This window comes from Theobroma cacao, chromosome 2, assembly GCF_053813885.1.
Source record: "Theobroma cacao isolate CCN51 chromosome 2, ASM5381388v1, whole genome shotgun sequence".
Classification (NCBI taxonomy): domain Eukaryota; kingdom Viridiplantae; phylum Streptophyta; class Magnoliopsida; order Malvales; family Malvaceae; genus Theobroma; species Theobroma cacao.
The window spans coordinates 39,731,767-39,795,726 of NC_142640.1; the positions used below are offsets into that span (position 1 = coordinate 39,731,767).

The window sequence follows — 63,960 nt, forward strand, 5'->3', positions numbered from 1 at the left end:
ATTAACACAACAAAATACGGAAATTGAAAATTCATTTGTTTTTTTTTTAAATTTTCTTTTGGATTTCACTCCAAGAAATAAAATATAGTCTTAAGGCTTACAATTTTTTACCTTATAGCACGTTTGGTTCGCGGAATAGACAAGAATGGAATAGAATAGCTATTACGTGGGAATAGAATGAGATGAGAATAGAATAGAATAGGTATTACGTAGTTTGGTATGATAAATGGAATAGAGCAGGAATGATTATTATGACGTATTACAGTGTTTTGTTGGTAAAAATAACTTTGGAATAAGAAAAGAATAAAAATAAAAAGACAAAAATACCCTTTATTATATAATGATTATTTAATTTTTATTTTATTTTTTAAATATTAATATTTTATTTATAATCTAATCATTAATATAACAAAATACTAATATTTTATTTATAATTTAAATGTTATAATGATTATTTATTTTTAAATTATTTTATTTTTAAACATTAATAATGTATAATTTATTTAAAATATTAAAAATTGATAGTTTAAATATTAATATTTTATTTATACTTTAATCATTAATATTAAATGTTATTGTGATTATTTATTTTTATTTTATTTTATCTTTTAAATATTAATAATTTATGTTTTTAAATATTAATAGTTGATTATTTAACTATTAATATTTTATTTGTAATTTAATCATTAATATTATAAAATACTACTATTTTATTTAGAATTTAAATGTTATTATGATTATTTGTTTTTATTTTATTTTTTAAATATTAATAATTTATAATTGATTGAAAATATTAATAATTGGTAATTTAATTTATAATTTAAATATTATTATGATTAAAATATTAATACTTTTAATTAATTTTTAAATTCAAAATATTTTATAATATATAATTAATAACTTAACCTTTTTATTATAATAAGATTTATTTTTCTCTATTTGCATTTTTCATTTTTTAATTTAAATTTCACTTAATAATTTAAAAATTAATATTTTAAAATACTAATTTTTTATTTATAATTTAAATATGTTATAATTAAAATATAAAAATATTTATATTTTTATATTTTAATTTAAAATATTAATTTTATAAATTTAAATTTATAATTTTTAAAAATAAATAATGACATTTTAATATTTTTATATTTTAATTTAAAATATTAATTTTATAAATTTAAATTTATAATTTTTAAAAATAAATAATGACATTTTAGTCCAAAATGTATAAATTTTGTTTCCATAGGTGTGGAATAGCTAATACCATGGGGATGGTGGTATTAGCCATTCCACCTACCAAACATGACCTTAGGAAAACCAAAAAATTGGCCAAACACAAACCGCTTGTCTCCCTATTATTTGTCTGACTGAAACATTCGTTTTGGCTTTGTTGTTTTACAATATTATCAGACAAGACAAAGAAGCAAACAGCAGCTGAAACCCATCACTTGCCCTGTGTTGTACGATACTCGGATTTTCTGGAGCCAATAGCTACTTACTAGAGTGTTAGGTCTATGGTGTGCCGGTATGCCAAACCACCCACATGTCGGGTCTGTTTGTTTTGATTTAAAATGTTTTTTAAAAATATTTTTAAAATTTATATTTATTAGATGAAAAATTTATTTTAAATATAAAATATCTTACGAATCAATTGAAAAAATAATAATTGAGTATGAAAAATATCTTATGCCGCTAAGGGATATAAGGTATTTTTATAAAATAAAAAAATTTTATACTTAATTTAAGAGTATAGATTTGATAAATAAATTTTATATTTAATTTAAGAGTATAGATTTGATAAATATTAATATTTAATTTAAAATATTAAAAAGTAAACTATATTACTATTTAACTTAAAATATTAATATTTAAATTATTTAATACTATTAAAATTAAAAAATATTTTTTAATGAAACCATTAAATGTAATTATATTTTATATTTATAAATTGAATACACTTTACTAATACTTATAATGAAAAATATTTTAATAATCGTTATTTGATAAATACAAAGTATAGGTTTTAGATGTGTTACAAAATTAATAAATAAGGATATTTTTATAGTGAATATATATAAATATAGATTTTGGATATTTTATACAATTGATAAATATTGATATTTTTATAGCAATATGGTAAAAAAGTGATTGAGATATAATTTTTTTTAAAATTAGAGTTTATTTTAATTATAAATAGTATTGTATAAGAGTGAAAAGATTGTGCGGATGATTGTATTGCACTATTCCTTTAATTACATAGACATGAGAAGTGTCAAGTCCACACATTTAGAGTGAAAGACCCAAAAACTAAACCCAAGTTTAAAGCGGAAGAACGAAAAACTAAACTCACATATGGAAACTTTCAAATTCAGCCAACTCACATGCCAATCAACTAAAGTTACACAACAGAAGACTATATCACCTCACGTGATGCAAAGATATGGTAGCGTTTTTTTTTATTTATAGGTATAGATACTTAGTTAAATATTGTGAAAAATATCATTATTAATTTTACCAATTTTCATATTTATTATTTATTTTGATCCAAAATTAATGAAAATCAAATGACACTACTTTATAATCAATTTCTATTTATCATCTTGACATTTAAATAAGTCCATTGGTAATGTAAAAAATATTTTTCATAAATTTAATAAAAAATATTTTTAATAATTTATTTCAATAACAAAAAATATTAAATGTTTTATAAAATATTTTACAATAAATTTTTTTTAATAAATTATTTTTTAATTACCAAACAACCTATAGTAGGCCTGACCAGCACAGGACTCGAATAAAAAAATATAAAACAGGCCAAACACATTAAATATAAAGACTCTCATTAAAAAATATAAAGGAGGAAAGTCAGGACTGCATTGGTGGCCAAACACAGGCGAGAGGCGAACCTACAAAAACAGTTTTTTTATTCCTAGTTTTTACCTTTCCCCCGCATTTCCCCACCAAACCCCTTCTTCACCAAACCCCCCTCTTCGCCTTTCTTTTCTAGTTTCTTTTGCTCCCCCTAAAACCCCCTCGCATCCTAGATCGGACCAACCTCTCCGAATCCAACGGTCGAGATGGCTCTATCGCACCTCGCCACTTCTTCTTCCCGCTCCGCTGCTCTTCTCAGACCCCTCTCATCTTCCATCTCCCTCCGCCGCCCGATCTCCACCGACACCACTCCCATAACCGTCGAGACCTCCGTCCCTTTCACCTCTCATCAGTGCGAAGCCCCCTCACGTTCCGTTGAGACCAATCCGAAGGAACTCCTCACCTTCTTCCGAGACATGGCGCTGATGCGGCGGATGGAGATCGCAGCCGACTCACTCTACAAGGCCAAACTCATCCGCGGTTTCTGCCACCTATACGACGGCCAAGAAGCTGTTGCCGTCGGCATGGAAGCTGCCATAACCAAGAAGGACTGCATCATAACCGCCTACCGTGACCACTGCACGTTCGTCGGTCGCGGTGGGACCCTGCTGGAGGTTTTCTCAGAGCTGATGGGACGCCAGGCTGGATGTTCTAGGGGCAAAGGAGGTTCGATGCACTTTTACAAGAAGGATTCGAATTTTTATGGCGGACACGGGATTGTTGGAGCTCAGGTTCCGTTAGGATGTGGCTTGGCGTTTGCGCAAAAGTACTCTAAAGACGAGAATGTGACCTTTGCTTTGTATGGTGACGGGGCTGCTAATCAAGGGCAGTTGTTTGAGGCTTTGAATATCTCTGCGCTTTGGGATCTGCCTGCAATTTTGATCTGCGAGAATAATCACTGTAAGGAATTTGAATTGGAATGGAATTTTATTGGTTTATAAACTTAAGTATTTTTTGTGGATTGTTTTATTTATTTGATATAACTGTACAGATGGTATGGGGACGGCAGAGTGGAGAGCTGCGAAGAGTCCTGCGTATTACAAACGTGGTGATTATGTTCCTGGTTTGAAGGTGAGAATTAGTTGGTTTGTTGAGATAATAATGGTTTTGTTGAGTTTTAATTTATTGTTTCTTTGGAAATGTTATTGTGATTTTAGCATTATTGAATTTAGGATTTAGATGTTAGTGGTATTTGAAGTGACTATGATCAGTAGTGTCTTACTACTGAATGCTGAAAACTGTGATGGTGGTCATTTTGAGTTTCAAAGAACTGCTTCTTCTGCTGATTTAAAATGAATATTGATGGTTTTGTTATCATTTTCCTTTTACATTAGAACTTAACTGATTGATTGAAGTTTTAAAATGCAGAATCTCAAGTGGTTTGTATACTTTTGGTTTCTTAATATGTAACTTTGTTTTCTTCTAAGGTTTTGGGGTTTGATACAAAAAGAATAAGAAATAGTGTTCTAGTAGATCTATAAAGTGAAATCCTTTTGTGCCAAAACTATAGAGATATAGTTTTTGAAATACTCAATATTAAGCTGTTACATGTCTGCATTTGAGAAAATATATGTTTAAATTCCTTTTGCCTGATGATAGACAATAATGTACCATTTTACCATAGTTTAATTCTGTTTGTCATGTGCTTCATATCTTGTAGGTGGATGGCATGGATGCCCTTGCTGTGAAGCAAGCCTGCAAGTTTGCCAAAGAACATGCCTTGAAGAATGGACCAATTGTAAGTTTATTTATCCAGCTCTTGACTTTATTTTTGTCTTCATTCTTGTGCTGGCCATTTTTTATATTATTTTGTGTTAATTGATTGCTTCTTTGATTTTCTTTGTTACTCTTAACTTTTTGTAAGATCTTGATATTTGTTTAATTTGTTCTATCTTATTGGCTCTCAAAGATAGTAAACAGTCAAATTCATTTCTGCATAATTAATCACACTTAAAGAATAGTTATTATTATCTGTCTAATTTTGGGAGCACACACATTCTATCCCCCTTTGTACATGCTTAACCTTCTATTTTAACTCTACGAGTCCTCTCTATGGTTGATACACTTGAAGAATAAGTTATTATTATCTCATCTACAATTTGACTAAGAAGGCATGATTCATTTAGAATACCTTTTTGGATTAACCAATCTTTAGTTCACAACCTTCAAACAAGAAGTTAGGGAATGGAACTCTTTCTTGGAATATTGTTATTTCTCCAAACTGTAAATTTTCGAGTGCTGATAATTTTATCTGGACATATAGTGAAACATGAATGTTTGTATCACATTGCAAGCCTTGAGATTGGGAAAAGCTCACTCCTTGAGACTAGAATACTATTAGAATTAAGAATCATTCAATGCAATTGGAATTCTTACTAATAATATGAATAAATATTATTGATATTTGTAATAAAAAAACATCTTTAATGAAAGTTATTTGATGCAATTAGAATTTTTATATATTCACAAATTAAATAAATTTTATTAATATTAGTACTAAGAAACAAAAATAGAGAGTAGAAAACAAGAAGGGTGCCAAATGACTACTTAGGTTGGTGCTTATTTCACGGGGCCATTACTCTCTTTAAAAGGTTAACCTAATAGGGTGTGTTGCGCTCATGCGTATAAGCTTTCCAAGATCCTTTATCAGTCTGATGTGGGATTGAAGCACCCTTTTACTTTTTTGAAGTGTTTGGCATGACATTCTACCCCACCCAATCTGGCGACGTGCTTGTTGCTATCGGCCACCTTGCCTGCCTCCCTTATAGAGGTGCTTATTGTGGATTGGGTCTAAGTTAGGCTTGTACTGATACCACTTTTTTTCATGGAGCCGTTACCCTCATCCCACAAGGTTAAACCTGATAGGTGTATGATGTCCATGCTTATTAGTTTTTCAAGACCCTCGTACCTGGCCAATGTGGGATTGAAGCACCATGGCTACTTCCTTTGAAGTGCTTAGCATGACACTTACATCAAACTAGTATCAGAGTTGTCATTTCAACTAACTTTGTGGTATTTGCAAAGTGAGTTGTGCTTGTTATATTTTAGTTGCTTTTGTTGTATGATGTAAGCTATTGTTAAATTGTTGTATGATCTAAGCTATTGTTAATTGTTGGTATGGCTGCAAATGTGTTTTCGATCAGATATGAGGTTGAGAAGTTCACTAGGAAGAAAGTTTCAATCTATTACACATTGGGTTGTGGACGATATTGGTCTAGTAGGACTATGTAACGCTTTGGGTGATAGATAAATTTTCAAATACACCTTAAGAGGATAAAAAAGATGATATCTTGGAAAACGCACATAATGCCATCTTGCTTAGTCTTGTAGATAAGGTATGACAAGAAGGGTGGTACCTTAGTGCTCAGTCTGTAGCTTCTGTTAATGAGCAAGTATATGACAAAAAACTGACAAACTAGCCTTACCTCCAGCAACGACTTTACACTAGACTTGTCCGATTGATCTTTTGGTAAACTGCTTTTGACCTTCCAGAACATGAAGCATTTTGTTTTTTTCTTAACAAAACTCATATTGCTATTAAAAGAAAAGAAAATATAACAAGACATAGCTATTCTTATTTATTAGCAAACAAAGGAAAGGAAAAATTGATAACTTTTCCAACTATTAAGCTGGGTTTATACTAAAAAGGAATAACATAAACAGTCAACTATATCATTATAAATGTCAAAAAAGAACAAATTAGATAATAGGATAATATGAGTCTAAAAAAAAAATTATGAATATAGAAAAAAAGATGCAGCCAGAAAGGAAGAGCATAACCCCACTTTTGTTCCAATCTTGTCTTATATCAACACTCTTAAAAATGGATGAGTTGTTAACATTAACTTTGGGCATGGTGTGGAAAGGCAACAAAAAAGAGTTTTAAATAGAGAAAGAAAAGGAGAAGATCAAGACAAGAATATGCATATGGATTCAAAAAGGTAATAAGAGCGAAACAAATTAAGAAAAAGAATGGAAGGAAGAATGTGATGCATGCTCAACTACAGATGAAAAACCCTAATGACTTACATATCTATAATATATATAAAAGTAGGATAACTGATTGGGTCAATTGATTGACATTTGTCATTCTCAATTGAATTAATTTTTTTTACACTTTATGTCAAAAATGCGTTGTTTTTTACATTGGAAGGTTTTGTTTTTGTTTTTTTACTTTTATTTATTTCAATAAAAAATACTTAAAAACAATAATTTCTAACTTTTAATGCTTAGAAGGTAGATTTATTTAATATTTATCAATTGCAATTTAATATTATGTTTTGCCTATATTATCTTATTCTGTATGAATCTGAATTTATAGCATATAGATATCTCTTTTATACATGAATGTTTAAATTCCAATAAATATCCATCTAATTCATTATATAAAAGTAAGATAATTGATTGGGTCAATTGATTGACATTTGTCATTCTCAATTGAATTAATTTTTTTTACACCTTTTGTTAAAACTACATTGTTTTTGACATTTAAAGGATTCTTTTTTCTTTTTTACTTTTATTTATTTTAGTAAAAAATATTTCTAAACAATAATTTTTAACTTTTAATGCTAATAAGATAGATTCATTTAATATTTATCAATTGTAATTTAATATTATTTTTTATTTATATTCTCTTATTCTGCATCAACCTGAATCTATAGTATATAGGTATTTCTTTTGTACATGAATGTTTAAATTTTAATAAACATCCATCCAATTCATTGGACAAAATAAAAAAGTCAAAAAGGCCTACTCATTTCTTAATATACATGGCATACAGTCATCATTAGATAAATAAATCAATTGAATTTGATAACCCTTAGTAATTCATTTTTTATATAAAAGATAGATAATACTAGAAATTACTAACTATTTTATATTGATAGGATCTTTACATTATACTATTGCTCTATATTCTGCTACTGTTTATTTTAATCTGTTAATAATATAAGTTATATATTTTCTCATTTCTTAATAGTTTATTATACATCTAATAATCTTTGATAGGATTATTGTCTTTTTGGGATAAATTATGTTTTAATTAAGATAACTAATTGGGTCAATTGGTTGTCATTTTCAATTGAATTAATATTTTTTTACACCTTATGTCAAAGCTGCATTGTTTTTTTCACATTTGAAGGATTTTTTTTTATTTTTATTTATTTTAGTAAAAAAATACTTGACAATTATAATTTTTAATTTTTAATGTTTAAAATATAGATTCATTTAATATTTATCAATTGTAATTTAATATTATTTTTTATTTATATTTTCTTATTTTGCATGAACTTGAATTCATAGTATTTAAACATCTTTTTTATACATGAATGTTTAAATTCTAATAAATATTCATTCAATTCATTGAACAAAATAAAAAAATCGAGGTTTACTTATTTCTTAATATACATAGCACAATCATTTTTGAATAAATAAATCAACTGAATTTGACAACTTTTAGCCATTCATTTTATATATAAAAGATATATTATTAAAAATTAGTAACTATTTTGCATTAATAGGATTTTTACATTATACGGTTGCTTTATATTGTACAACTGTTTATCTTAATTTGTCAATAGTACATGTTATATATACTCATTTCTTAATATTTTATTATACATCTAACAATCTTTGATAGGATTATTGTTTTCTTTGGATAAGTATTGTTTTATAATCATATATGTAAGTGCAAGTTTCTAGTAATTGAAACCAGAGCAAATAACTATTTTTCATTAATACTAGTTTATCTTTTCCTCTATCAGTAAAAACCATACATTGATACAGTTGACTAATACAATATAGCTTTCTCTACGAACTCTTTTAAAGGTACCAAATTGAAGTCCACTCCAACATAATTTACATTTCTAATGATCTTTTTCGTAACGTAGCTACGAGCACCATCCTAGTTTATATAACAGTAATAAATAATTATTATCAAGTTGAGCTAGGTTGGGCTTAACTTCAAAATAATTCGTCCGAGTTTGGCCCAAATGTTAAATGGAATGGGCAGGCTTACAGGTTGGGCAGGTAGTTAATCTTGTGAACGCCTTTACTTTACACCCTCAAAATGGAGAAACATGCACCTATATCCAAGCATCCTGATATATTTAGTTTAGTTTCTATTATTATGGATCTCAACAATATTGATATTTAAATTGATGATGAGGATTAAGCTTGTTTGATTGTTTTGTGTTCTTTTCCATGTCCATCTGAGAATTTGTTGATACTCATAGTACGTAAGGAAATTCTTGTTCAAAGTACTCAAGGAAATCAATTTATTACTTTGGACATGCTAATATGAAATGTGGTACTTGTATTGAGAATATATCTATAATTAACATGTATGTTAGATACTACCAAAATAGTGTCGACATTATTTGAGTCTATGCATTTACCACATTTGCACCATTTTTTGTGTGCACCTAGTAATCAACTTTTTTCCATCTCTTCAAACAAGCATTTTTCTTGAATTACCTCCTTTTGACTTAGATCTCCTTGGTTTAACTAAATCTTCACCCTGATTGTTCTCATGTGCCTTACTTTCTTTTTCAACTCAGTGGAACCCAAGGCATTGTTCACCTCTTTGAGAATGCCATTATGATCATGAAGCAAAATACCAACAAAATTCTCATATGAAGGTGACAAAGAACATAAAACACTCCCAAGTTTCGTCCTTGTCATCAATTTTAATATCTATGTTATTGAGATCCTTAATAATAAAAGTAAATGCATCAAGGTGGTGGGATATATGTCTACCTTCCTGCATTTTGAGAGTATAGCCACTGTTTGGGGAAGAGCCAGTTTGTCACTGTTTGTCATATAATTGTTCTTTAATCAGAGCCACAAACCAGGCACAGTAGTCTCATCTCCTATATCTTGTTAGACCTCATCTCCAAGACTAAGCAAGATGGCAATATGTACCTTTTCCAATTTTGTTCTTCCAAAAGCATGTTTAACAATTTATCTCTGCTACCTAAAGCCTTGTCCAAAAAAATATGCAAAAGGATTTATGTGGTTCGGTTTTAAAATTATATCCATAGGTAAAAGCTATGAGAAATTCCATCATAATAGAAGCGAGGAAGATTAAAAAGAGTCTTGATACCTAAAACTCACTACACACCTTCCCCCACAACCACTTGAGAGCTACTACACTTGCTCTCAAGCTCCTCTTGTTTTTTTCATTTTCTTTTGCCTCTCTTTCTCAAGACACAACCAAACTTCTTTTTTATATTTCAACACTTTTCTGCCTATTCCCAAAATCCCCCTACATTCTTGTGTTGCGCTTTTAGGCAAAACGAAAGAAAGAACAAGCAAGGATGGCAAAGAAAACTGTTCTCTTGATGCATCATAGATTGAATATTATCTTTTCAACCTCATATTTGGCCAAAGACACATTGGCAACCATATCAACAATTTAATCAACAATGCAAGCAACCAAAATATCAAGAGCACAAGCCACTCTGCAAGTACTAGAAAGACAGTTGAAACAGTAGCTTTGATATCAATTTGATGTAAACAATTGGCCCAAACAAGTCAATATGAGTAAGTAAATTCATCAAAATAATATATCAAACATTTATCAAGAAATGATCTGTGAAAATAATAATTAGCACAAACGCAAGGATTTATGTGGTTTGATTTTAAAACTAAGTCCGCTGGTAGAAGCTCAGGAAATATTACCATAACCGGAACAAGATGAAGATTACAAAGAGGTTTGATGCCCAAAACTCATTACACACACCTACCCCCACCACTGCTTGAGAGCTACTACACTTGCTCTGAAAACTCCGCTTGTTTCTCTTGCCTCTCTTTCTTGAGACAACCAAACTTCTCTTTTATATTTTAAAACCTTTCGACCCATTCCCAAAATCCCCTCTACATTCTCGAATCGCCTTTAGGCAAAAGGAAGAAAAAACAAGCAAAGATAGTGAAGGAAATTTGGGGGAGACAAACTATCAAAATTTTTGAATCATTGAGTGTGACGGGGATCAGACTTTTGACTCTTGGAAACTGAAAATTTTCAGCCAACTACAATGCATCCAAGCATTTAAAAATGATGGGGTTGGAAGCTTGACTTATGGATGCTGATTACCAGCCAAGTTCAACACCATATATGAAGCAAAAGTAGTAGTTATCCTAAAATCAGTTGGGGCTTATGGATAATCGCATTAACCTTCAAGATGTGCATACATTTGCTAATGGGAAAAGTATAGTAAATGCTTGCTATGGGAAATTATTGTATGGCTCTCTAATGTGTAATTAATGTGGCATCAGTACCTGGTTTTGGGTTATAAGTCTTTGTTTCAGATATATATTTTTTTAATAATAGTATCTTTTAATTTCAAAGCAAGAAGATGCTATAATTAAAGTCTTGAAATACTATATTCTGGCCTGATGCCTAAGAATATATTATTACCAATTTCGACGGGCTTATAAGTTATCACTAAGTTAAGATAATTGCATTCTTATCAACAGGATGATTGTACTATGCATTTATCTGAGTATGTGATGGGAGATATGTTTATGCCTTTGGTGCTACTTCATTTTTGAAGTCTCATGCTATTTTTCTCTTTTATTGCGTAATAGATTTATTTTGATTCTTGATGCCTGTATGCAGATTCTTGAAATGGACACTTACAGGTACCACGGTCACTCTATGTCTGATCCTGGAAGCACCTATCGAACACGTGATGAGATTAGTGGTGTGAGACAGGTTGATACTAAATTAGCTTTACTTTCCCAAGGACTCATTTGTTTAGCGTTAGATATTTCATGTTGTATATTAATCAAGGTAATACAAAGCTGACATCCTAGATGTTATGTTCCTAGGAGCGTGATCCAATTGAAAGAATAAGGAAGCTGGTATTGTCTCATGATTTAGCTACCGAGAAAGAGTTGAAGGTATGTTAGCTGAGTTCATATATGAATCTATTAGCAGTGAAATGTAGTTAGGTACTTGTTTTGAGTGTGCCTTTTTTACCTGATTTCAGGACATTGAGAAGGAAGTGAGAAAAGAGGTAGATGATGCAATTGCTCAAGCAAAGGTAATAAGTCTTTTGCTGTCTTATTTTGATTTTTGTACTTCTCAATTTAAATGATTTTACTGAAGTTTATTTGAATGTGTATTTCTTTATTTATTATTATTATTTTAAAGTTTTGTCTAGTCGTTTGTGGATACTGGATGGTTTTTAGCATTGATTCTTTTCCTTTTTTTTAATTCCAGGAAAGCCCAATGCCTGAACCTTCTGAACTCTTTACAAATGTCTTTGTGAAAGGTTTGGGTGTGGAGGTAAGAATTATTTGCTTTAGATAAGCGTTAATTGTTTGCCCGCTATTATCTTTACTAATGCACCTTATTTAGGCCTCTTATGTAAACTGTGAATTTCATATAATGAATGCTTTTCTTTTTTATTTTTTAAGTAATGTTGCTTAATACTAAAGCTTAATTTTAGCCCTCCAGCGAGATAAGAACAGTATCCTTAAAATATAGAGTTCTGCTGAAGAGTTAGTTAATCCAAATTGACCTATTTGTTAGCCTATTCTTGTCAAGTTCTTTATGGAAAATGCACAACCTATTACCATAGAAAGTTAGCCGGCTTCTATGTCAATTTGAAAATTACTATGATGATCCCTTTAGCTAAAGCATTGCATAATTAACATACACTATCCAATTTCGGGTTTTTATTGTTAAGTTACCAATCTATCGTGATGATCCTAGCTGCTGATAATAAAGTTATTGATCACATGGGTTGGACCTATGACTTAAATACCTTCATTGCTTAGATAAGGCATTATTTTATGTGGCACTTCCAAGTTCTTGTGCCTGTGCATAAAGGTGATGACCATTGACCTGGCCCAATGATACACCAGAAGCCCAATGCAACATTATGTGTGTGTATTCTTTATTTTGGTACATCATTTGGTATGGAGTATAGATTTATATTTTGCTCAAGTGATTGGATGCTGACGCATTCAGTTAGAAATGCAGCAATTGTTTTTGTTCATCCCAATTGATACTGATGGGATTTCATGATTTTCCAACTGCAGTCGTTTGGAGCAGACAGGAAAGAAGTTAGAGCTACACTTCCATAACTTGAGACTTCTGTGGAGTATTTTGACCCCATCACTTCTTTTTGACTCTTTACCCAACCATCAATCTTTCGGAAGAAAGAAGAACAATAAAGGACAGAGGGAAGGTGGCCATCTCTTCCCAGCTACCAATTTGATTTTGCACTTCTATTTGTATAGAATACTTGATTCTTCCCTAGTTTATGGGCAGAATTGTAGTGTTTTGATTGAGCCAAGCGTTTTACATTTCCTATTATTGAATAGGTTGCCGTTGTGCTCTGCAATGTATGAATATTCTTTTCTTGAAATGCGAAAGAGCATTTTATGCTGACATTTATCAGTACAAAAGGTAAATATCTTCAGGTTCACTCTGTTGATGACTTTGGCTTAAATGGCTTCAATTTGTATAGAATACTTGATTCTTCCCTAGTTTATGGGCAGAATGGTTGTATTTTGATTGAGCCAACCGTTTTGCATTCCTACGATTGATTGCATGCTTCTGTCCTCTGCAATCTGAATATTCTTCTCTTGAAATGCATTTTATGCTCACATTTTATGGGTACAAAGGTAAGTATATTCAGGTTCATTATGTTGAAAACTTGGGCTGAAATGTGTTGGGTCCCTAGCTTGGGCAACCTTTTTCATTTTAGGGGTGGCGGTGGTTGGTGTTATGGGGATGATGACCTCCCAAACCACCTGCATTGGACCACACCGCGGAGGATATATCATCTGGTGATGATTGATATGCTTTGTGGAAGTAGAGTCAGACAACAGTCCACCTTTCCCCATCACATTGTCGATGATCTCAACCCCATTGCCCTTTTTTGTCGGCACCAATGAGGCTTTGGCCTACAAGTAGAACAAGAAATGGTTGTGACGGTGCTGATTCCTTGACAAAAGTAATTGTCTGTCATAAAGTCCTTTTGTTGAACGTAACTATTTGCTTCGGCATGGTCGGTTTGGAAATTCATAAAATTCCTTGGGAAAATCAATGACAAATGACAAGAGAATAAAACGAGACCGTAGAATGTGGGTAAGAGAGCGTGAATTTCAGTAAATGGTACGTGAGCTTATAAAGAATGGCGGAGGAGGTGGTAATGGTGGCCATGATTATATGATCGGAAAAGAGAAAAGGAAAGAGAATCCTTTTACAAATTTTTTTTTAAAAAAACTAGTTTCAATGTTGAAATCCATTTTTATAATTTCAAGCGAAAAAGGATACCATTGCAGGACAAAGGTTGGAATATTTATTTGACAGTGGCTTTCTTTCTTTCTTCACATTTTGATATTATTATGTTAAAGAAAATTACTACTGTAAGTTCATGTGTAAACCGTGAAGAAGAGCAGGCAGCAGGAAACGCGCCAGTTTCACGGGCGAGCTGGAAAATCGTCACAGTAGCACAACTTTTTCCACAAGATTTCAAATCTTTGCTCTCAGATACTCTTGTGTGGTGGGACCAACAAAAGAGCTTAAGACGCCCCACTGACTCAACTACTTGCCACGTGCCCCACACCATTCCAATGTCTCTTTCTCCTGTTCCATCTCCGACGGTCGGAAGGTATTATTAAAGGCGGTACTCTCCCCTGATTTCACCATCATCCTCATCGATCACCCCCCTTTCTAGTTCTGATGCTACTGCAGCAGTTCTGGCTTCTAGCACAACTACAGAGTATCCTATGCAAAATACAATTCAGAAAATTAAAAATAAAAAAATAATAAGACACCTACTTTCCCAACTTCCCCATCTTCCAATAATCACTTATTTTAATCTCAATATTCACTAACCAAAGACTTGTTATTTACCTGCCCTAGACCCACACGTGCAGTTAAATATCACATTTTTCTGACTTTAATTAACTTAACCTTACCTCTGTCTCCTTTGCTCTGACACAAGCCAGGCCATCAGATTTTAGCCCAGATTTACATGCCCTCTGACAGACACTGCGTAACCTATTATTTATTCGGTAACTTTCGCTGCGGTTTAGTGTTTATAGCTCAGCAAGTAGAGAATTATATTTCTTTTTGGATGTTGGGAACTTTTAATCACTTGGCAAACGAGGTCTTGGTCAAATAAAACGCGAACCTTTTCTTGTTTATTTACAGCAAGTTGGGTTGGTGGGCTGGTGCCCAGAATCTGTGCACGCTGCACTCCAAATTTCCAACTTAAACCTCACACTCACACTAGTCACTCCCATTTTAATAACATTACTCTTTACCTTCCATTACCTGTTCAAAATTATTACTTGATAAAATAATATCTGAAGATGTCCTCTTCAAGATATGAAGTGGTCACGACTGACCAACCAAACACCATTAATGTTTTCAATTTGAGTAAACTACTTTGATTTTTTAAAATTTTAATCAAAATTACACAAAAATTTATTAATTTTTAAAATGAATGTTTCGTTCCAAGATTACAAATATAATTAACAAAAATAATAAAATAATTAAAAAATAAGAAACATCCCCAAGAAAGGGGAGCACCGGCTTGGGGAGCCTGATCGGGGCTCCCTAAGGGAGCATTGGGTTCCCCAGGGGAGCACCGGTGCTCCCTTAGAGAGCTCGATTTGGGGTTCCCCCGATGCTCCCATAGAGAGCCTGATCGGGGCTCCTAAGGGAGCACTTGATCTCGTACTTCTCAATGGAGAGTGTTTTTTTTAATAATAAAATTATATAAATGTAATTATAAATTAATAAAGATAAAATTATTTTTTCAACTTATCACGTCAGTAAATTGATAAAAATATTAATGATTGAATTGTTTAGTAAATAATTTTTTTTAAAAAATAAAGTGTTTATTTTAAAAATTAATAAATTTTTATATAATTCAATTAAAATTTAAGAAAGTCAAAGTATTTTACTTTTTTTATTTTCATTTTGCTTTTAGTCCAACATAATAAATGTTAGGTTCTGTAAGTCCCCTTACATGTTATTGGACTACACCTTAAAAATGTAAGGAAATTTCTTCCTTTTGGGTTTTATTTTGATTGCTTCATTTCTTTTGGTTTTTTCAACTCAACGACTTGGTCTGTTGCGGGTGGTTAGTTAATTTACCGTCGTGAGCACGAAAAGTTGTTTCGAAGGGTAAGAGATGGGAAGTGTTGGAAGGCGGAAAGTTCACCGCATTGGTTCTCTGATCCTCATACAATGCATCAACAAATCTGACTCTTCACGGCCACTCAACCAATGATTCATCTTTTCTGTCCATTTTAACTTTTTCTTTCTCCCAATTATGTGCTTTTTTTTTTAGATTATGTATGTTTTTGGTTATTTTTCTAATAAAATGGATATAAAATTCATATTACATCCTTAAATTAGAAAACTCAAATAGTAAAGTAACAGCAGGATTGCGATGTCTTGTGATATATTATTTTAAAATAGAATGTTCATTTTTAATATTAATAGACTTAAAAGACAAATTAGGATGAAAGTTTAAGAAAGTGGAAATAATTTATCCTAATTTAAATAGTGAAGATGGGGCCAGGATGAAATAAAAAATTTCAGTTGGAATCGTAATATTTTTTTCACATAAAAAAAAATCGAGAGTTATGATTTAAATAGATAAATTATATGCAAATTGTAAACTAACACGCATTAGTTGTTAGTGTTACTAGTACTAGTAGTAGTTGGCATTTTTATTTAGTGCATCCACCAGACTCATTGGTCTGTGCAATACTTTTAAACTGCTTTAGGTAATTTCTTTAACAAATACCAATGCCTTTGAACCATACAACTGCTTTAGGTAATTCCTCATATTTAGATGAAATTTTGTAGCACTTTTTATATATATATACTTTGAAGTGAGATACCCTTTTTATATTGAAAACAAAATCTTGCAAGGTATATATGTACCGTTTTCTAGCAATGAGATGACAACAAGTCTTTTCTTTATGTTTAGGACAGAGAAAGGAACTTGTTATTTTGGGTTAAGTGGGTGGAGAAAAAGACCGTTGAGCTTTACAAATGTTATTTTGACTTACTCAAAAATATAACAAACCCTGTTGCTGTTGGGTGCAGGGCTGTATGCTGTAGCATATTCCCCATTTCAGTAAAATAAAATAAAAAAAAAATCTCTAAAAGAAATGAAAAGGGTGGGATGGAAGCATAAATAGGCCAAGGGTGGAAAGCACGTGATCACGTGGTGCGGAGGAGAAAGCAGGCCAATAAGAGAGAGCGGTGATCATAGCCATCGGTCAACATCACGATGAAATTAGGCATCTACCAGCTGGATGGGTTGGATGCATAGCTGTCAACGTATTAGTGGGAGGCCGAGCCTGACTCTGCCTGCCTGCCTGGCCATCCCAAGGACCTGTTTCTTTTTTACTTGGGAAACTCGGAAGGCCATAGCTTGATGGGATTTAATTTTTCATTGATATGAACTGGCATTCCACTATTGGCTTCGGCAATTGACTTGTCACTGAAAAAGTTGTTGCCCTTTTTTCACTTGTTTCGAGGTAACGATACATAAAACTATAATTAATGCCCTCAAAACTACTAATTAACAAACTACAATCATGTTTGTGGCTAAGTTAGGACTGAAATCAAGCCTCTCTTTCATTGTGTACTGTTTCAGCGGTGATTTAACATTGTAGCTTTGTGTAGGATTGAGGCAAAGAATTCCTTTGACTAACATGATTCAAGTTGTGGAATATGTTCCTTTCCAATCTTCCATTTTGAGGATTCCCTCGGTAATTAAATGCAGAGCTTTGGCCTTAACCTACATTAATACATTCGCCCACACCAAAACCAAAGAAAGGGTAAAATTCAAAGACTCCTTCCAATCATTTTAAAAAGGATATTTTAACTTATTTTATTTTGAAAAGATGCTTTTGATATTTAGATGTTAACACTGTTATTAATAGATAAAAGAAAATTACAATCCAAACGAAAGGGTCAAAGTATAGATTAGAATGGAGTTTTTTGATTTTATCCCAAAAAAAAAAAAAAAAAGAAGAAGAAGAAGCAGATATGCATCTACAATAGTAATGGGGGACACAGGCTAAACAAGGCAACCCAAAGCAAAAATCGGTTGGCTGCATTTAAATCGGTAGATGATGATTTGCATGCTTAGATCTTCCTGTTAAGATCAGCATGTGTTTCAATGGGTAACTCCTGACTCACAAAATGTGTTAAGATCCTATTATTTTCGGAGTTTTAAATCCGCAAATCCTGATTCAGAAATATTAGTGATTCAAATAAGAATTAAAAAAGAAAAGAAAGAGAGAAATTGTGATTAGGGACCGCGTAATTAAGCAATCAACGCCAAATTCAAAACTTTACATTCACAAACACGGCTCTGGCACTCGATTCCCCGGCGCGTTGTGCCCACGCCTCCTCCGCAACTCATTAAATAAAACATTTGAGAGCAAAGAGGAAAAAAACAAATCTCCCATCGCATTCATTCTTTCCTTCCTTCCTTCCTCCCGTAGATAAGCGGTTTCGCTTGTCATATAAAACACAGCCCAACCCTCCCTCCCTCTGATTACCCCTGGTATAACCAGAGAGAGGACAACCCCAGGGAAGGGAAAAGCAGGAGAGGCAATCGTCATTTTGGGTGATAATAATAACTCCCTTCTTTGTTCTCTCATCAATAAGCCGCGTTTCACCTCTAATGAACCCAAAACCGTGTTGATTTTTTCTCCCAAAGTCTTGAAACCTCTCTCCTTGATCTCTACATCCATCCATCCCTTTCTTTCTCTTCTGCTTCCATTTATCCCTTTCACCACAATGCCAACCATCTAAGTTTCTCTGTCAAATAACTCCGCCGATTAATAACGCTCGGTCTTTTTCCGGTTTTGTTTTGGTTTCCCTTCACAATAATGCGTTCCATTTTATATGCCGCCGCCGTTTTACTTGTTCATTTCTTGCTCTCGGCACGGTTTTGTGTTGGGATTCGGACCATCAGCGGAGGAGATGGGTTGGGGTTCGGCTTTTCCGAGGCACCGGATTACCGTAACGGAGTGGAATGTCCGGTTTCTGTCAATACAGAAGTCGTTTCCTCCTGCGATCCCTCTTTAGTCCATGTAGCGATGACTTTAGACTCCGAATATTTACGTGGCTCGATCGCCGCCGTCCACTCCGTCCTCCGCCACGCGTCTTGTCCAGAAAACATTTTCTTTCACTTCATAGCCGCCGAGTTCGACCCGGCCAGTCCTAGAGTCTTGAGCAAACTCGTCCGATCCACGTTCCCTTCACTCAACTTCAAAATCTATATCTTCCGGGAAGACACCGTAATCAACTTAATCTCTTCTTCGATACGGCAAGCCCTCGAGAACCCCCTCAACTACGCTCGAAACTATCTCGGAGACATCCTAGATCTCTGCGTTGACCGAGTCATTTATCTCGACTCAGACCTGGTCGTCGTCGACGACATTCTTAAACTCTGGAACACAACCCTGACAAACTCACGTGTTATCGGCGCACCCGAATATTGCCATGCCAACTTCACCAAGTATTTCACGGACGGGTTTTGGTCCGACCCGGTTATTTCTCGGGTCTTCCAATCGAGAAAGCCGTGCTATTTCAACACGGGAGTTATGGTAATGGATTTGGTTCGTTGGAGAGAGGGGAATTATAGGAAAAGAATTGAGAATTGGATGGAAATACAGAGGAAACGAAGGATTTACGAGTTGGGTTCATTGCCGCCGTTTCTGCTTGTATTTGCGGGGAATGTGGAAGCGATTGATCATAGATGGAACCAACATGGGCTTGGCGGGGACAATGTTAGAGGTTCTTGTCGGTCGTTGCATCCAGGGGCGGTAAGTTTGTTGCATTGGAGTGGGAAAGGGAAGCCGTGGGTTAGACTCGATGCCAGAAAGCCTTGTCCGCTTGATCATCTTTGGGAACCGTACGATCTTTACAAGGGGAATTTAGTCAAAGATCAGTCTTCTTCTTATTCTTCTTCTACTGGTTCTTCAATATTCTTGGGGTTTTCCAGTTATTTGTTATAATTCTTTTTCTTTTTTGTTTTACATTGTTACAAAACGATGATGATTCTTTGATAGAGTTGTGTACAGATTGATTTTTTTTTTGTTATTTCTTGGGATTTATTTTTGTGATTTACATATGGGATTATCAATACCTTTCATCAGAGGGGGTTCCATACTTTGGAACAATTTTGGTGGGTTGATTTCTTTGTATGTAATTGAAGAACATTATTCAGAAAAAGGAAGAACATTCGGTTGTTCATTGTTTCTTTCTTTCATTTTCCGTTTCTCATTTTCTGCTTCCCTTGTAAGTATCTGGATTGGTGTTCGGTGGCTTTACTTTTCTGCTTTTTATTTTGCCCTTTTTCTGACCTTTAATATTGTAATGGTTGCCAGATATCAAACTATGATTGGTTTCTTTTCATCATTTCATATTTTAACAATGATTCTAAGCCAAGACAACATTCAAGAAATAAAAAGCTAGCAGGGTTGAGAAGATACCCGAAACAATGAAAAACTGTGTGCTTTTGTGAAATGTCGTTATATCAAGTGTTCACGGGACCTTGTTGGGGTCCAAAAGAACTCAATCACGCACTCTTTCCTTTTGTAAGAATTTTCAACCACTCCGTGACCCACCCGGAGCTTTTCGGCATCTTTGGCTTCCAAGAAATTTAGACGTGGATGATTTTAGTTTAAACCCTGTTTTCAAGTAGTTTGACAACCGTGGTTGACATTGACTGCTTTAATTTATGTTGCCAGACGTGTCGATGGTGCACAAGGTCTGGAGAAGCCGTTGAGGAGAGCCCCCTCGACCGTGTTTCTCCACTAATCCATTACAGCCTCCACCACATTCCACCTGTGAAAAATCGGAGTCCTTGAGAAAATTCGGCTTGGAACTGTTCTGCCCTTTGCCCTTTGGCGTTGACATTTTAACAGTTCTCCAATAAGCCTAACATATGATGTGATTGATTATGTTTATGGATGGATTTCGCATTCTCAATTGCCAAATGGGCACATGCCTCACAGTTCACACTCCATATTTTCACATGGAAAACAATAAAAAAGGGCAAGGAATAAAAATAAATTATTTAAGAGTTGAAACATGGTTTAGGGAATTAGATCTGGAGGTGATGATTGGGTTTACCAGATTTCAACACAATAATTGCTTCTTTCGAAATTTAATAATGCAGATCTTCAAGGAATGGTACCCGCAACCTTTCCATCTTGATCTTTGCAGCCAACAATAAAGAATTTCTTATTGATTTTGTTTTTCTTCACTTAATCAGTTCAATTCAAGTAGAATTTCTTGTTAAACTCCTTTCACAAGCAACCCTAATAAACAAACTATAATAACAGCTTCATTATGGGTTTTTTTTTTTTTTTTTTCAAAATAATCTCAATACACAAGTATATGACCGTTGGTAGGTCTATTTTATGTGAAAGAAGACTTGAACTACCATTTGTCCTCCATCATGTTTATGACCAGAATAGATAACAAATAAAAATCTGCAATGACCCACTTCAACAACAACGTAATCAGTTAAATCACCCGCCAAGGTTCTTGCGTATCTTGGCAACATCATTTTTGCTGATTTGAAATGCTTTTTCCAAAACTTCGTCAGGAATTAATGGGTTGGATACGAATGCGGCCCTGGAAGCTGTTTGTGTACCTGGGTTTTGGCTGCTGAACCCAGATATAGCCAAAGCGTTCCTCGAGTCCAGATTGTAGACATAATGGACAAGTCCTCTTGGGAAAACGAAGGCATCACCAGGCCCTAGTTGTTGAGTGAAGAGGCGATTGGAGGTATCCACAAACCCCACGAGAAGAGCACCTTGAAGGCAAATGGTAACTTCCGAGGCCCGTGGGTGGGAGTGGAGTGGATTAAGCCCGTTAGGGGCTAAGTCCTGGCGGGACATGGTTAGGCCCATGGTGTTAATTCCTGGCAAATTAGCAAGGGTGAGAAATGTAACATTGTAGCCGAAAGGATTAGCCTTGGTGTTACCAGGTTTGGTTAGAGCCGAAGTCGTGAAATGGGAGGAAAGAGCTAGACTTGGGTTCAGACAGGGTGCGCCGTTGAGAAAAAAAGGTGATTTTGCATCTGCAACGCAAAAATCTTGAAGTGGGTCAGGGTCTGGTTCAGCCAGTCCCGTAAGAAGAGCTAGGCCTAGGAATAGTTGAAGAAAGAGGGAACCGATGCTCATGCTGGCCTTTTTATGAGGCTTTTGGAATAGGAGAGTTTTGGGAACTGCGATGTGAATTTCCAAAAGCAAACACAAGTTATATATAGTTGATTTTAGACAGTGATGTTTTATGTAGAATTGATATTTGTTTTTTGACCTTTTGACAGGAGATTGAGTAGCTTAAGAGGCATTAGAGGAGGAAAAAACAAGGCAAGTTAAAAAGGGATCCGCAACAGAGCCCCCGAGACCCAAATTGCTGGATGTGTCCAAAACTGACTGGAACGCTGTCATCTGTGTGTTTTTTGCTCCAAAGCAAACGCCTTTTCTGCTCGATCAATGTCAACCATTTCATCTCTCTGGAAATGATTTCTGTGAGTAGAAATGGCAGAGTGAAATGGAAGATTGGAACCGTTTGATCTCATTTTGTTCCTTTCTTTGTCAATTAACAATAATGTGGCAGTCAGAGTGGGAATGGCACAAATCGTTTTAGTTCACCCAAATGAATCCAAGGGTCCACATATCACAACCACAACTGTCCTAAGCCAGACTTGATATTTAATTCAGCAAACAAAGCAAACCTGTCAATCTGCCGGTCTCTCACAAGCACTCCCTTCAATCTTTACTTCGCCACTTTCCAATGTGGGCCCTGCCGTACCCATCTATTATCTCATTTTTCAACGCTCGTCTCTCATCACTCTTTCAATGAAATTTTGACTGCAAATTTTCGTTGGTATGTATTATAATTAAAAATTTGTGGGGATTTGTTGTTGCATCTGCCCTTTTGCTTACTCAATGTTCCCAGCTTTTCTTTTCTGATCAATCTCATTATTGATCCAACTAATCTTTTAACCAAATTGTCATGTCTCCACTCTCACACAGTACCTTAAAACAACTCTTTTCTCTTTTTTCAACTTTTTCTTCCACTTGAAATAGTAATCATGCACTAATCAGAAGGTCCCAAAGTTAAAAATCATCTTTGGAAATGTAATATATGGGTTATCATCACTATTGATTGCCTTTTCTTCTTTGTTTTTGTTTTTTGGATGATTGAGTTTATTGTTTGGGACTTTCCACAAGTACAAGAAACAGACAAAGGTTGCCATTTTACTATGAAAAGGTGATTTTGATAATAGTAGGAAGTGCAAGAACTCAATTATGCAGACACGAGCACATGCCCCCATTATTCTTTTGTTCTTAGTTCTTACATTTGGTTCCATTTTTCAAGGCTTCTTTTTGTCTTTATTCTGAATTGCTTATTCTTTGGGTTAGTGTGTGATCCAATGGATCAATGAGGCTGCCCATGCCAGCTGCCAGGCCATTGTGTGCTTAAAGTTTGTGTCTTGATGCGATAGCTTTGTGGTAATTCAAGTTCCAGTCCCCTGGTGTTTTGAGAATTTAATGGGTGAATCAATAGTAGATGCTTCGAATAAAGAAGTTAAGGTACATAAGTTTTGTCCTTTCGATCTGGAAAAAAGTTGGCCCATTGTTTTTAATTCACCTTCCATTATTGTTTCTCGAATTTAATTTGTTTGTCTTAGATTGTTGATTGAATTTGCACTTCATAATTGCTGCTTTTTTCGTTTTTGGATGTTGCTATGAGTTGTCATTCTGTTTGTTGCTCCAGAATATGCTTCAATTTTGGTTTTTTATGTCATGTAAATAGATTGGGGAGATGGCTTCTTCAAATCCTGCTTTTGAAGTGTCAGTCTCGTTTGGTAGATTTGAGAATGATTCGCTTTCTTGGGAGAAATGGTCATCTTTCTCGCCAAACAAGTACTTGGAGGAGGTTGAGAAGTGTGCAACTCCGGGATCAGTTGCTAAGAAAAAGGCTTACTTTGAAGAACATTACAAGAAGATTGCTGCAAGAAAAGCTGAGCTACAGGCTCAGGAGAAGCCAATGGAAAGTAAACCCTTTAACTCAGATGATCAGAATTGTGGAGATCTAGTTGGTAAATCTAATGGTCAGTGCTCCAATGAAGGAGGTAAGCAAGAAACTAACTGGCTAAGTGAGGTGAGTAACACCCACTTTGATGAGCACAACGAGGAGCCTGAACTTGCCATCAAATCTCAAAACTCATCGGCTGAGGGAGTGAAAGGGAAAATAGATAGCAGAATGGAGAGTCAAGTGATAGAGAAAATAGATAGCAGAGTAGAAAGTGAAGAGAAAGAGGAAATGGATAGCGCAGTGGAAAGTCCAAAGTTAATCGAATCGGAAGAAACCGCTCCAGATGAAGCCGTTTTGGTAAAAGAAGCAGTGGAAACTCTTCCCAAGGGATCTCAAGATGAAAAGGAGTTGCCACAGAACTCAGAAAAAGACATAAAAGACACTCCAAAGTTCAAACATAAGAACCTAAAGTTGGGTCATTTGGCAAAATCTGATAAGGTGAGTTCATGTTTTTGATCTGATTTATTAAATGGAAAGCCTGACTACATTGAACTTGTTGTGTATACCTTCCAATTCTGGCATTTGATGCCTTCTTATCTCATTTTGCTTGTCTAGATTACACCAGCAAATAAGGAGAGAAATGAAACAAGGATAAAGAAGAAACCCGCATCCCCTGTGACTAAAACACCACAATTTTCTACACCTAAAGCATCAAAGCCAACATCAACTCCTACTACACCGTCTGCATCTAGAACACCATTAAAAACAAAGACTACTTCATCTTATTCTTTACCAAAGACCAAGATTCCTTCCATGGGAGAAAGCAAGAAAGTGGTTCCTAGATCCTTGCACATGTCCCTTAGTTTGGGTCCCTCAGATTCTGGACTGGTTTCCCTTCCTGCAACAAGAAAATCTTTAATTATGGAAAAAATGGGGGATAAGGACATTGTCAAGCGAGCGTTTAAGACGTTTCAGAGTAATTATCACCAATTGAAACCTTCCAGTCAGGAACAATATGCAGCATCGAAACAGGTTATTGTGTTATCATTTTAATCCATAAGGTCTAGCTGACATCCCTATTTTCTACAAAAATTCACATTCGTGGAACTTTTCTTTCCATTTTTGTCTGGCAGGTGCCTGCAAAGGGGAGAGAAGCAAGAGTTTCTACTTTGATGACTCCACAAAAGGAGAATGGAGGGTAAGGTTTTGGCTTTAAGGATTTCAGCTGACAATTGCATATAATGCATACTTTGCATCTATAAATTTGCTTGCTAGTTGAGTCCTGATATAGATTTGATGTTGGATATGGACAATATATAGGTGTTTGCCATCCTTCTTTATTTTGGATGACTAGGTATCTGCTATCATCTATCACATTAACATTAGACCTATTTTCTGAAGCGTACACTATTTCCACTTTCAAAACTAATATTAATAGGGTAATGACAGTGTGGAAAATATGAAAAAGGAATCATTGAGCATGTAAGAACTCAAATATCCTATGGAGGATTATTGATTTTAGGGTCTTGGGTAATCTAGTATATTAGCCATAGACCTGTCAGAATTTAATGTCATTTTCTTCTTCAACTTCACTTCTTAAGTGCTACTTCTAGTTATTGTTTAACGGATTAGCTCATATTTGAAGTTAATTAATCCTCATAGCTGAAAGTGTCATAGTATTTGCTCATAATTGAAGAGAGTTTGAGAGAGAGATATTGTTCAATAGTTATTTTTGTAAAAGTGCATATTTGAAAGTTAAGAGGCTTGTGCTCAGTTGCTTTTCTTCTATCAATTATGTTTCCCTCTTTTCTAGCTGGAGTATTGATTGTCATATCATCACCAAGTTTCGTCATTTCTGTCAATCCTATTTTTTCTCTCTCCCTCCTTTCTCTGCATCTTTCCTTTATGAGCTGAAAGAATAAAAGGCAAAAAAAGAGTTGGGGGTGTGGTGGGGATTGAGCAATTAACAAGTTTTTAGTTGGATAACCAATATTTAACCAATTGGACCATACCACTTTAAATGATTATTCTTGTTAGGAAACTCATACTTCAAGCACAATTAGCTTCTTTATGGCCTTAAATTTGCAGGTCTGCATGAACTTGCCTTAATTTAAATTCATATTCTCAATTATTCCCCTACTTTCTGAGGAAGTGGGGATAATTCTTAAAGTATTATCTATCAGTACTTATAAGCAGAAGTTATGCATGTGTCTAAAAGCATCCATCATCTTGAAAAATTCTTAAATTGTTGCATTGGTTGATTTGTGACAGGTCTCCTAGAGTTAGTGGTATGGAGAAAAAGAATGCTAAGGCTGCTCCATCTTATTTTGGCTTGAAAACTGATGAACGGGAAGACAGGAGAAAGGAGGTATGCACTGAAGACTCCTTGCTCTTACCTTTTGTGTAACATACACAATTTTTCTTGACATTGAGTGCATTGTCTGTCTATAGTTAGAATCTCAGCATCTCATATCCTTTATTTCAGTTCTCCAAGAAATTGGAAGAAAAACCCAATGGTAGAGAAGCAGAGAGAAAATATCCCCAGACAAAATCGAAGGTACCATTAATTTTCATTTGTGAGGACAGGTCTTTTCATTATTGTAATCAACTAGACATGGCTGCACATGCTCATAAACTCTCATAATTAATCAAACATAATATAATTTAGAAATCTGACAGGTACTTTGGTTGTCAGATTCTAAAAGAGAGAAAATGTCATCACTCTTGAGAATATAATTACTGGCATATCATTACCTAATTTAGACAATGAGCTTTGCTCACACTATACGATTGACACAGGATAACAGAGATGCAGAGATCAAAAAATTAAGGCAGAGCCTTAATTTTAAAGCTACACCCCTGCCGGGCTTTTATCATGGACAGAGAACATGCAAAAGCCCTCTTGATAAGGTATTTCCTGCTGTTGTTTCCTTGTGTTCAATTGCACATAGTTCAATTTTGATCCAAATTCCGACATGAAATGTTTGATGCCAATGAATGTAAAGCATTCTTGTCTATCACCTGCTGACACATATGTATAAACTCCATACATTTTTCTGTTCATTTTGGTCAAAAATTAGTTTGTTGATGCCAATAATTACATAACTTCAATATTTGAACAATGCATGGACTTCTGTTAATATATATTTTTGTTATTTTAATTGCAATGCATAATGTGGAATTCTTTGTAATTGCAATGGAATACTTAACTTTTAAGTTGAGGTACTACTAGTGATACTTAAATTATAGCCAGTTCTGGTAGAGGTAGTGATGCCAATGGTTGTATTGCTCTGCTGTTTTAAGCTTGGTGTCTGTCTGGTGGTGGGCACCATGATGAGTGTATTGTAGGGCATAATGAGTGTGATTACAATCACTCTTAACCTCATCAGGACAATTTAATATCTTTGTAAGTTGTACTGGAACTTTCTTAAAGATGATAATCAATTTATGCCATATATCCTTCAGTTATTTACTCCATCGAATCTCAGTTCGGAATTTGTTTTAAGCCCTTTATTTTAGCTTTGATTGTTATTATTTTAAATATCTTATATATAAATTTTAGACTCTACTATTTAGTAGTCCTGCAAAAACTGGTTTTCTTAGTCTTAACATGTGTCCTTTCATGTTTGTAATTTCACAGATAGGTACCAAGACTGACATCCATCGGTAGCCTGGCATCCTTGGGTCGATGAACCATGCATCATCTAAAAACACCCAGGAAAAACCAAGAATCTTTAATATGAACAAAGGTCAGAAAAGAGACGTAAGAAATACATCATCTCGCTGGGCAACGAAAGGTACATTTGAAGGCATTGTTTTTCATTGAGGAGACAGGCCATGATATTATTGGCATATTGCTAAACGCGTCTAGAATCTGTCATTGATGAGTCATATGCTGTGTATTTGGATACCTCAATCTTGTCCTCAAGGTGGGGTACGTGAATAATGGTGCAGGAGATAAGAGAAGAGGTTGGGGCTTTCTCAGTCTTGACGAACTGTTGCTTCCCTCACCTTTCCCTGCCATATATATGTAGAAAAATATATTGTAGCTATTCAAATCCACAATGAACATTTTAATAGTATGCCAAAAGAGATTAGAGTTGTGTTTTATTAATCCATATCTCTGTGATTGCAATTTAGTCTTTAGTCATTAAATGTGGATGGAAAGAACCCTGATTGACAACTAAGATTGAATCAACCGGTTTCAAGTACCAGCAGGGAGCTCTTATTCTCATTGTTTGAGATCGGTTTCTACCATTTTTTTTTGGCATAGATCTAGTGCTAAGAACAACACAATCAATCAAACTTGTGATCTTGCTCAACAGCTGAGACAAACTCTGAGCTTGTTTCAAGTTCCAACTTCCAAGAACGACCTAGGATATATGCTTGGGATTTTAAGTAAGCAACAACATCGCGGCCATTCAAAAACAGTTATCTGTTGAACAATATAAATCTGAAAGTGATGGCTCCTCCCTTTTTTTGAGCAAGAAGTCCATCTAATGTAACAAGCTTACTGAAGTCAGATCCAGCCAACGACCATGAACCAAGTCTCTGTCTGACGGTACTTCACGCCAGATATGAAAGTATGAAATAGTAGTATGAAAACATAGGCCGTGACAGGAGACCGCTACCTATAATACGAGTCAGACAAAACATATCATCAGCTTGAGTTTCAGGCCTGACAGGTATGATATTTCCGGTCAAGTGTTCATATTATAAGGAGTTGACTGCCACACAATTTCTGTTTTACAAAGGGGCACCTGCAGTATCTCAAGGGAACCGTAGGATTTGGTTTAAGCAACACCGAGTCGACGGTGTACCTTTACCAGCCTTTTTGATCCTTCACTGTATATATTTCCTGCTGACCACGATTTAATCTTAGCGTTGCCGAGAATCCAGTGCTCTTTTTTCGTCAGGATTATGTTAACTCGTAACTATCATGACACAACCATGGTTGACACTCAACAGCCCTTTTCTCCCAAATGCGGAAAAAACTAGAAATAATCAAGATAGAAAGTATGGAGTCACAATCTTTACTGATTTAATATTTAACAGCCAATGTGGGAACTGATAAGTGACAAATGATTATGTATCTTTTTGGCATTCCTCCACTGAAATTGAGACACCAGATGTACAGCTTGGTGGTTCTTCACTATAAGGTGAAGTCATAGAATGTATTACTTGGCAGGCACCAAACCCCCCGAAAAGAAATATGATAAAAATGAAAATGATTATGCTAAAAATTAAAGTGATCGGTTGGCAGCATCCCTGTTTGATTTCATTGGCCGAAGAAAAAAGTTTGGCATTTGAATGAACTAAATGATTCGTTGCATTTGCGTGGAAAGTCATAGTTAGTTCTAACTTCTTTCATAGCTGAATGGTCTCTTTCTTGCCTAAACTTATTACATTTTCATTTGATTGATATTAGTATTATAAATGGAGCAGTTTGGTTTGGATTTAATAATTGTGGCTTACTTCTTGAAGTTCTGGATCATGAGCATTCATGACAGTCATACAAGGAATCCTATTTGAGAAACTACAAGAGCCATTTTATAATATGGAAATAGTTTTGTCACTTTCCATTTTTCTGTCCAAGTATTCGTATTCGCCAAAATGAACTTAAATTTCCTGCCCTTTTCCTTAAAGGAAGAAACATTTTCTTGCTTAAATACGCCAACTTGTCATGGAGGACACTAGCTGGCCACCCTTTCTTGCAGCATGTTCTTGTACGAGGGGTAACGCAGCCCAAGTTACAAGCAAAGAAGTGTGAGGGCTGTTATTGCGTGTGTTTGATTGCAAAAGAGAATGACAGTCTGAAAGCTATACTTACAAGCAATGTGGAATGAGATACTCAGTCATGATTTTTTTTTTACAAAAAAAAAAAAAATTGATATTCAATATTAGATACCCATTCAAAGGATGGTGAAAGTTTTTTCTTATTTTGGGTAGTACTGAAGAAGAAATTGTGGATGTTGGCACTTATTTTTTTGTGCCGGACTAGTGTGTACTCTTAGCAAATGACTGAAACTGTGAAACATTTGTTAATGGTAGAATTTGCCCTATCAAAAGCAGGGTTCTCTTCTGCACTGCATATAGCTTGTACGTGCAGATAATAGATTTATGTTTATGAATGTTCTACCGTATGATTAATGTATGATCTACCTATAATTCCATGCTTAAAGCTACTATGAAACATTTCCAGGCAGATGTACATGATCTAATATTTGGTTTACTAATACATGATCCTCACTCGTTTGCACACTTGAATACAGAATTTGTTAATACCATGAAAAATCCTCTGCTCTTTCCGGTGCTTACAGCTTACTCAATGGAACAAATTTAAATCAGAAAAATCAGACATCAATATATTTACCACTTCATCAAAATTTGGTACAAAACAAATGGAAGAATTCAAAAATCGTTTTGCTGTACTTGTTCTGAATCTAGAATTTTACTATGAAGTTTCTGTACATTGCCTTTCTGATGAAGACCTCTTCATGTTCACGAATCTACATCTGAGTCGCTAGAATTGCTCCCGGACTTGCCTGTCATGAAACTTGCTGGCAAGATTGGAAACCTCATTTTGGTTCTTGATTCTTGTGAATTTGGTGATCGTGATCCGTAACTTCCAGTTGATGACTTCCTTCTTTGTTGATTCCTAGCTATTTCTACACAGGCTTGGTCGACCATACCTAGAAAGTCTCTAACTATAACAAATATTTGGAAAGGATCCTTTTTTGCCCCTGCTTGATAATACTCTGTGGTTTTTTTTACAAGATCCATCACTCTGTTTTGCTCCTCCCTTATAACCTTTAGTTCCTCTTCAGCATCATCAATAAACCCTTTCATTTCTTTCGCAAATCCTCCTTTCCCATCAGCCATACATTGCAGTACAAGCTGTTTAATTTCTGCCACACGAGCAGTAAGAGATGAGCAAGTTCCAGTAAATGTGTTGAAATCTATTGTGGCTGCTTTCTTCACATTAGTGAACTCAGCACTGAGGCCTCCTACCACTGGTAATCCAAGCGTTACATATTCCTTCTCTCTGTCCTCTTTCGGTGTTGAATGATCAGAGCTGCTGTTGCTGCTTCGGCTGCTGTTGCGACTGAGGCTACGACTCCTGCTAATAAAACATTTCTTTCCCTCGGACCGGACTACTTCTTCTACCACAAAGTGGAGTAGAGTAGTCTTTCCATCAGTGCTTTTAACGTCAGAGAGCTTAAGTAGAGAAGTAAGGTTAAAAGCTTGAGCATTCCCTCGGGCAGTTCCAGCATTCATGCGATTGCCAGCCTTGAGGATCGCCTCTAGGAGTCTCATAAACAGTCGTTGAGAGCGAAGCTCCTTGCACCCTAACTCTAGTGTTTGTAACGACTCTTTCATGTGGAGAATTTCCAAGTCATAGTTTGATCTAAACTGCATGGCATTAAGACGTGTGAAGGCTGATGGAATAGCTTTCAAAATGTGAAACAAAAAGGATTCAGCATCGGCAAGTCTTGTTGGATCTCCATTAAAATTAAGAATTTGAGACTGTTCTTCTTCTGTGGGGGCAATTCTCATGAGCTTTTCAACAGTATCTGCCTCTAGGCCTTGCCCTTCATTTAGGGCTTCAAGTAGTTCCCTACGAGAGAGAGCCAGAGATTTGAGCACAATTGCTACGTTCTGGGATTTTCGAGCATCAAGAACCATGATTTGTGATGATGAGCTAGTGTCAGTACTCCTTGCATTCTTTGAGTTACTACTACTAGTAGGGGATTTCCTACTTGTTGCAACATATCCAAACAAAGCTTCCATAAGATCATCATCAAACCTGAAGAATCAATTGCAAAAAGAGCCTCAAAATCAGTAAAAATAAAACATTGCTTTCTCGCTTTTCTTTTTTTTGGGGGGGGGGTAAGAAAAAGAACAAGAGATTGCTGTTTGCTTATAGTTTGAGAAATAGTAAACTTAAACTTACTTAAAAGAACCGCCATTGATTTTGTCCCACACCATCGAATGTTCAACATTCTTGTTCACCTTATCCCAGTGCAACGGCTTCAATTTCACCTGATTATTTCCGTTTTCTGTGGCACCATCTCCAGAAGCCTCCCCTGGTTTACCCCTACCGGATTTATCCCTGGCTGCTGGGGGAGGTTTCAAAGATGTAGCTGAATCACCCGCTTTAGGAGGTGGAGGTGGTGGGGCTGGTCTTTTTGCTGGAACCGGTGGAGGTGGCGGTGCAGGAGTTCTATTTGATGGAGCTGGTTGAGGTGGAGGTGGAGGTGGAGGTGGAGGTGTCACTTGACTGTTATTTGTGTTGTTTTGAATTGGTAACGGAGGTGCTAGAATTTGAGGTTGTGGAGGTGACATTGATGCTGGAGGCAAAAATTTTGATTGAACCGGTGCTTCCCTTTTCTCAACAGCTTTTAGGACAATCCCATGAGATGGGGGAGGAGGTAGAGGACCTATAATTTCACTTGAATCGTCATCTTCAGGAGGTGGAACCTGGGAAGTGGAAGACTTCCCGCGAAGCAGAGGAATTTCCTGTACAGGCTCTGCCTTCTTGCTTCGACTTCCTTTACGAACCATCCCTCCTCTTCCTTCTTCTTCATCTTTAGGACTACGCAAAATTCCTTTACGAAACCCGTTTATATTTTCTCCGTCTTGAAGCTGTCTCCAGTAAAGCACATCCAAACCATTCTCATCTACAATTAACCCCTTTATATTCCCATTAACTCTTTCAAACTCATCTGGAGGCACTCCAGGCTGACCTCCCTGGGAACTATCCCCAACTCTATCTGTTTTGCGCTGTGCAAGAACATACTTTCTAATGAAAAAGAAAAAAATCCCTGCAATAACTATAGTGCTTGCAGCAGTTGCAGCTACTGCCTTTGCAATAGTCTTGTTAGTGTCATTCGATGAAGATGATGGTGATGGCGGCGGCGGTTCTGGACTTGGAAGAGAATTTGAAGGTTTTGGTGAACTTGCTTCCGGGTCAGGAGGTGGAGGTTGATATGGGTAGAAAACTTCGATATTCTGAGGAGAACCTTGGGAATAAGAGAGAGGGAGGACAGAAATGAAAGACACAATCACCAGATTGAGAAAAACCAGTGTCTGAAACTTGACAGCCATGAAAGAGCTGGATTGTAGAGAAGAACAGAAGCGAATAAACGTTTCGATTTGTTTAATAATGGAGGAATGAAGATTATCTTTTTGTCGTGTGCTTATGGCTTTGGTAAACCAGGCCGTTGACACTTTCAGAGAGCAGTTACTCGTTTTCCATTTTGGTTGCTTCCCGGGCTTCCGCACTTTTTGAAAGAACCAAATTACCCTTTGATCAGCCTTTACTTAATCCTGTTACAGCAATTTAAAACCCAGATTCGAAATCTTTGAATATTTTTTAGCAGCAGTAATACTAATCTATTGAGATTTGCAGCTGGACTGTGGATAAAAATGGGTGTTTACCCTTTCAGAACAGTTGAATCAGTAAATCAATAAAACCTTGAACGAGTAAATATAAAAACGTAATCAATAAATTATTTAAATGGAATTTTAGCAAAACGTTTATTATCATTGATACGTAATTAATACAAGTCAGAGAAGACCCTATCAAAATTTCAGAATCATTATAATCATTGTAAGGGAAGGTTCTCCTCCACAATCTGGATGAAGGTACGAGAGCATTATTAATTTGGAAATTGAATGTCAATTTGGATCTGTAGTTTAAAAGGCAATTAGGGGGAGTGGCTCACCAAATTATATTATCTAATTTAGTGAATTTGACTTCATCTTCATGAAATTGTAGTGGTTGACAGAAACAACTCCAGACGCGGTCATGGGGGGCCTTTCTCCGCAAGATCAGTCAATATATGCATATATTCCCTTTTTGTTGTATTTTATTGCCGTGGTCGAAGTCTGAGGGCTTTCCTGGGCCCTTAGCTGCCAAAGTTTGAAAATGGCCTTCCATTTTCACTTTTCCTTTGATTTCTTTTATTCAAAATTTATATTATGTTCTTAGATATCATAAATCCGTTGTTGACTTCTCCATCTACAAACTGTACAAAGATAGTTGGCTTTTCTTTCCCGAGTAATTGACCTGTTGAGGCAGTTGGAGCCCCGGAAGGCGGTGTGGTAATGGGCCAAATTAATTCGGGGTTGACTAATTGACGAAAGCTTCGATGAAGTTTCTAAAGCCCAAACGGCAAGCGCAAGCCTCCCGCAGCTTCTGTGAAGTTTTATAGCCGAAAACAAACAACTTCCATAACCATGAAGCGTGTCGAAGGTTTGAAGGACCTTTCCACGCTAGAACCTTACAATACCCCGGGCGAGCTAACTAATTTTTGTTTAGGAGTCAAAACAAAAAAAAATAAAAATTAAAAGTTTTTAAAATTAATATGTTAAATTTAACCAACGATTAAAAAATTTATAATAAACAATAATTTTATATAACATGTAAATAAAAAAATAAAAAAACTTATAATAGTTATCTAAAAAAAGTTATGCTCGATGATGTTTCTTAAATTCAAATTCATCAATTATTGACTTTGCAGTGAAAAGACTAGCAATGTCTTTCTTAATATAAACAACTAAATTATCTGCAAGAAATTCATCATCCATTTTGTTCGGGAGTATTGTTTTCATAATTTTCATTGTTAAAAATAATTATATTTATATTTAAACTTAAAAAATAAAACATAAAACTATAATGAATAAAATATAAATAATTAAATACGAAATGCAGGATTTCACATAATAATTAAATAATATAAATAAAAAGAAGGTAAAAGAAAACTTTACTTCCTCTTAATTTTACACAATGGTGGTAGGTGATCTTTGTCTTTCTTCGTCCAAACTTACAAGCTCATAAATATCTTTTGAAGAATAAAGTATGTTTTAATAGTGAGTTACAAGAAAAAAAAATAAAAATAAAAAGACACAAAAGAGAAGAGAAAAAGAAAAAGAGAAAGAGGTGTAGAGAAATTTAAATTAGGATAAAGTTAAGTAAGTTTGTGAGATTATTTGATTTTTTTATTTATATTAATTATTAAATAAACAATTTATTTTGAGTGGACTATTAATAATATATAATAAATAAAAATTTTCAAAAATTTGAGGGGGCCATTGATAAAATATATATAAAAAATAAATATTTTTAAAAATTTTGGGGGGGCCACGGCCCCCTCATTATTGGCTTACCCTCCGCCCTTGACAATACCATTTTTACATTCAAGTCTTTTAAAGACAAATTGGTCTTACTATTAATATGATATCAAAGTTATACAAAGTTCAAAACAAACAGCCTTAAGGAGAAAAGAGAACAGATACAGTAAACTCGTACATAAACCTAAGGATATCACAACCTCCACCTAAGGCGCCCAAGGCAGAGCAAGCATTCCATCCCTGCTTAGTATATGTACCACGGAGGACGAGGGCAATAATATCCATTTAGAAAGGCACATCCCCTTTTTTGATTGGTTTGCCACCCAGACTGTAGCCAAAATTACTTTCTTGCTGACACAGTTAAACCGAAAATCTTTGATAATTGTATTATATAGAGTTATCTTACATATATTTGAAACCTAAAATAGAGCTAAGTTATTTAGTTTTTAAGTAATTTATAGGTAGTTTTATGCTTTCTTAATAATAGTTTCAACTATGTTCTAGCTGTTTCATTTTAAGCAATTTTAGTTTAATTTCTTGTTAAAAAAGTCCCAATTTCAATGCAAGGAGATGGGGCTTTAATGGCAATGGATTAATGTAATTTGGTTTGAAGCGGTTGTTGAACATATATGCTGCAATGTTGTGAGCGTAACGTGAGTTATAGAAGTTCGATCGAGGTGATTTTTGGACTATTAGAAAGCTAAGAGGAGAAGCTACAACTTCCATGTTCATCACTCCACCAAGTTCTGATGAGATCAAGGTCGAAAATCACCTCAGAATAAGCAGAATTGTTACAAACTCAAGACAGAAGGTTTGGCGCCTCAGCCTTAAATCCTTCCATGCTACAACGCCAACCCAATCAGTTAAACAAGCTTCCAAGAAAAAAGGTTTGGCACTGCAGTGCCAAACGAGCCTTAGCACTGGGAAAAATAATGTGTTTGGTGCTGCAACATCAACACGGATTTAATGATATCTCGACCTTCAATTTTTTTATCAAATAGCTATGATAAGGGGTATAAAAGGTAATATTTTTGTTTAGAAAAAAAGGGACTAAAGGCAGAGAACTTTTTGGGAGAAAAAAGAAAGCTTTCTACAAAAAAGGAAAGGAAAGAAATCAAGGAAGATTAGATTCAAAAAAGCTACAGCAACTCATTTCTCACACTTGTAGAAATGATTTATTTTATGAGAATATTGAACTTTGCTGTAAATATGATGAGTTAAATATCTTCTTCTAGGATTGTGGTTGATCTCTTCATGTAGTTTGGATATTTTAACGCTCTTTTACTTATTATTAATGGGTATTGTGTTGTTTATTTCAAATCTAAGCTTATTGTCTCTTATTGCTTGATCAACAATTATATTGATTTGGGTCTCTAAATGCAACTTGACGAAAGGAGTTTAGAATAGACCATGGGTTTAAATAGCTTGTGTTCATTTCACTAAAAGATTAGGTGATTTGATTAGTATTTAGGATAGAAATATACCTAAATACCGTATGTTACCAAATTTAGAGCAAAAGCTTAGTGAACCTACCTTTATTAATTTACATAGACATATGCAACCAAGCATTTGGCTCATTGGTTGGTGCATGATCCCTAGCTTAGAGAGCAGGATTCGAATCTCCCTCCCCCAATTATAAAAAAAAAATTACATAGACAAATGAAAAATTAATTATGATAGGTATGTTTATAATATCTCGACAAAAACTTATAAATAAATTTGGATTTTAGGCTAGCAACTAACCTATTGATATAAGTATAAAAAGAGAGATTAAATTCAAATAAAGGTAAAATAATTATACAATCCTAGACTTTAATTCACTGATATTCTAGCAATTTCTAGCATTCATTCCCTAGTTTAACCTTGTTAATTTAATTTTATTTTTTTTATTATTCTTCAAATTAGATTTACTTGGATAAGATTAGAGTGCCTAATTTTAGTATTTAGTAAGAAATTAGACACAATTCCTGGTGAAGACGATACTTTACTTACTACTATATTACTTATGTGACATGTGCGCTTGCTTGTGTGTAAAACCAGCAACAAGTTTTTGACGTCGTTTTTGAGAAATTTTTTTTCTACTCTTTTACTAATATTAATACCAAGCAAACTAGTATTAATTCAAGCTTTGTTTTCTTTATTTCAAGTACTTTTTGGTCAGTGTATAAGAAGAGTAAAGAGCTTAAAATTTGTCCCTTAAGATTCAGAAATCGAAAAGACTTTTCAAAGATTACTTAGACAAAACTCTCAAGCCTCTAATCAATCGGAGACAATGGCTGGGAATCAAGCTGAGCAGCGAATTCAAGGATATGTAGTTGAGAATCGATCATTGAGGGATTATGCTATTCCATTAGTCCAAGGACTTCATTCAAGCATTCAGAGGTTGACAATTCAAGCCAACAATTTTGAGATTAAGCTAACCATCATTCAAATGATCCAAATGTATATTCAATTCGGACGCTTCCCAAATGATGATTTTAACGCTCACATTTTCAACTTTTTGAAAATTTGTGATATTTTCATACACAATGGGGTCGCTAATGATGCTATCTGATTGAGTCTTTTCTTTCTCAATACGAGATAAAACCAAAGTCTGGTTGAAGTTTTTTCCCACAGGTTTGTCACAACATAGGGTGATCTTGCGCAAAAGTTCTTGGCTAAATTCTTCTCTCTAGTAAAGACGACAAAGATGAGAAATGATATTACATATTTAACATAATTTGACTCTTAATCTTTGTACGAAGCTTGAGAAAGGTAGAAGACTTGCTTTAGAGACGCCCACACCATGGTCTACCCAAGTGACTACAAGTGTAAACATTTTATAATGGGTTGTTGAACCACATTCGAACTACTATTAATGCTGCAGCTACTCTGATGGCTAAATCTATTAATGATGCCTATGACTTTTTGGAAGAAATGGTGTCCAACAATTATTAGTGGCACTTTGAGAGGTCATTACTTAGGAAGACAGTTGGAGTTCTTGAGTTAGATGCAATTAATGCCTTAACTGCTCAAGTAGCTGCCCTTACCAAGAAATTTGAGACTGTTGGTGTTCATTCTATTCAAAGCCCTTTTGTCATATGTGATTTATATGGAGACAGACACTCAACGGAGCATTGTTTTGTGAGTATGGAGTCAATTCAGTTTATGGGAAATCGATAGCAAAATAACCCATACTCAAACATTTACAATCCCAGGTGAAAGAATCACCTAAATTTTTCTTGGGGTGGCAATCAGGGATCCTCATCCACTTTAAGACTAAACTTTCCTCGAGATTTTCAACCTTAGGTGAGACCTCATGTGCAAGAGAAAAAATCCTCCATGGAAGAACTGTTGATGCAATACATATCTAAAACTGATTCCTTCATCCACAATCATTCAACTTCAATAACAAAATTTAGAAGCTCAAGTTGGTTAGTTAACTAGCTTTATTAATGCTAGGCCTCAAGGAACCTTACCTAACGACACAAAGCCAAACCCTAGGAAGGAAGGCAAAAAGCATGTGAAAGCCATTACTTTTAGGAGCGGGACAACATTGGGTGATAGCAGCAAGCCAATTCAGAGGCAAGAGAAAACAGTGGAGGAAAATGTAGCAATTGAAGGTTCAAAAAAGCAGATGCAAGAAAAGGTTGTTAAGGTAACACACTCTCATCTTCCATTTCCTTAGTGCTTCCAAAAGTAAAAGTTAGAGGATCAATTTCAGAAATTTCTAGAAGTGTTCAAGAAACTCCATATTAACATTCCTTTTATTGAAGCCTCGGAGAGCATTCCTACTTATATTAAGTTTTTGAAAGATGTACTAAGAAAAAAGAGAAGACTTGACAAGTATGAAATAATGGCATTCACTGAGGAGTGCAGCATCATAATTCAGAACAAGCTTCCACCAAAGCTCAAAGATCCAGGTAGTTTTACTATACCTTACACTATTGGTTCATTGTTCTTTTCTAAAGCCTTGAGCGATTTAGGGGTTAGTATAAATCTAATGCCTTTGTTTATTTATCAAAAGTTGGGACTAGGGGAAATCAAGCCAACCACAATCACATTGCAGCTTGTCGATCGCTCTCTCACTTATCTTTCAAGGATTGTGAAGGATGTTTTAATGAAGGTGGATAAATTCATTTTCTCGATTAAATTCATTGTTCTTGACATGGAAGAGGATCGTGAGATACTAATCATACTTAGAAGACCCTTTTTACGAATGGCAAGAGCTCTAATTGATGTGAAAAAAGGGGAGCTCACTTTGAAAGTTCAAGACCAGGAAGTAACGTTCAATATTAGTTTCTTAGTGAACATGATGAATGCTTTGCAGTGAGGGTTGTCAATAGTGTCACCCATAAGGTGTTTAAAGAGAGTTACCCCATGACTTTTTGGAGGTATCATTAGCTACTAGGTTGATAACTCTATAATATAGAGTTATTTGAGCTTAATTTTGATAATAATTCGGCTTAGTTTTTGTAGTAATGCATAAAAATTAATAAATTTTTTAAAATTATTTTATATTAGTTATTTTAGGTGAGTCAATCTAATCTTAGTTAATTTTATACTTAATTTGGTGTTAATATGGTTAAGATAGGTTGTTATTAATTTATTTGTGCTTTTTTAAGTGTTTGAGAGAAGAATTTTAGTAAAAGAAGGAGAGCAATTTTGAGATGCAGACTTTTAATGCATATGTTTTGGTATTTCGGCCATAACTTTCTCTACAGACTCCAAATGAAGTGATTCTTGGACCATTGGAAAGATAAGAGAAACATCTACAACTTTCATGTTTACCACTTGACCCAATTCATCTTAGAAGATGGTCAAAAATCTTGTCGAAGTTAACGTAATACAACAGTCCTAGAGCAATTACTATTTCTGTTAATTAATTTGGCAAAGCTACGACTTACATAGTTTGATGAGGAAATCCCAGTTGAAATTGACTTCTTTTTTCACCCTAATTGGTCTAACTTCAAAGCTTATAAAAACAACCTTTCGAAGGACTTGAGGGAGGAGAAAAAGAAGAAAAAACACCAGATTGAAAGTTGAGAGTCAAGCCGCAAAGTCATTGAAGCTAAGAAGATTTTGAAGGAGATTTGGAGATCAAGAATACAATTCTTGAGTTTTTCTATATTTTCTTTTATTATCTTATTTTCTTGGTTTTGGTTTTAATGTTTAAATTTTATTCAATGATAATGCTTGACTTGATGAGGAACTAATTCATTAATCTAAGATTATGATTGAACGTAATATATATAGTTTGAATTATTTATCTCTCTTTTATTTATATTTGATAGATATAGGTTGTTTATTTTATTCTATTCTTAATGTTTCTAATTGCCTGATCCCTAATTAGATTGAATTGGAAACCTAAATTAAACCTTAACGAAGGAGATTTAGGTAGACCTTGAATAACATAGTGTATGATCGAATGCACTTAGTTGATTAGGTGGTTTGATTTACATATAGGGTAGATATACACTTATAAGCCATACGTAGCCAAAATTAGAGCACAAACTTAATGAATCTTTTTTTAATTTAATTTGCATAGACATATAGTAAATTAATTGAGAGAGATATTTTTATAAGAAACTCGACAGAGACTTGTAAATAATTTAGGACTCTAGGTTATCAACTTAATCCATTAAACTGAGTTAAGAGAGAGAGAGAGACAATAATCAGATGAAGTATTAAGGAATATTGTAATCTTAGGTCTAGTAGTTAAGTGAGTTTTATTTACTATTTAATTTTAGTTTTAATATATTAGTTTTAATTTTTCTTTTTTATCTTAATTGTTTGGATAAAATTAGGATGTTATAATTTTAATAGTTAACAGTAGGAATTAAACAATTTTCTATGGGAACGATACTCTACTTCATTACTATATTGCTTGTTAACGAAACGTGCACTTGCGTGAGAAATCAACAAGAAGTTTTTGGCGCCATTGCCGGGCATCATTAGCTACTAGCTCTAAGAAGGATGATGTTGATGTTATAGATTATGTGAACCTCTTGGATGCATCATCTCAGGTATTAAGGACACCATTTGAATCCTTGGATCTTTCTTATTCATCTACTCCAACAAAACCATCCATTAATGAGCTACTTACATTGGACCTTAAACCTCTATGCTCTCATTTGAGGTATGCATTCCTTGGTATGTCATCTACTTTTCTAATTATTATTTTTTCTAACCTTTCAAATTTGTAGGAAAAGAAACTTTTAAAAGTGCTAAAAGAACATGAAAAAGCCATAAGATGGACTATCGTTGACATTAAGGGAATCAGTCCATCCATTTACATGAAGAAGATTTTGTTGAAGGGATATTACTAAGCCTCCATTAAGCATCAAAAGAAACTCAATCTCATTATGAAAGAGGTAGTTAAAAAATAGATTGTCAAATGGCTAGATATTGGTATTGTTAGGAATTTTGAGAATATGGTGCCCTGGAAAGCAAGTATATTCTCATGCTTAAATTCATTAAATTTATTTGTAATGAAAGTATATTTGATAATAAGACGAAAAGTTTGTTTTAGTAAGCATTCATTATCTAGTTATTAAGGTACCAAGATTCTATTGAGATATTAAAATACATTTATATGAAGAGTCATACATAGGAGACATATATTTTAATTGAATCTAAAATTTTTTTCATAGCCATATAATAAAGCTGGTCACTTTATTATGTTAAGGCTGTAGTGTCCAGATTACTTCCAACGAAACGAATGTGATTCATTTCAAGAGAATGATGAGTCTCAAATCATCGAAATGGTTGACTTCGAGTAATGACACTATAACATGAACTGGAATCATGTGAGAATCAAATTTAAGTTTTACCGTTACCTAAATCTTGATCTCATACTTATGCATTTGCTTATAGTAGAACCAAAATCTTGATGGATAGTGGATTCACGTTTAATCTCCTTATAATATTTGATTTACCATGAGCATGATCATCATAAAGCGTTGATCTAGACTTCGTATTTTGGGATTATAATCGAGATGAACATTTGGGAACATATATCCAGATAATGGAGTTCATAGCATTAACATCACTTCTAGTGATTTCAAGAAGATCGGTGATTAATCTGGGCTCAGTGGATTAATGAATTAACTACTCATCACATCTGGATACTCAAAAGATTAGATCTAGAGTATTGAATCACAAATTGGATGAAATTTGAGACTAGGGGACAAAATTGACATAAAAGGTAAAATGGTAATTTTACTTTTTGTCATTGGATGGTTATGAGGGTTCACAATATAAAGTTTGCAATTGGACAACTAACAATTAATATCAAGTATTGAATTGTTTCTTGTAATTATAATTAATCCAATAGTGCAACCATGAATTTATGGTGGAGTGATTTCATGGTTAATAAGTTTGAATTATTTTTAATGAGATTAAGAATAATTCTAAGTTTATTGAAGCTTGGAATATCTATGTCCAAATAGATTCCCTACTTAGCTTCGTAGAATTCAACTTGTTTAAGTTGGAATGCATGTTTTAATTTGTTTAATTAAATTGTGTATAAAAATGGCAACTTTAACATTTTTGTCTTGATTTAGATAAGAAAACATACTTGTCTCAATTTAGACAAGATAAAATTTTTTTTTGTCTTAATTACAGACAAAAGTTGTCTTAAATTAAGATAATTTTAGGAGAATTCTTGCAAAATGAATCTAAACATCCATGTTGATAAAAGGAGACTCCATGTTTGACTATTACTCTTTTATTTATTATTAATTCTTTTTAAATAAAGATGGATAATAATAAAATAAGAGTTATTATTCAATAAGGAGTTTTATTTTATCAAGAACTCTAAATAATAATTAAAGAATTAAATTATTTATTTTTTAATTTTTATTTTGATAATTATGGAGCATGTTTGATGCTTCCATAACTCTGAATGGATGGTCAAGATTGATTCAAATGTGTTTCATTTTGATTAAACCTTTGAAGCAAGAGTTTTAATAAAAAGAGAAGAGATTGGAAGAAAATGAGAGAACGTACTTTTTCTTTAAAAAAAAAAAGTTTCAGCCATCTCTTCTCTTTTCCTCCTCCAAGCTTTTCCAAAGAAAAAAGAATAAAATCGGTTGCCATCTTGTAGCCTTGCATTCCACACCTTGTCCACTCAACGTTCAAGTTGAAAGTATTCTTGAAGAATAAGTGGTAAACTTATTTGGTCAAGAAATCATTCATTGGTGTGGTGGTGTCCGAAAATAAGAATCTCAAAATAAAGGTATGGTTTTTCTTACTTAATAGATTCTTATTTTATTTTTTGATGTGATTATATAGCTTGCAATAATAATAATGTGTGTTTTAACTTGTGTAATTGGATTGCTTGCTTCCTTTGTAAAAAGAATTTTTTTTTTGAAATCCATGTTTTACACAATCACATTAATTCACTAAGATCCTACTCCAACAGGTATCATTTGCCACATCTCAGATATCTCGTGGGTGAACCCCATTCAATGTGTTCTAAAGAAAGGAAGAATGATTGTGGTAGCTAACTCCAATAATGAACTTATCCCCACGAGGACGATGATTGGCTGGAAAGTGTGTATGGATTACTCGAAGCTCAACAAAGCTACAAGGAAAGATCATTTTCCTTTGCCATTTATTGATCAGATGCTAGACAGATTGGCTGGTAAGGAGTTTTAGGGTTTCTTGGATGGATATTCTAGGTACAATTAAATAGCAATAGGTCTTGATGATCAAGAAAAAGCTACCTTCACTTGCCCTTATGGCACTTTCACTTTTAGGAGGATGTCTTTCAGACTTTGCAATGCACCTGCTACTTTTCAAAGATGGATGATGGCAATCTTTTTAGATATAGTTGAAAAATACCTTGAGGTATTTATGGATGATTTTTCAGTGTTTTGGTAATAATTTTGATGAATGCCTTTTGAATCTTGTTAGGGTTTTTCGAAAGTGTGAAGAGATTAACTTAGTATTGAATTGAAAGAAATGTCACTTCATGGTACAAGAAGGCATTGTTCTAGGCCACAAGGTTTCAAGTAGAGGCTTAAAGGTGGACAAAGCAAAAATTGAAACAATTGAGCAACTTCCCCCGCTAACTTCAGTGAAAAGTATAAGAGGTTTCCTAAGACATGCTGGCTTTTATAGGAAGTTCATTAAAGAATTTTCAAAAATTTTCATACCTTTGTGCAACTTGTTGGAAAAAGGTGTTCGTTTTAAGTTTGATGATGCATGTCATGTTGCATTTTTAAAATTGAAAAAGAAATTGGTATCTGCACCTATCATTGTAGTCTCACACTGGAGTCTTCTTTTTGAGTTGATGTGTGATGCTAGTGACTATGCTGTAAGGGCAATGTTAGGCCAAAGGAAATCAAAGGTTTTTATTCTATTTATTATGCAAGCAAGACATTAACAAAAACTCAAATGCACTACACCACCACTAAAAAAGAACTGTTAACTGTTGTGTTTGCATTTAATAAGTTTCATTCTTATTTGGTTGGCATTAAAGCTATTATGTACACTAATCATTTTGCAATTGAGCATTTGATTGCTAAAAAAGATGCCAAGCCAAGGTTGATAAAATGGATCCTTTTGCTGCAAGAGTTTGACTTGGAAATTCGAGACAAAAAAGGCACAAAGAACCAAGTAACAGAGCATCTATCTGGACTGGAAAATGACAATCAATGTAACAATTTGACTTTAATTAATGAAACTTTTCTTGATGAGCAATTGTTGCACGTTGGTTAAAAGAAGTTGCTTTAGTATATTAATTATGTCCATTACATTGTGAGTAACCTTCTACCTCCTAATTGAAATTATAATTAGAAAAAGATATTTCTTCATGATGTTAAATTTTATGTTTGGGATGAACCTTTTTTATTTAAACAATGTGCAAAAAAAAATTCTAAAAAAGTGCATTATGGAGGAAAAAGTTGAAAGCATTTTGAAGCATTGCCACTTTTCAAATTATGGGGAACACTTTGGAAAGGATAAAACAACAACAAAAGTGCTTCAGTCAAGTTTTTATTAGCTAACTTTGTTTAAAGATGCTCATAATTTTACTTTACATTGTGATAGGTGTCAATGAGTAGGGATTATCTCAAGGAGACATGAAATGCCTTTCAACAATATCCTTGAAGTAGAGATCTTTGATGTATAGGGCATTGATTTCATGGGACCTTTCATCTCTTCATTCAACAATCAATATGTCCTTTTGGTTGTGGACTATGTATCAAAATGGGTAGAAGTTGCGACAATGCCTACAAATAATGCAAAGTTGGTGTTGAAGTTTTCGAGGAAGAACATTTTTACTAGATTTGGCACCCGACGAGCAATAATAATTGATAAAGGTAGTCATTTCTGCAACAAGTATTTTATTACAATTCTTACTAAATATGGAGTGATACATAAAGTTACAACTGCCTGTCATCCACAAACAAGTGAACAAGCTGAGGTTTCCAACTGTGAAGTCAAGAAGATTTTTGAGAAAGTTGTGTCCCCATCAAGAAAAGATTAGAAAAAAAGACTTGATGATGCGCTATGGGCATATAAGACTTTAATAGGTATGTCTCCTTATTAGTTAGTCTTTAGAAAGCCATGTCATCTCCTGAAGAGCTTGAACATAATGCTTATTAGGTAATCAATAAGTTCAATTTTGACTTGGAAGCAGCCTGTGAGAAACGATTACTTTGACCCAATGAAATGATGAATTTAGATTGGATGCATATGAATATGTCAAGATTTACAAAGAGAAAACTAAGAAATGGCATGATAGGAGAATTGTGGAGCACCGTTTTGAGCCAGGTCAACAAGTTTTATTGTTTAATTCTCAATTGAGGCTATTTTCAGGCAAGCTAAAATCAAGGTGTTTAGAACCTTTTCTTGTTTTAAGAGTGTTTCCTTACAGTGCATTGAAAGTTGTTGATGGTTTAACCAATGAGAAATTTAAGGTGAATGGGCAACTATTGAAGCACTGTTGGGGAGGTAATGTCGAGTGTCAACATTCCCCTATCAATCTTGTCGATCCCAAATGAGCTTGAAAAGAGTCCGATTAATGATTATAAAGAAAGCGCTTCTTAATAGGCAATCCAAGTTTTTTACACTCAATTTCCTTGTTTTAAGTTTTTCTTTATGATTTATTGTATGTTTGATCCCTGTTTCCTTCTTACTTTTAATGTTTAAGTAGGCAGTATTCTTTATTAAGTTTTTTTTTTCATTTTTGTAAGAGGAAAAAAGGCAACACAGAAAGTTTGGTGCTGCAACGCCAACTTTTTTGCACTGTAGTGCCAAATTATGGCTTACAAGGTGGACAAATCAGTAGGTTTGGTGCTGCAGCGCCAAAATGTGGAAGTATTATGTGAGAAACAGAAGGTTGCCAATCTTTTGGTGTCGCAACGCCAAAACATGCAACATTGCATTGTCAACAAACAAAAAGTTTGGTGCCGTAATGTTAATCTTTTTCTGTTGTAGTGTCGTTTAAAAAATAATAAAATAATAAAGACCAGGGTAGAAAGTTTGGCACTGCGGCCCCAAATTGAGGTCCCCTTCTCTATATAAATCTCTCTTTCCCTCTTTTTCTAATTTCAAACCCTAGCCCTAAATTTCTCAATATTCATTCATCCAAAAAAACAAAAATGTCTCCAGCCCAGTCATCAAATCCTTCAAAAACCACAAGTTTTTGCCATTTTAATCAAGTTTCAAGGATTTGCACCATCTCTTCTTCATCAAAGTGTAAAATTATTCAAGTGTCAAATATTTTGCATGAAATTTTATTCTTAAGGAACTTGACTATTCGAGAAGAATTGTGTTGTTGATTTTTGAATGGGTTATGCTAATTAATGGTTGGAATCACTTTATACTTTAAATTTCATTGAGATTTGTGGTGAATTGTGAGAACTGCACTGTTATCATTGCATAGTATCAATTTGCTGCATATTGGGAAAAATTAGTGATTTTTTGTTCTTTTATTGTTGTTGGTATAGATTTTGGAGAGAGTTAAGTTGTGGTGATTATTTGTCAAAATATTTGGTGTTTATTATGGGTTTGAAATATGTAGAAATGTAATTGTGATTTTTTTTTTAGAAAACCATAACACCCAAGAGAGCTAGACCTAGTAGCAATGGGTTTGATAGTACCTAATTTATGTCAACTAAGGTGTTTAAACACCATACTCAGTCCTTAGTTCAGAAGTCTTCGGTCCTCGAAAGAGGCATTGAGGTTCCCATGTCTAGGTTTAACTACATTTATGATATAATTGAGGAGAGAAAATAACAAGTCTTTTGTGCTCAACTTGAAACTGCAATTTTACCAATTGTTAGAGAATTTTATGCTAATGCTTTAGAGCATGAGAATGGTGTGGCATTTTATAGGGGAAAGAGAATGCCATTTGATAGCCACACCATTAATTGTTTCTACAATACAGCGGAAGTGGAGAATGACCAGTATGTCCAATATTTGAATAGTAATGTGGATGTTGAAGAAATCATCAATTTGCTTACTAACTTGGGCATTACTTGGAAACTATCAAGGGGAGTTCTGGCATCATTAAAGGCAAGTGTGTTAAAGAATGAAAATAAGATTTGGCACCATCTAATTGCTACCAAAATATTGTCGGTCAAGCATTTAAGTGATGTGACTAAGGATGGAGTAGTCTTTCTTTATGCCATCATGTCAGGTAAACCCATGAATATTGGTCAGTTGATTTTTAATAACATCATTCACACTGTTGGTTAAGTTAAAAAAAGACTATGGTACCCATCACTTATCACCACATTGTGCAAGTGGGAGTCTAATAGAGCAACAATGAAGAAATGCTACAATCGAAAACTCCATTGAATCCAGGAATTATTCAGAGATTTCAAGCTTCAAAATCAGCTGTTATTGGTCAAAGTTCATTTGCTCCACCAAGTCCTTCATCACATCGGCCAAACCTTTCCATTTCACAAAAGATGAAGCATTTTCAACACTGCATGGCAACCATGGAGAAAACATTTTGTGCTTGCGCTATACATTTGCAGATGGACATGATAAATTTCCCACCCATGACAAAGGATTCAACCTATGATGAGGATGAGGAGGAAGAGGAAAAAAGTGAATCATTCTAAAGGGGAGTTTTCCTTTCCTAACTTTTTTTAATAGTGGGGACAATGTTAGATTTAAGTTTGGGGGGAGTTTAAGTTTTAAACTCTGTTTTGTTTTTTACATTTCATGTTTTTAAGTTTTCAAGTTAGTTAAGTTGTTAATTTCCAATTAATTTTTTTTTAAGAAAATGTTGACTGTGAGAAGTTGCACCATTTCTTTTAATTTACTTATCTAATAAAGAAAATTAATTGTCTTATTATCTTGTGCTCTTAATAAGTGTGAATATTGTTTGAAAATTACATTGAACTTTGTTGTTAAGCACCATTGTAGAATGTGAATTTCCACCATGTTGAGCACATTCTTCTTGTTGTGAATAATTATGTATATTTAGAAAATGTTTATGTAAGTATGAATGTTTGAATAAATTCTTGAGTTTTAGAATTTGTTTTAATTTTTCTTGAGGTGAAATCCTAGGCTACCCTTAGTTAGGGAGATGACTTAGGCCATCTATGGATCGTTTGAGCTTTTTGAGCCTACCATGCTATATTTTGTCCTTAATTACCCTTTTTGAGCCTAATGTTTCCTTTTCTTGATAAAACACTTAGTAAATAGTCCTAGCCTATAAACAAATTTTCACTTCAACACTCATCACTCCTAAGCACATAGATCATTTTAAGATCGTAGTTAGGTTAAGTAATGAAGAAAAAGGTAGAAAAGGTGAAGTGGTGGAATATTCAAAATTTTATGAAAATATTCACTCCATTATCTACCATAAAAGAAATAAGTTTAAGGGTGTTAAATTGTGAATATATGAATTAAAAAATATATAGAATAAAGTGTTTGATGGATAAAAAAAAGTGAAGCAAAGGAAGAAAAAGGGTGATTAGAAGAAGTGAAGAATGAAGCTCATTATGGGTCCTAGATTAAGTATGTGCTTAGGGTGATTTAGGTCATATATTATCCTATATCCTATCTTAACCCTAGCCATACATTACGAACTTGATAAAGTCCTAAGGATCCTTGATTAAGTGTTAGTATATATTAATGGAAAGAGAAAGATGAAAAGTAAACATATGAAACTCTTGATTTGTTTAAATTCTTTGCATAAGCATAAACTTATCTAAATGACATAATTCTCATTGCAAGAAATTACACACACACACACACATACGAGATTCCATTTGAAAATGAGCTTGCAATTTAAGGATATGTAAATTTAAATAATACTTATACTTGTTTTGAGTTGAGGAAATAAGACAACTTACAAGGAATGAAAGTGATCATTGGATTGGTGCAACCGTTTTGTAGTTCAATGTTTTCGATTTTCATGTTCTTCTGTTGTTTTAAGTTTTACTCGAGGACTAGCAACATATTAAGTTTAGAGGTATGATAACTCTATTATATAAAGTTATCTTACACATATTTGGAACCTAAAATAGAGTTAAGTCCTTCAGTTTTTAAGTAATTTATAAGTAGTTTTATGTTTTCTTAATAATAGTTTTAATTATGTTATAAATTTTTCATTTTAAGCAATTTTAGTTTAATTTCTTGTTAAAAAAGTCTTAATTTCAGCCTCCATTGATTTAGTCTCTTATTGATAAAGGTGTGCAAGGAGATGGAGCTTAATTAAATGGCAATGGATGAATGCAATTTGATTTGAAGGGGTTGTTAAACATGTTACGGTGCTTCGAGCGTAACTTGAGCTAAAGAAGTCTGATCAAGGTGATTCTTGGACCATCAAAATGCTAAGAGGAAAAGCTACAACTTCCATGTTCATCACTCCACTAAGTTCTAATGAGATCAAGGTCAAAAATCACCTTAGAAGAAGAAAAACTGTTACAAACTCAAGACAGAAGGTTTGGCGCCACAGCCTCAAATCCTTCCACACGGCAATGCCAACCCAATCAGCCAAACAAGCTTCCAAAACTAAAGGTTTGGCACTGCAGCACCAACCTTTTGGCGTCGTAGTACCAAACGAGCCTTAGCACTATCGTAAACAATATGTTTAGCGCCGCAACGCTAACACAAATTTAATGACATTTCAGCCTTTGATTTTTTTATCAAATGGCTATGATAGAGGGTATAAAACATAACCTTTTGATTCAGAAAAAAAGGGTTGGAGGCAGAGAACTTTTTGGGAGAAAAAAGAAAGCTTTTTACAAAAAAGGAAAGGAAAGAAATCAAGGAAGATTGGATTCAAAAAAGCTACAGCAACTCATTTCTCATACTAGTTCTATTTCTCATACTAGTTCTCTTTCTCTCTCTACCTTTTATTGTAGAAATGATTTATTTTCTTAGAATATTGAACTTTACTGTAAATATGATGAGTTAAATATCTTTTTCTAAGATTGTAGTTGATCTCTTCATGTAGTTTAGAAATTTTAACTCTCTTTTACTTATTATTAATGGGTATTGCGTTGTTTATTTCAAATCTAAGCCTATTACCTCTAATTACTTGATCAACAATTAGACTGATTTGGATTTCTAAAAGTAACTTGACAATGGGAGTTTAAAATAGACCATACATTTGAATAGCATGTGTTCATTTCACTTAGAGATTAGGTGATTTGATTAGTATTTAGAATAGAATATTCTTAAATACCATATGTAGCCAAATTTAGAATAAAAGTTTAGTGAACCTAACTTAATTAATTTACATAGACATATAGAAAATTAATTACGATAGATATATTTACAATATCTTGACAAAGACTTGTAAATAAATTTGAACTCTAGATTAGCAACCAACCCATTGATATAAGTATAAAAAGAGAGATTAAATTCAAATGAAAGGTAGAGTAATTCCACAATCCTAGACTTTAATTCACTAATTCTCTAGCAATTTCTAACATTAATTCCCTAGTTCAGCTTTATTATTTTAAGTTTATTTTTTTATTAATTTTTAAATTAAATTTACTTAGATAAGATTAAAGTGCCTAATGTTATTATTTAGTAAGAAATTAGATACAATTTCTTGTGGAGACATACTTTACTTATTACTATATTGCTGGTGCGAGTCCTTACGTGTGTGTAAAATCAGCAACAATCTTCAAACTGACTTTTCCAAGCTCTAATGCCTTTGAGGACAGGTTCCACCTTCCAATGAGCTGAACCTCCTGCACCTTTCAAATCCTTTCACAAAATTCCAGAATCCGTATCCAAGATAACTTTCGTGAATTTCCAACTCTTTGCCAGACCAACATCTTCCCTTAAAGCCAATGCTCTTGCTAACAGACTGGAATCGGCTATCCCTTTCTTATTAAGCCCACCGAACCAGCTCTTTCTTATTCTGATGACAACCCTACTCCAGCTTCATTGGAGTTGTGAGAGTAAGCCCCAGTGCAATCAACCTTTACCCATCCATCTTCAGGTTCAGTCTTGATCTCTTTTTTGGAGGGCCTAGGCTGTTGCAGACATGTCCGCTGCAACATTGTTTTCAGAAATTGCTGTATTAGTACGACCCTCACATCGTTGCTTTCACACCTAGATGAGGATAGGCCACTCAACTGACATTTTATGGCGTGATATCAACATTAATAGGTCATCTTCAGTTGACATAGCCCACGGCCCACTCAAAAAGAACCACATGACTTATGGCGACAAAACCCTAAACTAATACTAATCCATTGTTTTTGGTGGCAAAGCTACAAAGTATTTTATTTTTTTCGCTTTTACTTAACTGACCAATTATACTTCTCAGTTAAAACATTTAGAAGAATGACAGAGGCGTCAGCTTCACCTTTAGAAAACAATTTGTCTGTATGCAATTTCTCCTATCAAGAGGAAAGAAATTTAAAGACTTTTGCCTATAATATTTTGACTGAGCTTTCAGGGCCAAATTTATAAGACGCGGAAAGTAATAGAACCAAACAAACAGCGGATATTCTTCATTATCATTTTTGCCTAGCCATATCCGGCACTCTAGTGTCTAGTGCTTGCGCCATGACCAGACATTGCATAATGACAATTTTAGCTAAAGAGAGAATCTTTAAAATGAAAAAGAAAAAAAAAATTGTGTGTGCGCGAGTGGACGGGGGGCGAGAGACGAATAAAACTTCAATTTGGGCCGGCTAGCAACAAAAAGGAAAGAAGACATGCAAGGCCGGCTGGCCGGGGCTGGTCTCTTGTTTGGGCCCTATAAGGGTCTTTAAACAGAACATTACGGCCCAGGCAGTGAGGCACAGATTAGTTTTTGGACACGCACGGGGATTATCTTGAGAATAGGAGTTTGTTGCCCTTTAGTTTTTCTGTTTTTAAATACTCAATAACATGTAAATTATTCTTCCAACATAATCTGAGGTCTATTAGCATGAGAATATAAGTTGTTTTTTTTTTTTTTTATCTTTCTAAATATATAAACTCAAGTGAACTGGAAATACTTGCATCCGAAAATTGGTTTGGACCTAAGTTAATTATTATTACATTTTTTTTTAAAACCTAGACAAAAATGGTGCCCATAAAACGCAGCCTTTATCTCTCCCATGCTAGAAGTCGTATGAACAATCAAAGTCTCACAACCAATCCAGACGTAGGGTCCAAGATCTTTCCAGTATCAGCTATGTCCAATTGTTGTATGGAAGTAACTGGGGATTAGGTCCCCCCTTGACAGCCGAGCATATGCAAGCGAAGTACCGCTCTCCGAGAGACAGCCAGACAACACTGGCAGTTCGCCACTCCTACCTAGCCCCTTGCTCAGGGAACATCTCCATCCGATTCCCAACACTCTCCCAAAGTCCTATCCCCTTCCAAATATTCCCCGCTCTCTCTAGCAGACAACAAGATCATGCCCTCCACCCTATCATATATCATATCACATTATTATTACTACCAGTATTTTTTTATTCAACTTCAAAATCCCCAGACCCATCTGAACTGGCCTCATTCGTATACAGAAGTAAAAAATAAAGAAATTAAAAAAAATAAGACAGATTAAGTTAATCAGAATTAGGATTCGTAACTCGATTTTGTCACGTTATAGATTAACAAAAAATAGAACCAATAAAAAAAAAAGCAAGAGGGCAAAATGGAGGGGAAGGACTTTGATTGATTGCACAGTGCAACAAAAACCGTTAAAATATAAACGGAGAATTGCAGGTCGGAGGAGGGTTTGGCGTGGGCTCCTGATAAAAATAACGTAATTTCTATTCAGAGCTTGTCATTTTGAGACGTCTGGTGGGAGAATCTAGTGATGAGGGAGAACATGGTGCTGATGCTGATAGAATTGACGGCGATGGGGATGGAGATTGTGATGATGGAGATGATGCTGGTGATGCCGGTGATGATGATAAAGTGGACGGTGGTGATGAGGAGAGATCACAGCTGTCTCTCAGCTTTCTCTTGTGGATTCCACCTCCTCTTTCTCCTTCACCCACTCTGAACTCTCTCGTCATGTAATCTTTTATACGTTTAACATCTGATAATTTCACCGGCTTCACTATGAAATCCTCTGCTCCTTCCTCTAAACATCTGTTCATCAAAATTCGAATAAACTCATCAATTAGTATAGATTACTCCATTCTCGACAGATATAAAATAAAACTTAGCCAATTTTCATTTATCTAAGACATGAAAAATATCAAAATACCTGTCAATTCGAGCTAAAACGTTCTCAGATGACATGATTACTACCGGGATTTCTCTAAAAGCAGAAGATTCCTGTTCAAAAATAAGAGATTTCCACATATAACATTAAGCCCAGTTCAAATACCATTGACAGAATTTCGAAAGAAAATGGGAAGGTTTCTAACCTTAATTTTTTTGAGCAATTCGTAGCCAGTCATTCCAGGCATGCAATAGTCAGTGATAATCAGATCAACCTTCAGACCCTGAATCATAAACAACAAAGCTCTGAATCAGCCAAACTCATCTTTAAAAAATTCACTGATATAATTTTGATATTGAGCTTAGTTTTGTAATTTGATTTCAATTATACTCACATCAAAACCATTACTGTTTTCCTCCTCATCCAATCCCAGAAATTGCAAAGCTCTCCTTCCACTATCCACTGCCGTCACTGCATCGATTCAAACCAAACCTCATTCAATTCAAATCCAAAGAAGAAAAACAAAATAGAGTAAAGAATATAACTACTTTGGAACAAATGGAAATTATGGAACCAACCTTTGCAAGAGGAAATTCTGAGCAACCTTTCAATGACTTTCCGATCAACGTGGCTATCATCGACGGCAAGAACGTGAACTTCCTCAGAATCAGACGGTGAAAGATCGAAGCCGTCAATCTTCTCCGTCCTCCTCCGCCATGTAACGGCTCCATTTCTGGCCATCTCAAGGTAATAAAAAAAAAAACCAGAAAGGAGCCAAATTTCTCTGTGAAACCTAAACTTGAAGGAAAGAAGAAAAAAAAAACCTTCGAGAAGAGAGAAGGAAGAAAACCCAAGTTCAACAATGGTAAATTTGTTGGCACGAGAGGCAAAAACAGGGTTCCCCTTGTTCTGTGGCCTTGCTTTTATACGCTGTAATGTAATGTCTATCTGTCTCTGTCTCTTTCCTTTTCAGTTTCTTGTTTTTACCCTTTTTTTTAATGTTTAAGTATTATTTTTATTATTTGTTTTTTCTCTGAAATCAAATCTTTCTCTCTCTAAGAAATCCCTACAATCTACTTTCTTTAATACAAAGGCTCAATAGTCGCTGGGATTCTGAAATCCACTTCGGTGCCCCGCCACTCCCAATCTCTTTCCAATATCTCGCTTTGAAGATCATTTTATCGTGGGAAGAGAGAAATTGGTCGAATCTCGGTGCCAGTGAATGGTCGGGATCGAGGAGGGAAGTTGACCGGAGGTCAATGGAGGACCGCGCCGTCAAATCCGTATAGGGAAATGACCGACACGGCTCCCGAACCGGCGGCATCAAAAACAGGTAAAAAAATTGTTTTTTTTTTAAACGGTGTTTCTGAAAGTGGATAGCATTGGAGAACCGCCATTTACTATTCCTGGATAATTTATGTTTTTAATTTAATTTTCACAATTATCACTCCCATTGCCTGTCTCACACTTGCCACCTAGTGTTCGGTCTTTTGTCTTTTTTTTTTAACTTGTTTTTACTTTTTCACTTTTTCTGGTCTTTTAAAGATACGTGCTGGCTTTTAACCGGATCAAGCGGCTGTCGATGATTGACATTCTTTTTTGATTTAAAAAGCTTCTGTTCATGGGTGCTTATGGTTTAAAATGAAAAATGAAAAAAGATTTTTTTTTTTAGAAAAAAGTCTGAGCTTTACATGATGCATTGAGTGGAGAATTGGGGATGATATCTTAACTGAGATTTAGTTATAAATGAAAATCAATGCATATCTGAAGATGTCATTAATAAGTTATCCGTTTGGTGGTCCGTGCATTGTGCTGTAATCACTACTTGAAGAATATCGATTTCAACTTTCAATTCTTAATGAATTTGATTATCCTACCCTCTGTTTTGAGCGCTGTTAATGAAGTGTACTTGCACTATTCAAAGGTTGAGATTTTTCTTAGTTTTCTTTTGCTTTATCATTTTTAGTTTTTCACTCCTAAAATTTACGAGACAAAGTTGATGTTATTATAATAATTATTTTAAATCACAAGAAAAGCTTGCGTTTTGTTTTCACTGACTTTGCTCCACCTAAGGCTAAGGCTAAGGCTAAGGCTCCATAAATTGAGATGGCAAATTAAAGTAATTTATTAATGCGTAAATGAAGAGGTATGGGATGGGGATTTGATATTCCAAACGAGAAAAGCAGGGAAAAAGAGAAGATATGGATTGGTGGGATAAGGACATGGATTGATGTCATCCATGGCATAAGGAACATTAAAAACGCAAAACGGGAAGGATCTGTATCGGAATTGAAATGGTTGCCAGATGCCAACACGACAAGAGAGAGAATGAGGAGATTTGGGAGTCCCAAAGAAATCTGGGAGTGGGGTCCAACAAAACTCCCCCTCCCTTTTTTTATGCTTGGACTTTTCCTACGTTTTCAAAACTTTCAGACACTGCACATCAAATCTTGGAGATCGCCTTGAATTGTCTTTCCAATGAGGATTCATCTCTCCATCTCATCTCGCCAGGTAAAGGGACAAAATAGTTTACCACTATGGGTAAATCTGTTCCCACAGGCGACGTGACGTTTTGTCATTCCAGTTTTTCACTTTTCCCTTTTTTTTTACCTCAAGCCGCCTTGTAACCCTGACTTAAAAAACACTAAAAGCGTGCGGTGCGCTGTGAAAAATGTGGGGTGAGTGCACACAGCTCTGATTTACCGAGAGGTAAATATATCGCGGCAACCCCCTCGAAAATTCTCCGCTTTTGCTTTCACAGGTACGTTGTCCCTCTTTCAATTTGCTATTTGCCATTCAATCACAACTCACAAGCACGTGCTAATGAGTAATTTTTCTCCTTTTTTTTTAATTATTTAAAAATAAATTAGTATCTCTTTCCTTTTAAGAGTTGAGAAATTGTTGCAGTATGAAATCATCCTTCTTTTGGTTTTGGTAGACATGCGTATCAGTAATTATTCTCTACAAATTGAGTGAGGTTGTTGAGATTTTACTTGATTGAATATGATATTGACTCATGCCCGAATTGATTTCACTCGATTTGCTGCCTTTAAAATTTTCAAAGACTTGTTTTTTTATTCTCATTTGATTCTAATAAAAAGATCCATATCACTAATTTTTTATAAGCCTATATCTCTAGCAAATATGATTTTGTAGCAGTTGGTGAAATTATGTTGTATCTTTATAGTTAACACTGTAATTGGGATTTGCAAGGCAAGTTTGTGAAATTAAAGTCTTCTTCTTATACCATCAGGAGCTGCGTATCCTATACCAAAACTCAAACTATATCCGAAAATGCAAAGTACATGCTACCAACATTCTTTCTACCTTTTTATAGGTCCTCGAATCACTTAATCTTTGCTAATCTCGTGGTATATCAAACAGGCATCCATACCTGAATTTGGATTAGATCATGGTGAATAAAGGGTCTCTAGCCTTTGAGGCTTTTGAGCAAGAATTATATGTTTAAATTGATTATACCATCCTCTTTATTATCTACACCCAAAAAAAAGGGTATACTTTGGACAAATCAAGTTAATTTGAGAGTTATTTTTGAATAGGGTAAGGACATAAAGCCAACTAGGCCGGCAGGTCTAGTGACGTTATCAAATTTTTTGCTGATATGAGCTGGTAGGCCACTTTTTTCGGCTTGGCTTAGAAAAGAAATCTCTCGAGTGTAGAATGGTTGGAGCAATTCACTCTCTCTCTCTTTTTCTTCATTTTTTTCTTCTCCAACACCAAAAACCTCTTAATTTATTGTACTTTCAAATGAATCAGCAACGACGACCCAAACCCAACCTCCAAACCCTTTAATGAAAGCACCCAAAGTACCGTCAAACATGAAGGTTGTTTCTTTCTCTTTTGCTGCGTATTCAAAAACTCATTTCACATGAACGCCATTTATAAAATCTTATGTAGTCTGTTAGTCTTCAATTTATAAAGAAAATTATAAAAAGATTTAACAGCAATTTCCAAATAAGTATAAAGAACTGGTTGACTTGTAATCATGAAAAGCAAAGCTAAACAAACCGAAGCTTGTCTCCAGGAAATATGATTACAATAAATATACTACTATATATCTATCTTCCTTTTAGTCAAACAGAATCTGAACTTGGGCCTTTAGGACCCACGAATTTTTATCGCCTCGTTTACTTTTTTAACTTGCTTAGCAAAGTAAACATGAGTGTGTGGGGTCCTTAATCCCCGACCATTGCGTCTTGACCGACTCTTTCAATAATTTTTTAATATTAACTTAGTTACCCTTTGTTTTACTAAAATTTAAAGCTATGGTTGTTAATTTCTGAGCTGAAGGCCTTTGGTCAACTAGTCTTTCACATTAATGTGTATATATATAATTATATACTTTTAGCGGCTTTACAAACCTTCTTTACATGAAATTTTGGTTGGTAGAAATAATGTTAACAACAATTTGAAATAAAAAAAAATGACTTTATTTACATTGCTAAAAATTATATGAAAAACACTAAATTGTTAGGAATTGTTCAGTTGAATTTATAAAATAAAGTCATCTTTAATTACATTAATTGATATTTTTATGGAGTTCCGGATAATAATATATTAAAAAAAGCTTTATACTATAATCATATTTTAAACTCGATATGTGCTTAATACTAACAAAATATGTATAAAGTATGAGAACCAAAATAAAAAAATGACCTTTTAAATTAGCACTTTCGACTTTTGGATGTATCTAAATTATTTTTGTGCCTTTTGTTTGGGTTCCGTAAAGGAGATATATAGCTCATACATGCGAGGATGGTGTAGGTCATGGCCGACCAACTGAACTTACTAAACCAATGGATCAGATCCCACATAAACATTTGAAGGTTCACAAAAGGAATCATAGACCTTAAGGTAGTGAAAAAGAAATAGAATGGAGCACTAATTAAGAGGTATAAATAATCTTTTCATAAACTTTGAAGGCCAGAAAGCAATGAGCGTGTGAACGATCCCTCTTATTTTTAGAAGATTTGGCATCTTCTTTTTCAAAATTGAGTGTGATTTGGGGGCATCTTTGTTTTCCTTCTTCTTCTCCCTGTTTCTTGAACTAGCCAAATTTTCTGAATAGGAGCCAAGGATCTTTTCTCCCTTTTACCGAACAAGTAATCAAGACCTCTTCCCTTCTTTTCAAACACTATCGCCCCTAAAACCGACTGAGGATATGGTATAATATTTAAAAGAGCATTGATGTCAATCAAGATCAGGAGTCATCAGATGCCTTGGCCTGGGATATCATTTTTACTTTGGAAATTTCCTATAAATTAAAACCATATCCTAGCTAGTTAATAAATATTTGGAAAATTTTATTGGGTGGCCGGCGAAATTCTCCCCAGATAATTTTGTCTCTTTCCTATTAGCCAATGAAATTCGGCCTTGGGAACTACTTTATGTTGCCAGATGTCAGGTTAGGTTTGATTTGATTCTTAGGAAGTGGTGGCGGAAATGAATCTTGCTACCAAAACCTCCATGTAATGATCTAAGGAAGCATAGAGAAGATTTGATCTTTTGCTTGTTGAGTCACCCCCCATAAAATGCTCACCTTAAATAACTCCAGATTTGATAAGTTTTTTTTACTACCAAGATTCATCACAATTTGGCCTTAATAGCTTTTGCTTTAATGGTTCAATAAATAAATAAATAAAACTTTGTTCTCAACGAAAATATCCTGCTTTTCTTTTTAATATATTTTTGACTAAGATAGGAAATTCAAAATTTCAATTTTTTAGATTCAAACAAATACAAGAAAAATAAAAAAAGGCATAATATTTAAAAAAATTCCTAAACTATTTTAAAAAATATAAATAAACTCTTATATTTTTATTACGTTCAATCAAGTTTTTATACTTTTATTTTGAACTAAATAAATTCTTATAACTAATTATTAACTTAGTCAAAATGTCTATTATTATTCTATGTCGTATGGCATTAACATGACATATTAATATGTTATAATTAATAATGATATGATTTGATGACATATCATAATTGATGATGATGTGATATACTAATTTGACATGATAACATACTTATATAACATTTTTTACTTACCATATTAATGTCATATCAGTATCATATGGATATAAAATCACAAGTATTATTTTGATTAATAACAATTACTTAATTATTAGTCATAAGGGTTAATTTGACATAAAATAATAGTATAAGGATTTGATTTAACGTAATAAAAGAATAAGAATTTATTTGAATTTTTTTAAATAATTTAAGCACTTAGTTGACCATTATGCCAAAAAAGAAATATAAATGACTAGAAACTTATTTCATGTTCTGCAGTGCTATGATATGATTAGTAAAATTCTACTTTTGCTTAAACAAAATGTTGTCCTTAATTAGGTGACTCAAAACTTAATTATCTAAACATTTAGTATTTGAATTATATATATTTATGTAATTTTTAATATTATAAATAATAAAAAATAAAAAATATTGAAAGGCACAATCATATTTTTTTATGGTGACAAAGTTATTAAATTTTCCTTTTTCATATATATTTTAAATTGCTTTCAATTTTGAAACTACAATCCAAAAAGTCAAACTTGAAAACCCTTCCCAAAAAACATAATATCTTCAAAAGTTCCTAAATTATTAAAAGTGTTTATATAAGTCTTTATTTTTCTATTACATTCAATCAAGTTCCTTTACTTTTATTTTAAGTTAAATAGACTTTTATGATTAACGGTTGATTAACTACAATTAGTCAAAATATTAGTTGTTATTTTATGTCCACGTTATATTAATGTGGAGAGTGAAAAATATACATGACTATGTAATTATGCTATATTAAAATATTACATAACCACTTACTGTTACATATTAACATGTCATATTAGCATCACGTGATATAAAATGACAAGTGATATTTTTATCAATTGATTATAAAAGCTTATTTATCTCAAAATAAAAATATATAAAAATTTATTTAAAAATTTTAAAATCATTTAAGAATTTTTTTAAATTTTATGAAAAAAAAAAACCACTATGGACACCTAAAAAATCAATGGCTTGCTAATTTCATAACACAGAAAACAAAAGGGCTGATTTTGACTGCGTCGATGGCAGTCCAAAATATTGGTAGGGTAAGGGGGGGCTTAATTATATTATTGGTTCATACTAGTTAGGACATGGGCTGCCTTTTAGGAAAGCCCAAAACGACAACCGTCTCTTAAAATTTAGGAGTCGACTTTCTGAAACTGGGAAAACTAGCAGAAAACAGCTAAAGCTTCCATGGAGTGCGCCGGGAAGGGGAGCGGAACTCGGTGCTTAGGCCCGCCCAGAAAACGATGCGGTCGCTGCGGAGCCGTTGCTTATTGCTCTGCTTCTCATCAGGTGCTTGAAAATATATATTTTCAGCTTATTATCTGCCAAGTTGTTATTTCTACTTTTGAGTTAATTTTTGTTTGGAATCCAATTGCCCCTAGATTTCGCACTGGAAGGAACATAGAGAAGAGTGCGATAGGCTGGAGCAGCAAATGAAACGCTTAGATTTGTTGAATGATTTTCCTTTCACGTTTTCTCAAGAAGCTACAGTTCAGGTAACTGCCCCTCTTGCTTCACTGGATATATGGTATTCAGGATAAGATTGCAGTAAATCAGCTTGAACAAGTCAAAGATTAGAGTAGCTCGATGGGCTAGTTTGAATGCTTTTCAAATCTCACAATGTATATATGCATGTTTACAACATAGTAAGGAAAATTGCAATTAAACTTTTATTAAACTTACAGGACTTAATTATATGCTTGTTTGGACTGTGGTTTTGGTAGATTAATGAAAAGCAGGAGAGCAGGTGCTCCTTCTTGAGCAAGAGGGGCATTCATCAAGTGGGAATGTGGATTTGTGAATGCTGTTGCGGGGCATCCATTACATCCTTCAATTATTCCAGGTTTCTCTCATCTCTTATGTTTATTGGTGATGATAGCCCTTGCCAAATCAAGAGTTTTACCCCCTGCTGTGAGTGTGAATAGAGTAGATATTCCCTAGAAGCTTCTTAGGGGATGGTTTTATCTCTGTTATTATTATTTCCTTGACATTAAATGTGTGGATCAGTTGGTGGATTGGGCTTTATTTGTAAGGAGAAAAACGTAATCAAGGCTAACTGAAATTAAAAGGCTACAGCTAACTTGGTGAAAGGTAAGACATCTCATATGTTTCTGTTCCTGAATGGTAGAGTTAGTGATCCGTTAGGGGGATATCAAGGTTAATGCAATTCATATAATTGATTATAGTATGAAAAGAGTGTTGTGTAAACAATAAAAGTGGTAGCAATTGGTGCATTTTACCTTTGTATCTTTTGGATTTTCTATAGAGTTTCCTTAGCTTTAATTTATATGAGAATTTATACATTTTAAATAACAGAAGTTTCTAATTAAGCCAGTTGGTAACTTATGGCAGTTCAGATTGAAAATTTTCGTCACTTTTTTTTTTGATTTTAGAAACTTTGTCTGCAGGCCTGAAAATAATACCTGGAATTTCTCAAGTATCCTGTGCCCATGTCGTGGTATCCCTTTTGCTTCTAGCTTTTGGTTCGGTTTAATGGATGTTTCTGGCATTTGACTGTGTGATAATGCAGGGCCGTCATCTCCAATAGCAAAATCTTTGTCCAGTTGGAAGGATTACTACGAATGGAGGTGCATACCGCTATGTTCACCTGTTGCTTTGCTTCTTCACTGGGTATGAGATGTGTGATGTGTTTTAAAATCAGTTCATAGTATAAACTTTTTAATTCTAATCATCAACTGGTGTTTATGGTACATCTTTTACTGCAATTTCTTTATCCTTGCACAGTGGAAATTGAGGATGATATTTCATTTCTGATTTATATCTTTCAACTTCTGAAGTGCTTTATACCTATGTATGAGTAATTACTAAGAAACAACTCTTAGCTGTTACTCCTACTCCTAATTTTGAGAGGGTTTTGTTCTATCTTCTGCTCTGATAAACTCTAAAAACAATTATTTTAATGACTAAAAGTTAGAAACTTGGTTAAAGGAAATCAATCAATCACTGAATTCAATTGCAAACTTCAGTAAATGCTATATTTTGTAGATAGCTACTAGCTAGCATAGACAGATATTCATTTGTCTCTCCTCTTACTTTGCCTCATATTGGCACTAATTATATATTTATTTGTTTATTTTTGTCTCAGCCCCTTACACTGTATCATGCCATACAAATTTCTGGATTAGGAAGCTTGACCTTTGAAGTTAGTAAACTGTGCATACACTATCTCGGTACGCTATGATTTTCAACTTTTAACTCTCCATGCATTGTAATTTGAAACTTTACCTCTTGTAGGATGTGTGTGCATGCCTTTAGGTGTTTGATTGGCTAGGGGGATAATGATCGTTAGATTCCCAACAACTTGCTGATGATTTTCAATGACGAGTAGATATTACAATTAATTGATAATGCATCAAAAAGAGTACTCCAATTTTTCAGGGCTGTCTATTTATTTTTTGTTGTTATTCTTTTTAATATATTCTGCTAGTGTTATATGTATGAAAAACTTTCGTTTACATTTATATAATACCAGTAACCTTCTTCATGGTTTCTTTCTATAGTCCTAGTTAGGTTTATCTAAATTTAAGGTTTTCTTTGTGATTTGTACTTTCCAAGGGCCTGAGAAAGAGCTCCTTCAACTTGCTGTCTTTGGAGAGTTGCGTGCACTCTTTCCTGGGGTTCATGTCCATATTGAGCTTATTGGACCTGCAGTACCACAGCATAGGTTGGTCTTACGCTTAAGTGTTTGTTGAACTTTTAAGTTTGGTTTCTCTGGGCTATAAGTGTAAGGCAAACTAGTTGGTTTGGGTGGGAATCAATTCAATTGTCTGCTTGCATTAGATTACAATTCATTATGTCTCTGATTAGTCTTAATTGTCATGATATCTAGGTTGACTTTGGGATTGATCAGGTTGCTTTGTTCTGATTTCCTGATCAGAAATAGGCTCTTTCTCTTTGAACTGTTTAAATTTTTCTCTTACAATTAATTTGAGCTAGCAGGGGCTGTTTTCGGAACTGATCTTTGGTCTTTTATTATTCTTCTAAATGTTCCAACTTTTGATGATTGATGGCTTAACTCAAACTTGTGCTGGGCATTTCTGAAGCTTCCTGTTTCAATTTGATGAATAGGGATGGTGATAAGGTTGATCTATACAGCTATGCTCATTGCATTGAGGAAGATTGCACCTGCAAATCTGAAAATGAGAGCACCAGCTGTGGTATAGGTACTCGTATATCTTCTGCTGTCACACTGCAGCTCCATAGAGGATTCTATCATGAT

The 63,960-nt window shown here is 34.2% G+C and overlaps 7 protein-coding genes and 1 long non-coding RNA gene across 9 annotated transcripts in view; 4 read left to right on the forward strand and 4 right to left on the reverse strand.

Annotated features, from left to right (window-relative positions):
* Nucleotides 1–2,940: 2,940 nt before the first annotated feature.
* Nucleotides 2,941–13,284, forward strand: LOC18609342 (pyruvate dehydrogenase complex E1 alpha subunit). The gene is made up of 8 exons (XM_007044399.3): nt 2,941–3,768; nt 3,860–3,939; nt 4,529–4,606; nt 11,486–11,581; nt 11,698–11,769; nt 11,859–11,912; nt 12,092–12,157; nt 12,916–13,284. The coding sequence occupies exons 1-8, from the start codon at nt 3,075–3,077 to the stop codon at nt 12,958–12,960; spliced, it is 1,185 nt and encodes a 394-aa protein (XP_007044461.2). The 5' UTR covers nt 2,941–3,074; the 3' UTR covers nt 12,961–13,284.
* A 914-nt stretch (nt 13,285–14,198) lies between these two features.
* LOC18609343 (uncharacterized) lies at nt 14,199–15,094 on the reverse strand. The gene is made up of 2 exons (XR_001926407.2): nt 14,806–15,094; nt 14,199–14,611 (listed from the first exon to the last, which is right to left on the reverse strand). It is a non-coding gene; the product is annotated as an uncharacterized LOC18609343 (long non-coding RNA).
* A 3,229-nt stretch (nt 15,095–18,323) lies between these two features.
* On the forward strand, nt 18,324–20,141 carry LGT8 (glucosyl transferase family 8). The gene has a single exon (XM_007044402.3). It carries the CDS (start codon nt 18,757–18,759, stop codon nt 19,885–19,887), a length of 1,131 nt encoding a protein of 376 aa, XP_007044464.2. The 5' UTR covers nt 18,324–18,756; the 3' UTR covers nt 19,888–20,141.
* Nucleotides 20,142–20,168: 27 nt separating this feature from the next.
* Nucleotides 20,169–22,139, reverse strand: GLP7 (germin-like protein 7). Its single transcript, XM_007044403.3, has one exon. The coding sequence runs from the start codon at nt 22,063–22,065 to the stop codon at nt 21,409–21,411; it is 657 nt and encodes a 218-aa protein (XP_007044465.2). The 5' UTR covers nt 22,066–22,139; the 3' UTR covers nt 20,169–21,408.
* Nucleotides 22,140–22,800: 661 nt separating this feature from the next.
* On the forward strand, nt 22,801–28,043 carry LOC18609346 (neurofilament heavy protein). The gene is made up of 9 exons (XM_007044407.3): nt 22,801–23,161; nt 23,314–23,484; nt 23,708–24,427; nt 24,545–24,961; nt 25,063–25,127; nt 26,201–26,297; nt 26,415–26,486; nt 26,729–26,839; nt 27,570–28,043. The coding sequence occupies exons 2-9, from the start codon at nt 23,443–23,445 to the stop codon at nt 27,597–27,599; spliced, it is 1,554 nt and encodes a 517-aa protein (XP_007044469.2). The 5' UTR covers nt 22,801–23,161; nt 23,314–23,442; the 3' UTR covers nt 27,600–28,043.
* Nucleotides 28,044–30,267: 2,224 nt separating this feature from the next.
* On the reverse strand, nt 30,268–33,319 carry FH8 (formin 8). Its single transcript, XM_018115028.2, has 2 exons — nt 31,884–33,319; nt 30,268–31,736 (listed from the first exon to the last, which is right to left on the reverse strand). Exons 1-2 carry the CDS (start codon nt 33,035–33,037, stop codon nt 30,431–30,433), a joined length of 2,460 nt encoding a protein of 819 aa, XP_017970517.1. The 5' UTR covers nt 33,038–33,319; the 3' UTR covers nt 30,268–30,430.
* A 19,718-nt stretch (nt 33,320–53,037) lies between these two features.
* Nucleotides 53,038–54,533, reverse strand: ARR4 (response regulator 4). Its single transcript, XM_018115041.2, has 5 exons — nt 54,224–54,533; nt 54,040–54,116; nt 53,851–53,928; nt 53,688–53,758; nt 53,038–53,569 (listed from the first exon to the last, which is right to left on the reverse strand). Exons 1-5 carry the CDS (start codon nt 54,384–54,386, stop codon nt 53,245–53,247), a joined length of 714 nt encoding a protein of 237 aa, XP_017970530.1. The 5' UTR covers nt 54,387–54,533; the 3' UTR covers nt 53,038–53,244.
* Nucleotides 54,534–60,821: 6,288 nt separating this feature from the next.
* Nucleotides 60,822–63,960, forward strand: part of LOC18609350 (zinc ion binding protein) — a 4,604-nt gene continuing 1,465 nt past the window's right edge. For both annotated transcript variants that reach the window (XM_007044416.3, XM_018115036.2), the window contains exons 1-8: nt 60,822–61,010; nt 61,103–61,216; nt 61,445–61,563; nt 62,129–62,178; nt 62,251–62,351; nt 62,827–62,911; nt 63,297–63,405; nt 63,810–63,960. The exon at nt 63,810–63,960 is cut by the window's right edge and continues 21 nt beyond it. In XM_007044416.3, coding sequence (XP_007044478.2) covers nt 60,909–61,010; nt 61,103–61,216; nt 61,445–61,563; nt 62,129–62,178; nt 62,251–62,351; nt 62,827–62,911; nt 63,297–63,405; nt 63,810–63,960 — 831 coding nt within the window. In that variant the 5' untranslated portion in view covers nt 60,822–60,908. The remainder of the gene's footprint in view (nt 61,011–61,102; nt 61,217–61,444; nt 61,564–62,128; nt 62,179–62,250; nt 62,352–62,826; nt 62,912–63,296; nt 63,406–63,809) is intronic.

What these genes read in the sequence shown, in the direction of transcription:
- FH8 (XM_018115028.2), bottom strand. Translation starts at nt 33,037, where the DNA reads ATGGCTGTCAAGTTTCAGACACTGGTTTTTCTCAATCTGGTGATTGTG. An exon ending in ATCAATGGCGGTTCTTTTAA is followed by an intron (nt 31,737 to 31,883) that starts GTAAGTTTAAGT and finishes TTGATTCTTCAG; the next exon opens with GTTTGATGATGATCTTATGG.
- LOC18609346 (XM_007044407.3), top strand. Translation starts at nt 23,443, where the DNA reads ATGGGTGAATCAATAGTAGATGCTTCGAATAAAGAAGTTAAG. An exon ending in ATTTGGCAAAATCTGATAAG is followed by an intron (nt 24,428 to 24,544) that starts GTGAGTTCATGT and finishes TTGCTTGTCTAG; the next exon opens with ATTACACCAGCAAATAAGGA. An exon ending in ATCCCCAGACAAAATCGAAG is followed by an intron (nt 26,487 to 26,728) that starts GTACCATTAATT and finishes CGATTGACACAG; the next exon opens with GATAACAGAGATGCAGAGAT.
- GLP7 (XM_007044403.3), bottom strand. Translation starts at nt 22,065, where the DNA reads ATGAGCATCGGTTCCCTCTTTCTTCAACTATTCCTAGGCCTAGCTCTT.
- LGT8 (XM_007044402.3), top strand. Translation starts at nt 18,757, where the DNA reads ATGCGTTCCATTTTATATGCCGCCGCCGTTTTACTTGTTCATTTCTTG.
- LOC18609342 (XM_007044399.3), top strand. Translation starts at nt 3,075, where the DNA reads ATGGCTCTATCGCACCTCGCCACTTCTTCTTCCCGCTCCGCTGCTCTT. An exon ending in AGATTAGTGGTGTGAGACAG is followed by an intron (nt 11,582 to 11,697) that starts GTTGATACTAAA and finishes TTATGTTCCTAG; the next exon opens with GAGCGTGATCCAATTGAAAG. An exon ending in TGAAAGGTTTGGGTGTGGAG is followed by an intron (nt 12,158 to 12,915) that starts GTAAGAATTATT and finishes TTCCAACTGCAG; the next exon opens with TCGTTTGGAGCAGACAGGAA.
- ARR4 (XM_018115041.2), bottom strand. Translation starts at nt 54,386, where the DNA reads ATGGCCAGAAATGGAGCCGTTACATGGCGGAGGAGGACGGAGAAGATT. An exon ending in CAGAATTTCCTCTTGCAAAG is followed by an intron (nt 54,117 to 54,223) that starts GTTGGTTCCATA and finishes GAATCGATGCAG; the next exon opens with TGACGGCAGTGGATAGTGGA. An exon ending in AATTGCTCAAAAAAATTAAG is followed by an intron (nt 53,759 to 53,850) that starts GTTAGAAACCTT and finishes ATTTTTGAACAG; the next exon opens with GAATCTTCTGCTTTTAGAGA.